The following is a 72,089-nucleotide window of genomic DNA, read 5'->3' on the forward strand; positions in this document are numbered from 1 at the left end:
CTAATTATAGAAGAAAATAGTATAAACAGCTAGTTAACCGCTTCTGATTTGGTCCGTCCCGAGATTCACGCCATGATTCTCGACCAATCACGGATATCCGTTCCGAGATTCACGCTGTGATCTTCGACCGGTTACTGATATCTCGCCATTCCGTTATTATGCTCCCCTCGAAGTCGGTCATACTTGGTCTCGGTTGTTGCTGGCCTCGGTCCCAACGTACACTTCGATCCCTAGGCTTGATGTCGCATCTTCGAGCTCGGGTCTAATTTATTACGAGGCTACCCCCGATGCAACTCCCTTGTCTCAATCAAATAGCAAAATCGGGTAGGCCCGATTTTGACCGTATACAGATAGTCCCCTCGTTTCTTGGAGTGTAACTAGAAGAAACGAACGGAGCCTTCGATTTAGTACCTCGGCCAATTATGATGTCAACATCGTGATGTAAGCGACATAAGTGATTGAAGTGTCACGTTTGCACATGTCATGACCCAATTACCCCTCCGTGTGATGTCGTGACGGCACCTAGTCTCTACAACTAGGTAAGCCTAATATTTTTGTGGAATAATGAAATAAAAATATAAATCTAACCAACTATTCAAAAATACACAACAAATCCCAAAACCCGGCACATCGTGAATCAAAAACTATAGAAGAAAACTCTAGTGTCTCTATACATCACAATCTAACAAGGAAAATACAGAAAATAATGGATATGAGAAAGAGTAGAAGGGGACTCCGAGGTCTGCGGACGCGGCAGATATACCTTGAAGTCGCCAAAGCTGTCCCGGCTTACTGATAGTGCGGCTGATAAGGTGCACCTGGATCTGCACATGAATAAGATGTGCAGAGAGTAGCATGAGTACACCACAATCGGTACCCAGTAAGTGTCAAGCCTAATCTCGGTCGAGTAGTGACGAGGTCAGGTTAGGGCCCTACTGGCAAATATATAATAAAAATAATATAGAGTGTAATACCGCAATAAAATAAAGGCAAAAATTTAACAACAATGAAATCATAGAAGGTAACAACTCAGTACATAGAAATCATAATAGGGGATCTCCTGAGATACCGTCTCGTAGTCCCAAACGTAAATATACAGGGGGATCTCCCGGAATACCGTTCCGTAGTCCCAAAGTAAATATGCAGTACAGGGAGATCTCCCGGAATACCGTTCCATAGTCCCAAAGTAAATATACAGTACAGGGGGATCTCCCAGAATTGTCACGACCAAAAAATCTCACCCGTCGTGATGGCGCCTATGTCGATACTAGGCAAGCCGTTAATGTCACTAAACCACAATTTCTTTTAAGTTTGAAAATATAATATTTAAATACAATACAAAATCTCCCAAATACAAATACGAACACTCCCCAAAACCTGGTGTCACTAAGTACATGAGCATCTAATATGAATACAAATCTAAAAAAGTACGGTCTATAATAGTTTAAGACCAAAATACAGTAATACAGAGATAGGGAAGGAAAGACAAGGTCTGCGAAACACGGAAGCTACCTCTGAATCTCCGGAAAATTAGCTGTACGGAAGAATCAACACCCGCTATGTTCGGGACCACCTGGATCTACACACGAAGTGCAGGGTGTAGTATGAGTACAACCAACTCAGCATGTAACAATAATAACTTAAGGAACTGAAGATAATGAAGAGCTACATAGTTATAGTTCATTTCTAGTAATTCCAGCAAAGAATAGACATGCTATCAAATCTGGCAGTTTAATGTCAAATCAATTTTTATATAGTTCTTGTTCATGTAATCCGTATATCAACAATCTTTCAGAGATTTCACAACAATGACAGATAGCAACTAAGTGCAACAACAAATGGAAATCAAGTACAACCTCTTAGGACAACAACCACTCAATGGGCTCCCAGCCCTCATCAATCCCCGGGCTCCCAGCCCTCATCACTCACTCTCAATGGGTACCCGCGCTCACTGGTAGTGTACAGACTCCAGAGGGGCTCCTACAGCCCAAGAGCTATAATCTGCATGGACAACTCACGTGCTGCACGGATAACTCACGTGCCATAATATAAATATTTAGATCTGCACGGCTAACTCACGTGCTATAGTTCAATATAAGGATATACACGGCCAACTCACGTGCTGTACGGCCAACTCACGTGCTATAGTATAATATAAGGATCCGCACGGCCAACTAAGGTGCTATAGTATAATATAAGGATCTGCACGGCAAACTCACGTGCTGCACGGACAACTCACGTGCTATAGTATAATATCTCACAATCAGGCCCTCGGCCTCACTCAGTCATAAAGCTCTCCAGTCTATAGGGCTCTCAACAATCATGAAATCAGCCCAAACAACAATGATATGACACATCAATAATGAACAATAGAGACTGAGACAAAATAATCAAGTAACTATGACTGAGTACAAAACAAGAATTTAAGCAAATAATTCAACATGTACATGACCTCTGTGGGTCCCAACAATACCAACATATAGCCTAAACATGGTTTCTAACATGACTTATAGTCAAATTTTCACAACACATAGAGAACACATAATTATCAACAAGTTATTCAACTTTATAGTTTCCACGGGACGGACCAAGTCACAATCCCCTCGGTGCGCGCACAAACGCCTGTCACCTAGCATGTTCGTCACCTCTAAAATAATCACATGATACAAAAATTCGGGGTTTCATACCCTCAGAACCTGATTTAAAACTGTTACTTACCTCAAACTGTGTAATTCTTTATTTCGCTATGCCCTTTCCACGAGAATTGGTCCCTGAAAGCCTCGTATCTAGACACAATTAATTCGATTAAGTCAATACCCATTATTGTAATTAATTCCATAAGGAGATACTAATTTTTCTAATAAAATTCAAAATTAACTCAAAAATTGCCTGTGGGGCCCACATATCGCAACCCGACAAAAGTTACAGAATATGAACGCTCATCCAACCACGAGTCCAAAACCACATGAATAATTAAAAATCGTTCTGAATTCCTGTTTTATGGCCCTAAACCGCTATAAAATAAGGAACGGTTATGGAAAAGCAATGACTATTGTTCATTGGGACGTTTCTTTTGGGCCCACATTTTTTTTGGCGATACGGAGCATGTTGCCCGAATTCATGATGATGACGTGGAGATTAGCACACGAAAAATTGGAAATCGTTATGAGTTTCTATTTTACGGCCCTAAAACACCATAAAACGAAGAACGGTCATGGTGAAGCTATTCCTATTATTCATTAGGTCATTTTTGATAGGACCACAAAATTTTAGGTGATTCAGAGCCTTCGCCCGAATTCATTAAGATGGTGTGGACATTATCACTCGAAAAATTAAAAATCATCTTAAATTTATGTTTTATGACCCTAAAACGCTTTTAAAAAAAAGAGAAAAGGTCATGGTGAAGTTATGGGTATTGTTCATTAGATCGTTTTTTATGGCCCCAAAAATGTTTAGGCGATTCAGAACCTGTCAGACAAATTCATGAATATGGCGTGGACATTAGCACATGAAAAATCAGAAATCATAATGAATTTCAATTTTATGGCCCTAAAACGCCAAAAACGAGGATCATTCATGGTAAAATAATGGTTATTGTTCATTAGGTCCTTTCTGATAGCCCATAAAATTTTAGGTGATTCGGATCCCGTCGCCCTAATTCATGAAGATGGCGTGGACATTATTAGTACACGAAAAATCGAAAATCTTCCTAAATTCTTGTTTTATGACCCTAAAATACCAAAATACGAAAAACGATCATGGCGAAACATGACTATTGTTCTTTAGGTATTTTATGATGGACCCACAAAATTTTAGATGATTCGGAGCTCGTCGCCTGAATTCATGGAGATGTCATAGACATAACAATTATCATTGTTTCGCCATGTCTGTTCCTCATTTTTTGTGTTTTAGAGACATAAAACTGAAATTCTACGTGATTCTCAGATTTTCGTATGATATAGCCCGCGCCATCTTCATTCATCAGGGTGACCGGACCCGAATCGCCTAAAATTTTGTCGCCCAATAAAAAATAACCTAATGAACAATAGTCATTGCTTCGTCGTGACCGTTCCTCGTTTTGGGCGTTTTAGGGTCATAAAACTGGAAATCCGCATGATTCTCAGATTTTCGTGTGCTATAGCCCATGCCATCTACATTCATCAAGGCAACCCGAATCGCCTAAAATTTTGTCGGCCCATAAAAAACGAACTAAGGAACAAAAGACATCGCTTCGCCATGATCGTTCCTCATTTTTTGGCATTTTAGGTCCATAAAATTTCACCAAAATTCGACACCAACTCGCCCCTCAAATCTTCAATTAAAGCCTATGAAGATTTCTACCATTTTCAACCCAATCCTTACCCATTTGAACTTAACAATCTTTTCACAACCTTATTGGTACGTATACATAATACTCTTACACCCAAGAATCGTACTATAAATCACCCATTTTTACTCCAAACCTGAAATTGAAGAATTGAGGAAAGAAATTCTTACCTCTTTGAAGCCCTAGCAAGATCCTTGTAAAATATTCAAACCTTGAACAAGAATTGATGGATGAATGACTAAGTCTTCACTTTCTCTCTCTAAAATGCTCCCACCTCTCTCTAAAATATCAGTTTTTGGCTAAAAATGAGCTTCAAGGGCTATAAATCAAAATTGGGTCGGGTCAAAAATTAGAAAGAATGGAAGCTCTGACGCAGTTATGCGGTCGCATATGCGATCGCATAAAAGGTATGCGGTCCGCATACCGGCCGCATAATTTGGCCTCCAAAGCTGGGCGTTACTGACCCGGTCTGCGGTCATTATGCGGTCCGCATACTTGTTTTGCGGTCGCATAATGCACCGCAAAACAGGTCTGTGGTCACATAGTGCACCATAAATTTTCCTCAAATCTTGCCCCTATACTGATCCACTTTGCGACCATTATGCGGTCTGCAGAGTGATTCTGCGACCGCATAGTGGTCGCAGAAATGATCCTTTTCCGACAAAATTTTCCATTACTAATTGATCAACGTCGGCACTACCAAACCTTAATTTCCTTAGCAGAATTCTCCGGGGTCGTTACACATAAATCAACATCCGGTCGACCTTTTCAACTTAAATTTTAAACCTTGGAACTAAGTGCTCCAAATCATTTCAAAACCTCACCGGACCAAAACCAATTACCCCGGCAAGCCAATAACAATTGTACTTCACAATTTGAGCAGTAAATGGGGAAACGGCATTATAATACTCAAAACGACCAGCCGGGTCGTTACATTCTACCCCTCTTAAACAAACGTTCGTCCTCGAACGGGTTTAGAATAATACATGGAGTCTCAAATAAGTGTGGGTATTTGCTCCGCATCTCCTGCTCAATCTCCCAAGTAGCTTCTCCGACTGGCTGGACTCTCCACTGCACATTCACTGATGCTATATTCTTTGACCTCAATTTTCGAACCTGCCGGTCTAAAATAGCCACCGGCTCCACATCATAAGTCACTTTACCGTACAGCTGTACTGTACTGAAATCCAGAATGTGAGACGGATCCCCGACATACTTTCAGAGCATAGATACATGAAACACTGGATGAACACCTGATAGACTAGGTGGCAAAGCAAGTTCATAAGCCACCTCCCCAATTTTCTTAAGTATCTCAAAAGGCCCAATATACCGAGGGCTCAACTTACCCTTTTTCCCGAACCTCAACACACCCTTCATGGGTGAAATCTTGAGCAGAACCTTCTCCCCAACCATGTGAACAACATCACGAACCTTTCTGTTGGCATAACTCTTCTGTCTAGACTGTGCCGTGCGAAGCAATTCCTGAATTACTTTGACCGTCTCTAAAGCATCCTGAACTAAGTTAGTACCCAATAGTCTAACCTCACCAGGCTCAAACCAACCCACCGGAGACCGACATCGTCTCCCATATAAATCTTCGTACGGAGCCATCTGAATGCTTGACTGGTAGCTATTATTGTAAGCAAACTCTGCGAGTGGCAGAAATTGATCCCAAGAACCCCCAAAATCAATGATACAAGCGCGTAGCATATCCTCCAATATCTGAATAGTGCACTTGGACTGCTCGTCCGTCTGAGGGTGAAATGTTGTACTCAACTGAACCTGTGTGCCAAATTCTCACTGCACTGCCCTCCAAAACTGTGAGGTAAACTGCGTACCCCAATCTGAAATAATGGACACCGGCACACCGTGTAGGCGAATAATCTCGCGAATATAAATCCCAGCCAACCGCTACGAAGAATAATTAGTACCGACTGGAATAAAATGCGCAGATTTGGTAAACCGATCTACTATCACCCAAATAACATCAAACTTTCTCAAAGTCTGTGGGAGTCCAACTATGAAGTCCATGGTAATACGCTCCCACTTCCACTCCGGAATTTCAAATCTCTATAGCAATATGCCTGGTCTATGGTGCTCGTACTATACCTGTTGACAATTTAAACACCGAGATACAAACCCAACTATATCTTTCTTCATCCGTCTCCACCAATAGTGATGTCTCAAATCCTTATACATCTTCGGGCGCCTGGATGAATAGAGTACAGCGAACTGTGAGCTTCCTGGAGAATTAGCTCACGAAAACCATCTACATTAGGTACACATAGCCTACCCTGCATCCGTAATACACCATCATCTCCAATAGTGACTTCCTTAGCATCACCGTGCTAAACCGTGTCTGTAAGGACAAGCATATGTGGATCATCATACTGGCGCTCTCTGATACGATCATATAAAAAAGACCGAGTAACCACACAGGCCAAAACTCGATTCGTCTCGGAAACATCCAATCTAACAAACTGATTAGCCAAGGCCAGAACCTCCAAGACTAAAGGCCTCTCTTCTACCGGTAAGTATGCTAAGCTGCCCAAACTCCCTGCCTTACGACTCAAGGCATCGGCCACCACACTGGTCTTTCCGGGATGATAGAGAATGGTGATATCATAATCCTTAAGCAACTCCAACCACCTTCGTTGCCGCAAGTTAAGATCCTTCTATTTAAATAAATGTTGTAGACTCCAATGATCGATATATACCTCACAATGGACACCGTACAAGTAATGCTGTCAAATTTTCAAGGCATAAATAATAGCTGCTAACTCAAGATCGTGGACCGGATAATTCTTCACATGTACCTTTAACTGTCTGGACGCATAGGCAATCACCCTACCGTCTTGCATAAGTACTGCGCCGAGACCAATCCGCGACGCGTCACAATACACAGTGTAAAACTCTGAACCTATAGGCAACACCAATACTGGATCTATAGTCAAAGCTGTATTGAGCTTTTGAAAGCTCTCTTCACACTCATCCGACCACCTGAACGGAGCACCTTTCTGGGTCAATTTAGTCATAGGCGATGCAATAGACGAGAAACCCTCCACGAAACGATGATAATAATCGGCCAAGCATAGAAAACTCTGAATCTCAGTAACTGAGGATGGTCTGGGCCAATTCTGAACTGCCTCTATTTTGTTCGGATCTACCTTAATACCTTCACCGGAGACTATATGTCCTAAGAATGCCACTAAACTAAGCCAGAACTCACACTTAGAAAATTTGGCATAAAGTTTCTCCTTTCTCAGCCTCTGTAACACAATACCCAAGTGTTTTGCATGCTCCTCCAGGCTACGTGAGTACATCAGAATATCATCAATGAATATCGCGACAAATAAATCAAGATATGGTTGAAATACACTATTCATCAAATGCATAAATACTGTTGGGGCATTGGTTAGCCCAAAAGACATCACAAGAAATTCATAGTGTCCATAACGAGTCCTGAATGTCGTCTTTAGAATATCTGAATCCCGAATTTTTAATTGGTGATACCTAGACGTCAAATCAATTTTGGAGAACACCCTCGCTCCCTGAAGCTGGTCAAATAAATCATCAATACGCGGCAATGGATATTTATTCTTGATTGTAACTTTGTTCAACTGCCTATAATCAATGCACATCTGCGTAGTACCATCTTTCTTTTTCACAAACAGAACCGGTGCACCCCAAAGTGACACACTAGGCCTAATAAACCCTTTTTTAAGGAGTTCCTGAAGTTGCTCTTTCAATTCTTTTAACTCAACTGGTGCCATACGATACAGAGAAATAGAAATGGGCTGAGTTCCTTGCAACAAGTCAATACCGAAATCAATATCCCTGTCGGGTGGCATACCCGGCAGGTCTGCAGGAAATATATCCGGAAAGTCTCGTACGACTGGTACTGAATCAATAATAGGAGCATCTGCATCAACATCTCTCACAAAGGCTAAATATGACAAGCATCCCTTTCCAACCATACGTTGGGCCTTCAAATAAGAAATTACCCTACTAGGAACAAGATTTAGAGAACCCCTCCATTCAACCTTTGGCAACCCCGGCATCATCAACGTCACGATTTTTGTGTGACAGTCTAGAATAGCATGACATGGAGACAACCAATCCATACCCAGGATTACATCGAAATCAACCACAACGAGTAATAAGAGATCAACTTTAGTCTCCAGTTCCCCAATAGTTACCACACACGACCGATACACACGATCCAGAGTAATCATATCACCCGTCGGTGTAGATACACAAACAGGTGAAACTAAGGACTCACAGGGCATATCCAGATAACGAGCAAAATACAATGATACATATGAATAAGTGGAACCAGGATCAGATAATATAGAAGCCTCCCTATGAAACACTGAAACCATACCTGTGATAACTGCATCTGAGGTAATAGCATTTGGTCTGGTAGGAAAAGCATAGAATCGAGCATGTCCGCCTCCTGATCGACCTCCCCCTCTTGGGCGACCCCTAGCTGCCTGACCCACACCCCGAGCTGGCTGAGCGGGTGGTGTAACTACTGGTGCTGGTGCCGTTGGTCGAGAACTCTGCTGTGGAGCCCCACTCAATAGCCTAGGACACTCTCTCTTGAAATGACCAAATTCTACGCACTCTAAACAACCCCTTCTCTTATGGAGCTACTGATCCTGATAACCCGAGGAATTACCTGCAGAAGCCTGAGCGGATGAGGCATGATGATAAATCTGCGCTGGTAGTGCACTGAATGAAGACTGACCTGAGTGAGAACTGTAAGAACTGTGGCTAGCTGATGCACCATAATGAGCTGGACGACCCGTCTGAGCGTGTCTATAAGAATGACCCCTACCACGGGGAAACTGACCCCCTGAAGGAACACCATTGTAATCACCCGGACCACGAGGCCTCTTAGCCTCCCTCTCTCTACGTTCCTGGCTACGAACCATCTCTATCTACCAAGCAATGTCCACTACCTCATCAAAAGTAGCACTAGATACTCTTTCCCTAGTCATAAGTAACCGCAGCTGATATGTGAGGCCATCAATGAACCTCCTAATCCTCTCCTTAGCAGTGGGAACCAACCAGACTGCGTCACAATCCAACTCATAAAATCTCATCTCGTACTGCATCACTCACATCTCACCCTGGCGAAGCTGCTCAAACTGTCTGTGCAGCTCTTCTCTGCGTGACTGAGGCACGAACTTCTCCAAAAAGACCACGAAGAACTGCTGCCAAGTAAGGGGTGTTGGGCCAACAGGCCTACGCCTCTCGTAAGTCTCCCACCATCTGAGTGCAGCCCCAGAAAACTGAAAAGTAGTGAATGAGACACCACTGGTCTCCAGAATACCTGTTGTCCAAAGCATCTGTTGGCACCTATCCAGGAAACCCTGAGCATCCTCTGACTCAGTACCGCTAAATGGTGGAGGTCGATGCCTCTCAAATCTCTCAAGTCTCTTCTACTTATCATCTGCCATAACAGGAACTACCGGGGCCTAAGCAGCAGCAACCGGCTGCGTTAGTAGTTCCCCTAGTATCTGAAGTCCATGTACTACCTATTCTGGAGTACGGGCAACGGGGGTATGAGTACCTCCCCCGGCCTGAGAAGCGGCAGGTGCGGCCTGAGCCGAAACCACCTGAGCAAGACCAGTGAAAGCTGCCAATATCTGGGCCAAAGTCTCATGAAGGCCTGGAATCCCAATGGGCATAGCTAGTGCGTGAGATAATCCTGTCGGCTCAGCTATATCCGGAATCTACTTCTAAGCTGGAGGAATTGGTGCTTATAGGTGCTATTCCAACTGTGGTACGAGCTACACCTCAAGCTCTACCTCGGCCCTGGCCTCTACCATGGCCCCGACCTCTTGCGACCCTAACTGGTGGCACTGGTGGCTGACCGTCCGATTCGGTAGTACGTATCCTCACCATCTGGGAAAGAATAGAATAGTAGAAATTTAGTTTCCAGAATCAACAAATTCGCACGACAAAATATAAGAAAGTGAAATTTTCCTAAGGGTTCCGCAGCCTCTTCAAGATAAGTACAGATGTCTCCGTACCGATCCGCAAGACTCTACTAGACCTGCTCATGACTCATGAGACCTATGTAACCTACGCTCTGATACCAACTTGTCACGACCCAAAATCTCACCCGTCGTGATGGCGCCTATCTCGATACTAGGCAAGTCGTTAATGTCACTAAACCACAATTTATTTTAAGTTTGAAAATATAATATTTAAATACAATACAAAATCTCCCAAATACAAATACGAACACTCCCAAAAACCTGGTGTCACTGAGTACATGAGCATCTAATATGAATACAAATTTGGAAAAGTACGATCTACAATAGTCTAAGACCCAAATACAGTAATACAGAGATAGGGAAGGATAGACAAGGTCACCAAAACACGGCAGCTACCTCTGAATCTCCGAAAAATCAGCTCTACGAAAGAATCAACACCCGCTATATCCGGGAATACCTGGATCTGCGCATGAATTGCATGGTGTAGTATGAGTACAACCAACTCAGCAAGTAAAAATAATAACTTAAGGAACTGAAGATAATGACGAGCTACACAGTTATAGTTCATTTCCAGTAATTCCAGCAAAGAATAGACATGCTATCAAATCTGGCAGTTTAATGTCAAATCAATTTTTATACAGTTCTTGTTCATGTAATCCGTATATCAAAAATCTTTCAGAGATTTCACAACAATGACAGATAGCAACTAAGTGCAACAAAAAATGGAAATCAAGTACAACCTCTTAGGACAATAACCACTCATTGGGCTCCCAGCCCTCATCACTCCCTGGGCTCTCAGCCCTCATCACTCACTCTCAATGAGTACCCGTGCTCACTGGGGGTGTACAGACTCTAGAGGGGCTCTTACAGCCCAAGCGCTATAGTCTGCACGGACAACTCACGTGTTGCACGGACAACTCATGTGCCATAATATAAATATCTAGATCCGCACGGCCAACTCACGTGTTGCACGGCCAACTCGCATGCTATAGTATAATATAAGGATCCGCACGGCCAACTCATATGTTGCACGGCCAACTCACGTGCTACACGGACAACTCACGTGCTATAGTATAATATAAAGATCTGCACGGCCAACTCAGGTGCTATAGTATAATATAAGTATCTGCACGGCCAACTCACATGTTGCACGGACAACTCACGTGCTATAGTATAATATCTCACAATCAGGCCCTCAGCCTCACTCAGTCATAAAGCTCTCCAGTCTCTAGGGCTCTCAACAATCATGAAATCAGCCCAAAAAACAATGATATGACACATCAATAATGAACAATAGAGACTGAGACAAAATAATCAAGTAACTATGATTGAGTACAAAACAACAATTTAAGAAAATAATTCAACATGTAAACGACCTCTGTGGGTCCCAACAATACCAACATATAGCCTAAACATGGTTTCTAACATGACTTATAATCAAATTTCCACAACACATAGAGAACACATAATTATCAACAAGTTATTCAACTTTACAGTTTCCACTGGACGGACCAAGTCACAATCCCCTCGGTGCACGCCCACACACCCATCACCTAGCATGTGCGTCACCTCCAAAATAATCACATGATACAAAAATCCGGGGTTTCATACCCTCAGAACCATATTTAAAACTGTTACTTACCTCAAACCGTGTAATTCTTTATTCTGCTATGCCCTTTCCACGAGAATTGGTCTCCGAAAGCCTCGTATCTAGCCATAATTAATTCGATTAAGTCAATACCCATTATGTAATTAATTCCATAAAGAGATACTAATTTTTCCAATAAAATAAGAAATTAACTCAAAAATTGTCTGTGGGGCCCACATATCAGAACCCGACAAAAGTTTTAGAATATGAACGCTCATCCAACCACAAGTCTAACGATACAAATTTCACCAAAATTCGACACCAACTCGACCTTCAAATCTTCAATTAAAGCCTATAAAGATTTCTACCATTTATAACCCAATCCTTACCCATTTGAACTTAACAATCTTTCCACAACCTTATTGGCACGTATACATAATACTCTTACACCCAAGAATCGTACTATAAATCACCCATTTTTACTCCAAACCCGAAATTGAAGAATTGAGGAAAGCAATTCTTAACTCTTTGAAGCCCTAGCAAGATCCTTGTGAAATCTTCATACCTTGAACAAGAATTGATGGATGAATGACTAAGTCTTTACTTTCTCTCTCTAAAATGTTTTCACCTCTCTCTAAAATATCATATTTTTGGCTCAAAAATGAGCTTCAAGGGCTATAAATCAAAATTGGGTCGGGTAAAAAATTAGAAAGAATGGAAGCTCCGACACAGTTATGCGGTCGCATAACAGGTTGGCGGTCTGCATACTGGCTGCATAATTTGGCCTCCAAAGTTGGGCGTTACTAACCCGGTCTGCGATCATTATGCATTCCGCATACTTGTTCTGTGGTCGCATAATGCACTGTAAAACAGGTCTGCGGTTGCATAGTACACCGCAGATTTTCCTCAAATCTTGCCCCTCTACTGATCCACTTTGCGACCATTATGCGGTCTGCAGAGTGATTTTGCGACCGCATAGTGGCCGCAGAAATGACCTTTTTCCTGACTAAATTTTCCTTTACTAATTGATCCACCTCGGCACTACCAAACCTTAATTTCCTTAGCAAAATTCTCTGGGGTCATTACACATAAGTTAACATCCGGTCAACCTTTTCAACTTAAATTCTAAACCTTGGAACTAAGTGCTCCAAATCATATCAAAACCTCACCGGACCCAAACCAATTATCCCGGCAAGCCAAATAACAATTGTAATTCACAATTTGAGCAGTAAAAGAGGAAACGGGATTATAATACTCAAAACGACCGGCCGGATCGTTGCAGGAATACCGTTTCGTAGTCCCAAAGTAAATATGCAGTACAAGGGGATCTCCCGAAATACCGTTCCGTAGTCCCAAAGTAAATATGTAGTACAAGGGGATCTCCCAAAATACCGTTCCATAGTTCTAAAGTAAATATACAGTGCGAATGATAGAAATACAACTACGTCACGAAATTCTTACAATTTAGACTAAGTACCAGTGAGGGAAGAAGCAGAAAATTCTCTAAGCATGATGCACAGAATTCACATAAGCAATTAAGACACGTAGATATGTTGTATTAGACTAAACATGATAGCTACACATATTGGAATAACTCAATTAAGAATGAAAATAGATTAGTACTGATTAAAATGGTATAATTCAAAATAACAAGAAAACATGTTGCTGCTCAGTAGGAAAATCGGGTTTTACCACAACTAGCATGTGTACGTACACGGTACTCACATATCACAATAGTTCCAAATCTTAAGGGGATTTCCCTCACACAAAGTTAGACAAGCCACTTACCTCGAACCAAGTTCAATCAATCGGTCACAATGCCTTTCCCACGAATATCCGACTCCGAATGGCCCAAATCTAGCCAAAAGCAATTACATGTCATAAATACAACCATAATACACTCATCTAATTAATGAAATCAACACTTTAACAAAAATTCCGAAATTAACTCACAAATTTCCCGTGGGGCCCACGTCTCGAAATCGAGTAAAAGTTACAAAATACGAACACCCATTCACTCACGAGTCTAACCATATAAAAATTACTCAAATCCGACCACAAATCCCCTTTCAAAACTTGAAATCTTTGTTGAAGAAGTTCTTCCAAATTTTTCCCAATTTCAACCCCAAAATCTGAAATTAAATGATGAAATCAACCATAGATTAGTGGAATATAACCATAAAGGAGGTAGGAATCATTACCCATAAACTTCCTCCAAAAATCTCTCCAAATTTCTCCTTCTACCGAGCTCTCAATCAAATTTTTGTGTTATGAACTCAACCCTCGTTTTTGAACCTTAAATTCTGCCCAGGTGCGTTCTTCTTCGCGAACGCGACATCACGATCGTGAACGCGATGAACAATCTTCCACTGGCCCAAAATTCTTCCTTCGCGAACATGAGGGGACTCTCGCAAACGCATACCTTCCACTGACGGACCTTTTGCAAACGCGGGAACCTCTTCGCGAACGCGTAGGCTTAATGCCCGAAGCTCCCTCTGCCTCGTTCCTCTACGCGAATGCGAGGACCATATCGCGAACGTGTAGGCTTAAGGTCCCACACATTCACGAACGTGAAGAACAACTTAGATTCCTTTCCCAGATGCTTTACGCGATCGCGAGGCACCTCTCGCGAACGAGATGAAGGATTTTTCTGCAATAAAACACTAGAAATCTGCCATTTCTCTAAGTCCAAAAATGACCCATTGAGCATCCGAAACACACCCGAGGCCCCCGGGACCTCAACCAAACAAACTAGCAAGTCCTAAAACACCATACAAGCTTAGTCGAATCCTCAAACCACATCAAACAAATGCTAAAATCATAAATCATCCTCCGATTCAAACTTAAAGAACTTGAAACTTCCAAATTCGACAACCGATGTCGAAACCAACCAAACCACGTCTGATTGACCCCACATTTTGCATAAAAGTCATATTCAACACTACGAACCTACTACAACTTCCGGAATTGAATTCCGACCCCGATATCAAAATTTTCACTACCGGTCCAAAACTCCAAAATTTTAACTTTCGCCATTTCAAGCCTAAATGAGCTACGGGCCCCCAAAACACATTCCGGACATGCCCCTTAGCCCAAAATCACCCAACGGAGCTTACGGAATCGACGGAATTCCATTCCGAAACCGTATTCACATAGTTCCAACTACGATCCAAATTCTAAGACGTAAGCTCTCATTTAGGGACTAAGTGTCCCAAAATACTTCGAAACTCAAAACCAATCATCCCGGCAAGTTACAATAGCAGAAATAGATACGGGGAAAGTAATTAATAGGGGTTCGGGGCTCTAACTCTTAAAATGACCGGTCGGGTCGTTACATCATCCCCTTCTTAAACAAATCATTTGTCCTCGAACGAGCATAGAGACATACCTGAAGTGGTGAAAAGATGAGGATAACGGCTGCGCATATCCTTCTCGGTCTCTCAATTCGCCTCCTCGACCGGCTGTCCCCTCCAATGAACCTTCACGGAAGCTATGTTCTTTGATCTTAGCTTTCTAACCTGCCTGTCTAAAATAGCCACCGGCTCCTCAACATAGGATAGATCCTTGTCCAATTGAACTGAGCTGAAATACAACACATGGGATGGATTGCCGTGATACTTTCGGAGCATAGAAACATGGAATACCGGATGAACTCCTACTGGACTGGGAGGCAAGGAAAGCTCATAAGCAACCTCCCCAACTCGACGCAACACCTCAAATGGACCAATGAACCTTGGGCTCAGCTTGCCCTTCTTTCCAAACCTCATAACACCCTTCATAGGCGAAACTTCCGATCCATATAACTCTTCTGTCTGGACTGGGTTGTGCGAAGTCTATTCTGAATCACCTTCACTTTTTCCAAGGCATCCTGAACCAAGTCCGTACCCAATAATCTGGCCTCGCCGGGTTCGAACCAACCCACTAGGGACTGACACCGCCTGCCATACATAGCCTCATACGGTGCCATCTGAATGCTGGACCGATAACAATTGTTGTAAGCAAACTCCGCAAGTGGCAAGAACGGGTCCCAAGCACCCCCAAAATCTATCACACACACACAAAGCATATCCTCTAATATCCGAATAGTGTACTCGGACTGCCCGTCCGTCTAAGGGTGAAATATTGTGCTCAACTCAATCCGAGTACCCAACTCATGTTGTACAGCTCTCCAGAACCGTGATGTAAACTGCGTACCCCAGTCAGAGATAATAGATACCGGTACGCCATGAAGCCTGACGATCTCACGGATGTAGATTCGAGCTAGCTGCTCGGAATAATTGGTAGTCATCACAGGAATGAAATGAGCTGACTTGGTCAGCCTATCCACAATCACCCAAACTGCATCAAACCTCCGCTGAGTCTGTGGGAGTCCAACAACAAAATCCATAGTGATCCACTCCCATTTCCACTCCGGAATCTCTAACTTTTGAAGCAATCCACCTGGTCGATGATGCTTATATTTTACATGCTGGAAATTCAGACATCGAGCCACACACTCTACTATGTTCTTCTTCATTTTCCTCCACCAGTAATGTTGTTTCAAGTCCTGATACATCTTTGCGGCACCCGGATGAATAGAGTATCGCAAACTGTGAGCCTCCTAGAGAATCAACTCATGCAAACCATCTACATTGGGCACACATAGCCTGACCTACAACCTCAATATACCATCATCTCCAATAATGACCACCTTAGCATCACCGTGCTGGACTGTGTCCTTAAAGACAAGCAGATGGAGGTTATCATACTGACGCTCCCTGATACGATCATAAAGATAAGACCGAGAGACCACACAAGCCAATACTCGACTCGGCTGAGAAATATCCAATCTCACAAACTAGCTGGCTAAGGCCTGAACATCCAATGCCAATGGCCTCTCTGCTACAGGTAGATATGCTAAACTCCCTAAATTCTCGGCTCGACGACTCAAAGCATCGACCACCGCATTGTCCTTCCCAGGGTGGTACAAAATAGTGATATCATAATCCTTAAACAGCTCCAACCACCTCCCTGACGTAAGTTAAGATCTTTCTGCTTTAACAGATGCTGCAAACTTCGATGATCGGTGTAAATCTCACAAGGAACACTGTACAAATAATGTCGCCATATCTTTAAGGCATGAACAATAGCTTCTAACTCAAGATCATGGAAAAGATAGTTCTTTTTGTGCACCTTCAGCAGTCTGGACGCGTAGGCAATCACCCTACCGTCCTGCATCAACACCGAACCGAGACCAATCCGCGATGCATAACAATACACAGTATAAGACCCCGAACCTATAGGTAATACCAATACTGGGACTGTAGTCAAAGCCGTCTTGAGCTTCTGAAAGTTCTCCTCACATTCCTATGTCTACCTAAACAGAGCACCCTTCTGGGTCAACCCGGTCATAGGTGATGTAATAGATGAGAAACCCTCTACAAATCGACGGTAATACCCCGCCAAACCAAGAAAACTCCGGATCTCTGTAACTGAGGACGGTCTGGGTCAACTCTACACTGCTTCCATCTTCTTCGGATCCACCTAGATCCCCTCACTCGGTACTGAGTCTAGCCAAAACTCACACTTTGAAAATTTTGCATATAACTTCTTTTCTCTCAAGGTATGAAGTGCAGTCCTCAGGTACTGCTCATGATCCTCCCGACTCCGGGTGTATACCAGAATGTCGTCTATAAATACAATAATGAATGAGTCAAAATAGGGCCGGAACACACTATGCATCAAGTGCATAAAAGTTGTTGGGGCATTGGTCAGCCCAAAAGACATCACAAGAAACTCATAGTGACCATATCTAATCCTGAAAGCAGTCTTCGGGATATCTGGCTCCCGAATCTTCAACTGATGATAACCTGAACGTAAGTCAATCTTGGAAAACACTCTGGCACCCTGTAATTGATCAAATAAGTCATAAATACGAGGCAATGGATACATGTTCTTCACTGTGACTTTATTCAACTGGCGGTAATCAATACACATCCGCATAGAACCATCTTTCTTCTTTAAAAATAAGATAAGATCACCCCCAAGGTAACAAACCGGGCCGAATGAAGCCCTTATCAAACAATTCCTGTAATTGCCCCTTCAACTCTTTTAACTCAGGAGGAGCCATACGATATGGAGGAATAGAGATGGGATGAGTGACCGGCAATAAGTCAATGCCAAAATTAATATCTCTGTCGGGCGGCATGCCCGGAAGATCAGCTAAAAATACATCTGGAAAGTCCCTCACTACTGAAACTGACTCAATTGTAGGGGTATCAATACTGACATCTCTCACATAAGCTAGATTCGCGTCACACCCCTTCTCAACCATTCGTTGAGCTTTAAGAAAAGAAACAACTCTACTGGGAGTATACTCTAAGGTACCCCTCCACTCTAATCGCGGTAAACCTGGCATAGCCAGTGGCATCACGGTCTTAGCGTGACAATCAAGAATAGCATAATGGGGCGACAACTAGTCCATGCCCAAAATAATATCAAACTCTACCATGCTGAGCAATACAAATTGGCTCTGGTCTTAAAACCACTAAGAGCAATCAAACACGACCGATACACGCGGTCCGCAACAAGAGAATCTCCCACAGGAGTAGACACATAAATAGGGAACTCAAAGAATCCCAAGATACGCCCAAATACGGGGAAAAATAAGAGGACACATAAGAATATGTAGAGCCCGGGTCAAATAATACTGACGCATCTATATGACAGACTGGAACAATACCTGTAATGATAGAATCAGAAGCAACTGCCTCTGTACGAGCAGAAAGTGCATAATATCTTTCCTGGCCTCCCCTTCTAGGGCGACCTCTACCTCCCCGACCTCCACCTCGAGCTAGCTGAGCAGGTGGGGTGGCAACTGGTGCTGTAATCATAGCCTGAGGACCCGGTGGAGCATGTTGTGGCTGAGAAGTCTATGGAGGTGCACCACTCCTAATCCTAGGGCAATCCCTCACTACATGGCGAGTGTCGCCACACTCAAAACAAGCTCTAGGAGGGCGTGGCTGTTGTGACTGGCTCGGGCCAAGTCTGCTGGACTGGCTGCTAGGAACACCTCGTGCAGGAGGCACACTAGATACTGGCGGTGCATAATAAGGCTCCTGGGGTCTAGAAGGAGATGGAACACCGCCGGTGGTTAGAAGAGCTGAATGAATGAGGCGACTCATATAACTCCTACCATTGCGAGCTGCTGGGGCACGAGCTCCAGAATAATAACCAGCCTCTCGAGACCTCTTGGCCTCCCTCTCCTCTCTATCCCGGGCAAACATGCCCTTAAATCTCCTGGCAATACTCATAACCTGCTAATAAGAAGTATCCATCTCCAATTCCCTGGCCATACTACTCCGGATGCTGGGATGGAGTCCCTTAATAAATCGTCGAACCCTCTCTCGAACTGTGGAAACTAAGGCCGGTGCATGTCGGTCCAAATCACTGAAGCGAACTGCATACTCTGACACAGTCATAGCACCCTGGCGCAACTGCTCAAACTCCGCGCGCCATAAGTTCTTGAGGCTCTGAGGGACATATTCTCTCAAAAACATGTCCGAGAACTGAGTCCATGTAAGTGAAGCTGCCTCAACCGAACTACTCAACTCATAAGCACGCCACCACTGATAGGTTGCTCCTCTAATCTAGAATGTAGTAAAAGAAACCCCGCTCGTCTCTGCTACGCCCATAGTACAGAGAATACGATGACACTCCTCCAGAAAACCCTGAGCATCATCTGTAGCCAATCCGTTGAAGGTAGGTAGGTGGTACTTCTTGTACCTCTCAAGTCTGAGCGTCTCCACCTCGGAAGCTGCTTCCCTAAACTCGGACCGAGCTGGAGCTATCGGCTGCATTAGTACAACCTCTGGAACCCGGTCGACCTGAACCCGCTGCTCTGGAGTACCGGCGATGGGAGTCTGTGCTCCTCCCCCGGCCTGAGATGTGGTAGGAGCAAGTGACATCAATCCAACGTGAGCTAAGGTGTTGAACATGCTCAGAAATTGGGCTAGAGTCTCCTGGAGGGCTGGTGGAGAAACAGGTACCTCAGGTGTTTGCCCTCCAGTTGGAGCTACTGAGGGCTCCTCTGTAGTAGCTCGTGCGGGGTGCTCTGGCTGCATCACGTGGACGTCCTCGACCTCTACCCCGGCCCCGGCCTCTCGCGGCTCTAGCAGGGGGCACGGGTACCTGGTCATCAGATCCGCTTGTACGTGTCCTCACTATCTGTGAGAGAATAGAATATAGAAGTTTAGAATCTTTGAAGTCAACAATTTTCGCACGATAAGGAATCAAAGTGGTGAAATTTTCCTAACAGTTCCATAGCCTCTCGAAGATAAGTACATACGTCTCCGTACCGATCTGCGAGACTCTACTAAACTGGTTTGTGACTCACGACACCTATGAACCTAGAGCTCTGATACCAACTTATCACAACCCAATTTCCCCTCTGTGTGACGTCATGATGGCACCTAGTCTCTACAACTAGGTAAGCCTAACATTTTTGCGGAATAGTGAAATAAAAATATAAATTTAACCAACTATTCAAAAATACACAACAAATCCCAAAACCCGGAACATCGTGAATCACAAACTACAGAAGGAAAAATCTAGTGTCTCTATACATCAGAATCTAACAAGGAAAATATATAAAATAATGGACATGAGAAAGAGTAGAAGGGGACTCCGAGGTCTGCGGACGCGGCAGATATACCTTGAAGTCTCAAAAGATGTCCCGACTCACTAATAGTGCGGCTGACTGGATCTGCACACGAAAAACATGTGCAAAGAGTAGCATAAGTATACCACAATCGGTACCCAATAAGTGTCAAGCCTAACCTCGGTCGAGTAATGACGAGGTTAGGTCAGGGCCCTACTGGCAAATATATAATAAAAATAATATAGAGTGTAATACCGCAATAAAATAAAGGCTGGAATTTAACAACAATCAAATCATATAAGGTAACAACTCAGTACATAGAAATCACAACAGGGGATCTCCCGAGATACCGTCTTGTAGTCCCAAACGTAAATGTGCAGGGGGATCTCCCGGAATACCGTTCCGTAGTCCCAAAGTAAATATGCAGTACAAGGGGATCTCCCGAAATACCGTTCCATAGTCCCAAAGTAAATATGCAGTACATGGGGATCTCCCGAAATACCGTTCCATAGTCCCAAAGTAAATATACAGTACATGGGGATCTCCGGGAATACCGTTCCGTAGTCCCAAAGTAAATATGCAGCGCGAATGATAGAAATATAACTACATCACGAAATTCTTACAATTTAGACTAAGTACCAGTCAGGGAAGAAGCAGGAAATTCACTAAGCATGCTGCACAGAATTCATATAAGAAATTAAGACACGTAGTCATGTTGTATTAGACTAAACATGATAGCTACACATATTGGAATAACTCAATTAAGAATGAAAATAAATTAGTACTCATTAAAATGGTATAACTCAAAATAACAGGAAAACATGTTGTTGCTCAGTAAGAAAATCGGGTTTTACCACAACTAGCCCGTGTACGTACTTCTCACCTCATGTACACGGCGCTCACATATCACAATAGTTCCAAATCTTAAGGAGATTTTCCCCACACAAAGTTAGGCAAGCCACTTACCTCGAGTCAAACTCAATTAATCGGTCACAATGCCTTTCCCACGAATATCCGGCTATGAATGGCCCAAATCTAGCCAAAAGAAATTACATATCATAAATACAACAATAATAGACTCATCTAATTAACGAAATCTACACTTTAACGAAAATTCCGAAATTAACTCAAAAATTGCCTGTGGGACCCACATCTCAGAATCAGGTAAAAGTCATAAAATACGAACACCCATTCACTCACGAGTCTAACCATATAAAAATTACTCAAATCCGACCAATTTTCCCTTTCAAAACTCGAAATCTTTGTTGAAGAAGTTCTTCCAAATATTTCCCAATTTCAACCCCAAAATCCGAAAATGATAAAATCAACCATAGATTAGTGGAATATAACCATAAAGGAGTTAGGAATTATTACCCAAAAAATTCCTCCAAATATTTCCTTCTACCGAGCTCGCAATCAAATTTTTGTGTTATGAACTCAACCCTCTTTTTTAAACCTTAAATTATGCCAGGTGCGTTCTTCTTCGCGAACGCGACATCACGATCGCGAACGCGATGAACAATCTTCCACTGGCCCAAAATACTTCCTTCGCGAACACGAGGGGACTCTTGCAAACGCGTACCTTCCACTGACAGACCCTTCGCGAACGCGGGAACCTCTTCGCGAACGCGTAGGCTTAATGCATGAAGCTCCCTCTGCCTCGTTCCTCTATGCGAACGCGATTACCATTTTGCGAATACATAGGCTTAAGGTCCCACACCTTCGCGAACGTGGGAACATCATTGCGAACGCGAAGAATAACTTAGATTCCTTTCCCAGATGCTCTACGCGATCGCGAGGCACCTCTCGCGAATGCGATGAAGGATTTTTCTGCAATAAAACACCAGAAATCTGCCACTTCTCTAAGTCCAAAAATGACCCGTTGAGCATCCGAAACACATTCGAGGCCCCCGGGACCTCAACCAAACACACCAACAAGTCCTAAAATACCATACGAACTTAGTCGAATCCTCAAACCACATCAAACAAATGCTAAAATCACAAATCATCCTCCTATCCAAACTTAAAGAACTTGAAACTTCCAAATTCGACAACCGATGGCGAAACCAACAAAACCACGTCCGATTGACCCTAAATTTTGCACATAAGTCATATTCAACACTACGGACCTACTCCAACTTCCAGAATCATATTCCGACCCCAATATCAAAATTTCCACTACTGGTCCAAAACTCCAAAATTTCGACTTTCGCCATTTCAAGCCTAAATGAGCTAAGAGCCCCCAAAATATATTTCGGGCACGCCCCTAAGCCCAAAATCACCCAATGGAGCTAACGATCAACAGAATTCCATCACAGAACCGTCTTCATACAGTTCCGACTACGGTCCAAATTCTAAGACTTAAGCTCTCATTTAGGGACTAAGTGTCCCAAAACACTCTGAAACTCAAAACCAATCATCCCGCCATGTCACAATAGCAGAAATAGATATGGGAAGAGTAGTTAATAGGGGTTCGGGGCTCTAACTCTCAAAACGACCGGCCGGGTCATTACAGCACAGTTCCCAAGGTCATTAATTAACGTTAGTTGATGGTCGGCCACCAGTGCTTTCAAAACATCAAAGTGGCTATTATAAATAGACCACCTTCATAATCTTCTCAAACTTTACTTTCAAACTTCTTCTAATCTTCAAAATCTCATCTATTCTCTTCAAGTTCATCAACTTTGCCGGTTTTCATTTTCCAATCTCTTATTTTAAAAAACAAATCCGCCTTCTTCTTCCTTAAACCTCATATAGCAATGGAAAAAACATTAAAGACCATTTTTCAAGAAGAAAAGGCCTCCTCATCATGGCCAGCCGGTGACAAAACACCAGTGGAGCCACGTATCGAAGAGTGCATCCCCGGGCCATGTGAACTTACTTCCGACTTTAAAGTCAAAAAACCCTCTTCGGTTCCTGGCCGATGCGAGCCCATGTCTAGATATATATGTTCGATATCCGAAGGCGATCTCGAGCAGGTGAAAAAAGACTGCCACTGGGAGAATAAAGAGGTGGTTATTCCTACCCCCTAGGAGGACATCACCACCCATGTGAAAAGGTTCTTAAGTGTGTACACTTACCCTTTCACACTGGGTTCCGTTGATCCTATCATAATCGACTTCTACCGCCAATACCGGGTAACCTAGGCTAGATCTACCCCTCTTTTTGGTGCATTGTCATTTTTCTCAGATTCTTCTCAAGCAAGGTCGAGGGAATGTCTTTCACCCTCGATCATCTCATTAGTCTATACAGCCCCCGTCTTTATCGGGGCAGACTGATAAGGCTTCATCATCGGGCCACGAAGGAGTTGTTCTCGAGCATAGACGAGGACAAGGACCGAGGATGGATGGACCTCTGATTTAATCCCTGCCGAGAAGATGCCACTCCACGAAGAATGGAACATGAAGCGTAAGTAGAAACTCACTGATAACGCTAGATTACTTGTTATGTTTCCTTTACCTCTTCTCATCTATATTCTTCTATATGGTGCATCTTCCCCCTGGTTTCCTGCTACAGTCCTGGATGCATCGAAGCTACGAGAACTACTGAGCCGGTGGCGGTCGAGGAGGTTCAACCGCACACCGAGGTGATCTTAGTAGAAGGTCAAAGCAAAGTCCCTGAGTGATCGGGTGTTGGTGATGCCTCCTGCCGTGATGAGAAATCGGCGGGTGTGCCCGAAGGGTCTAGTTCTGAGGCCCTTCAAAAAGAAGAGAATGCCCCAAGTGACTTGCTCGGGGCAATTAAAATTGATGATTTGCCTCCCGGCCCCACGTTTTCTGAGGGGAAGTATCGGGATGTCCGGCCCATGGGGACGGCCCCTAAAGAGGATGATATATTTCGTGGCTGTTTCACGGGGGTCGATGATGTTCCCGACCTGGACACATCACTCAATTTTTATGAGGCTCAGCGGCTTCTGAACCAAGTGAGTTTTAGCTCATGTTACCATACTTGCGTTTGTTCTTATTTCTCTAAGTCTGATTTCCTTCCTTTCTGTACAGGCTACGGTGCTCCATCGAGAAGCATCTTCCAAATACCGAGCTGAGATGGCCCTATGTGAGGCTGATCTCAAAAAGCTTACGGAGGAGAGAGACTCCCTCAAACTCATTTATGTGCAAACAAAAGAGGAGATCATGAGTATTCGAGCCGAGCTGACAAGAGCTCATCAAGATCAGACCGAGCTCATTGAACGGGTAATGTAAATTTTGGGAGCTTGTTATGTATTAACTTGATATTGGCGACTAACAGTTTGATCCTACAGGTTCAATAGAAGTCCAAATTAGTTGAGCAGCTTTGTGAGGAGGCCAAGATGCAAGAGGCATAGACTTTAGGGTGGAAGCAGAACATGGACCGTCTCGCCTTGGAGAAAGATGCGGTTCGGTCCCAACTGTCTTCGGTTGAGCGTCAACTCCAAAGTGTGAAGGAGGAGAACTGGGCCCGAGCCTAGAAGGTTAAAGAGCTCGAGAATCGATTGGCCGCTGAGCTTGCAAGGGCCACATCCGAAGCAGAGGCGCTCGTGGCATCCTACCAAGCCGACGTTGAAGCCTCTAACACTTAGGCAAGGAAAATTTCTGACGCTGCTGAGGTTAGATTGTCTCGTGTTGGTGAGCATGCTAGGAGCCAGTCTCGAAGAGAGACTTTTGAGGAGGTACATGCTCGTGGCTTCGACCTCACGGCTAATATCGAGAGTGCGAAGGTTTTGGAGGATGAGGATGGAGCTTTACTTTCCGATGATGAAGACTCTGTCAGTGGCTCCGAGAGTGGAGGAGACGAAGATGAAGCTCCCGAAGATGCGGCTCCCGTGGCTGACTAGGCATTTAGTATTTTTTTCTCCTTTTATGTTTGTGTAAGACCCTGTGTGGTCTTTGTAAATACTTTGCATATATGAAAGATTCCTTTTCTTTCCATTTCGTCTCCTATTTCTGATTTATGATAAATTCTGTTTTGCCTTTTTCTTATGAAAACTTTGTTGCATTCAGTTTGCTGCAGCCTCTATAATCGAGTGAGCAATAGCTCAAACTTAGAGTAGAACAAACCCTTAGGTTTTTTTAGTTAAGCGAGGGCGGGTCCCTGAGCTCAACAATATGTTCGGGATTTTGATTTCGGATGGCTTGATCGAAGCTGTAATTGTACTGTTTTTATAGCCGAGTTCGAGTAAGTTTCGAACTCACAGTAACAGATCCCTTAAGGTTTTATATCAAATAATGATGAATCCTCGAGCTATATTCAAGTCAGTTTTATTTGAGCTCGGAATAGTGGAACCCTTAGGTTCGAACTGAGTGAGAACAAAATCTCAAACTCTAAGTGTACTGGCTTTTTAGGCTCTTTAGATTGGGTCGATATGGCCTCTAAAAGATGGCTATTTTTTTCCTTTTTCGGCTTAGAAGACTTAGTAAAATATTTTCTTTATGCCTTAACACGTATTCTTTAGCCATTAGGTTTTTTTAGGGTTCGGTGTCGATTGAAACCCCTTTGCTTTTTGTGCCTTAGCATGTTTGTGTTAAAGATAATTTGATACCTCTTAAGATTTTTCGAGGGCTATTTCATCGAAGCCCTTTTGATTACTTGCCGAGGGTAGCCTTTTTTAACCGATTTTTCAAAGAATTCAGAGGCCTATTTTTATTACTGGATTCGGACGTCTCCGAACCGCCTTAATTTGGCCGTAGCCTTTGGTTTTGTCTCATGGGGTTATTTCTCAATAACACTTTGAACTTGTTCAAAGTGTTAGTCTCCGAGGGTGATGTCCTTGGCCTATAGATCGAGGGGTGCCTCTTTGAGGTCTTATGAATTTGTGTTTATATTATTCGAATATGTCGATCGTCGACGGCAGTCCCCGAGTGTACGAGGTATATTTGCACTTGGCCCTTGAGCCATTTCTCACAAATCATAAGTATGGAGCTTGTATAGTAGAAATTTTATATAGAAAGAATGCTTCTTTGTATAATTTATACATGCGTACATGTTTTGCCATCGGGGCTCGACTAACCTATACGGTCATGGTTCATTCGACCGTTTAGCCCGTTACAAAGTTTCTCTATCGAGACACTTTGACACAAAGTATTTTCCTAGAAAGTGTAACATCCGAGGGTGATGCCCTCCAGTATTCGAGGTTGATTGTAAAGAAGCCTTGGATACTGTTGAATTGTACTCAGGTAGCACATAATTGTTGCCTCGTTAAAAACCTCGCCGGAAAAAACCCACTTGGGACAAAAACTGATCTAAGGGAAAAAGAGTGCAACACGTGCTTTAAAACCTGAGGTCTCGATGTCTTCGATCGAACACCGTTTGTCGAATATATAAATGAAAAAGAAGGGATAAAGTCATACCTTAGCAATAATACTGTTTGAGAAGCGATATGTTCCAATTATTTGGCAGTTGTTCACCGTCCATCGTGCCGAGCTTATAAGATCACTTTTCGACGATGTCGAGGACTTGGTAGGGTCCCTCCCAATTTGGGTCGAGCTTCCCTTCATTAGGATCTCGGGTGTTGATGGTGACTTTCCTTAGGTAGGTCCCCGACTCTGAAGTGGCAAAGGTTGGTTCTCCTATTGTCGAATCTTTTGATTCGTTGCTTTTGTGCAGCCATCCGAATGAGTGCGGCTTCTCGTTTTTCATCCAATAATTCGAGGCTAGTATTCATAGCCTCATGATTTGACTCTTCTGTTGTATGTCGAAACCTGGCACTGGGTTCCCCGACTTCGACTGAAATCAAGGCTTCAGAGCCATATACTAAGGAGAACGGGGTTGCCCCCATACTGGTCTTTGATGTTGTTCGATATGCCCAAAGGACTTCGGGTAAAATTTCTCTCCATTTCCCCTTAGCGGCGTTCAACCTTTTCTTTAGGTTTTGAATGATAGTCTTGTTCATCGATTCGGCCTGTCCGTTTCCACTAGGGTAATACGACGTTGATAATATCCTTTTTATTTTGTGGTCTTCGAGGAATTTTGTCACTTTGCTGCCGATAAATTGTTTTCCATTGTCACACACTATTTCGGCAGGTATCCCGAATTAACATATAATGTGATCCCAGATAAAGTCTATAACCTCTTTCTCTCTCACTTTCTCGAACGCCTATGCTTCAACCCATTTAGAGAAATAGTCAGTCATAAATAAAATGAACTTAGCTGTACCTGGGGCCGATGGCATAGGGCCGACGATATCCATCCCCCATTTCATGAATGGCCATGGGGATAGGACTGAATAAAGTTGTTCTCCGGGCTGATGGATCATCGGTGCAAAACTAATCCATCCCATCAACTGCTCTCTCTCTTCTTCGACAAAGCATGGAGAATGGAAGCAACTCCCCAGATCTCGACTTAGGAACACTCCCTGGATTATTAAACCCAGCCCATCCTTATTAAAGGAATCAAAGATATGGGTCATGAATCAAGAATCAAAAAAACATTGTGTGCACCGATCAAAACATTGGATAACTGCTCTCAAATCTGATCTATATAAAGACTGGCGCGTATTCAAGGATTGCTACGCAACTATAAAAACTGATCCTAAACCAATCTTGTTCTTAGTACAAACATTGTATTCTTGAGTCTACAAGTGTCGTGAAAGATAGGAAGAGATAGAACACAAAAAAAGAGTTGTGTCAACTTTACAAAAGCTATTATCACCGAATGTTGTTGATGGTGAGCAAACCAAAATCATCATCATTGTAACCTATTATCAAAGATCTAAGAAGTCCCTTGTGACCCAAGGGAAACTGAATGTAAGTACCTCATCGGTACTGAACCAGTATAAAAATTGTTGTGTCCCGTTATCTTTCAGTTTGTTTGGTTTACTTCTCTTTATCTGTTCACTGTGCAGAATCTAGTCGACTAAGCTCAAATTTAATCAACTAAGTTTTAATCGACCACAATTCACCCCCTCTTGTTCTTTCAGGCACGGCTTGGCATATTGCCGATACCCTACTTTATGCTGGATCGGCAACATTAAGTAATAACTACCGAGTTGGGACACAGTGGCTACGTCGGTTTTCTGTTGCATTAGGAGGTAAGTCTATTGCTCATACTGCTAAAGAGCTGCTCTGTACTTACTTGGCTTCCCCCGTGTGGGAGAAGCGCCATGCAGCTCTCTATGCACTTGGTCTTATTGCTAAAGGTTGCTCAAAGGTATAGTGATTATCTTAGTTGTGTATTAATTATGGCCATGGTTTGATTTTAGCACATATTATTTTAACTCATAGCATATAGGAGATGCTTTTTGCTGGCAAACTGCTTAAATTTATAAGATAGTTTACCCCTATTAATCTCCCAGAATGCATAAATTATTTTTTTTTAAAAGTTTTTCTTAGGAAATTACTTCAGAACCATGGTTTAATCCTACTATAAGTGATGATTAAGAATCTGGAGTAACTGCTCAATATGATTCTAAATTGTTTCCAAGACTCTCATCCTCGAGTCAGATGGGCTGCTTGCATGGCAATTTGCCAGTTGTTGACTGACTTCTCTCCACATTTGCAAGAAGAATACCATAACCAAGTACTCCTTGCATTAGCTGCAGCTATGGATGATTTTCATCCACAAGTGCAGGTTTGTCCTATGTGATATACGACTGTTTACGGATGCTGTAAGTCTCCCCAAAAACAATTGCAAGCTAAAAGAGACTAGATTATCATTGATACATGAAACAACCAACAAAAGTTGTTATTCTTAATGCACCTCTACAAGGGGGTCTCACCATATACTATTACTATACAGCTGAAGTTCTTTAACCTTTCTTAGGTTTAATACCCCATGATTTTAAAATTCTGTTTTATCTATAACGAGATTAATTGAGTAATATACTTTTTATGTTCTGGTATATCTGATTCCTAAGAATTTGGGCTTAAAACTAAATATTCCACAGCTGTCGGAGTTGGATCTTTATCAGACGGTCACTCATCTTATTGCAGTTTGCTTGATTTCTTGATGTAATCTTTGAGATACTCTTCGAAGTCTCTTTTACTTTTCTGGCATTTTTATAGGCCTTTGCAGCGGCAGTTCTCTCCGACTTCTTTCAATCCGGCAAGCCAGAACTATTCATACCTTACCTAGATGGAATAGATAACAAACTGCTTGTACTTCTACAGGTGTACAAATATAGAGGCCACCAAGTTACAAAGGTATGTCACCACTGAAAAATGCAAGAGACTAATGATTTCTTTTTCGTTTTTTTCGTTTTTTTTGCTTGAAAGGCAGAATGGCAAACAGATGGTCCAAAAAGAAGCATTAAATGCATTGTCTCATATAGCTCTATGTGTTGAGGTATTAACTGGTGCATTTATTATTGACTCAGTTCTATTTCTGCTTATATTATCAGTCATGAAGGCTGATATATTATAAGTCAACAGGAGCACTTTCGGACCTACTATGACACTGTTATTCCACACTTAAAAGCTGTCTTGAGAGACGCAGATCTTAAATCTAATCTCCATCTCCATTTCCGTGCCAGAGCAATGTACTGCATAAGCCATGTTGGATTTGCTGTTGGCAAGGAGAAATTTAGAGAAGACATAGAGCAGGTCTTTTACCAACTATGCCAGTACTGAAACACGTATATTGATGCCACTAAAATTAGACACGTATATTGATGCATGTTGAAGTGTGTGACCATCTCATCTAAAAACTTAAGCTATTATAGAGAGTACACTTTTATTTACTTAATTATTTCTTCAACACGCCTCTTCACGTGCGGGCTTGATCCTTTTTGATGAGCCAAGCACGTAAAAATTCTTTTTGGTATTGGGTGGCGGTAAGACTCAAACCCAGAACTCTACCTACTCTGATACCATGTTGAAGCGTGTGACTATCACATATAATAGCCTAAGCTATTAAATAGAGCACACCTTTATTTACTTAATTATGTCTTCAACAGTGTCATTGATTGGGATTGCTTTGTTCTTGCTTCATTTGTTATGCTTTGTCAAACCATAGTACAGACTACTCTTGTTTGAGTTACTACTTCTTTCAATAATTGTGTGCAACAAAATAATGACAGTGATGCCTTTCTGCATCTTTTGGCAATCTTTTTCTTGTCTAGGCGTGTGCTGCTGTGAGCTTATTTTTCGTGGGTCATTTCTCGACGTAGAGCTTACTTTTTATTTCTTTGCTTTTTTTTTTTGGTTGTCATCAAAGGTTATGGAAGTCCTTATAATATCAGTTCAAGGATTACAAGTGAAGGAGGGTGATCCTTCTACTGAATACTTGCTAAAAGTATGTGAATCACTTGATATTAAGATCCGATTTCTTTCTACATTGGCTTTCTTTTTATTTTCTTAACTTCATTGCAGGCATGTAGTAGAATTTGCAGTTGCCTGGACAGGATTTTCTTCCTTATATGTGTGCAGTCATTCCCTTTATTATTCAATTTGCTCAACCTGAGCCTGCTATGACCATCTTTGCGGAGTCGGACTATGAAAATAATGGATTAGATGATAAAATGTAAGCTTTTATCATTGAGGTTTGACTTTTTCCCTTATTCGTGAAGATCCTGTAGATTTGTTTTCTTTTGGTTTGAGTTATATAGTTGACCTATATATGTCGGGTATAAAAGGGCATCCAAAGGGTCTTTTAAAGATCTTGTCCCTCTTCCACCTATTGATTAAGGTTTTAAGTTGGATGCTCGGATCCTTTCAAATAATATCATAGACAAATTCTCAAAGTCATGTGCTATATCTACATTAGTGATAAACAAAATGCTAATCTATAGGTATGATACATTAAGATGGATGTATGGTAATCACATGAGATAGAAGGTGCAAGTGCCAAATAGTATAAGGTCAAATGATTTTTTAGCCCATTACAAACTTGTTTTTAGTTTTATGACCTATTTTTTTTTTTTTACACATGAGAGATTTGTTTTTACACATGAGATATCTAAGAAAGATACAACAACAACAACCCAGTAAAATCCCACTAATGGGGTCTCGGGAGGGTAGTGTGTACGCAGACCTTACCCCTATCCCGAAGGAGTAGAGAGGTTGTTTCCGAAAGACCCTCGGCTCAAGAAAACAAAAAGACAAAAGGACAAAAGGAGATTATATTAGTATCACCACAACAATCATAGGAAAATTAAGAACACCATGAAATTCAGAAGAAAGAAGCAAAGCAAAAGCGATAGCTAGTAAATAGGTCCTGCACTGAAAAGCAAAATACTAAGACACAACATTGCCACTAGCTATCTTAGACAAAAACCCTATATGGCTAGTCCCACAATGGTGCGAAGTAAGACAAGACTCAAGTACCTCATAACCTACAACCCTAATACTCGACCTCCACATCTTCCTATCAATTGCCATGTCCTCGGAAATCTGGAGTCTCGCCATATCCTGCCTGATCACCTCTCCCCAATATTTCTTAAGACGCCCTCTATCTCTTCTCGTGCCCTGCACAACCAGCCGCTCATACCTCCGTACCGAAGCATCTGGGCTTCTCCTCTGAACATGTCCGAACTATCTAAGCCTCACTTCCCGCATCTTGTAATCAATGGGAGCCACGTGCACCTTCTTCCCAATATCATCATTCCTAATCTTATCTATCCCAGTGTGCCCGCACATCCACTTCAATATCCTCATTTCTGCTACTTGCATCTTCTGGATATGTGAGTTCTTAACGGGCCAACACTCAGCCCCATATATCATGGCCGGTCTAACCACCGCTTTATAGAACTTACCTTTGAGTATCGGTGGCACTCTCTTGTCACACAGGACTCTAGATGCTAACCTCCACTTCATCCATCCTACCCTAATACGGTGTGTGACATCCTCGTCGATCTCCCCTCCCCCTGGATAACTGAACCAAGGTACTTGAAGCTACATCTACTAGGAATGACCTGTGATTCAAGCCTCACATTCACGCCCACTTCCACCGGCTCAACGCTGAACTTACACTCCAAGTATTCTGTCTTCATCCTACTCAGCTTGAAATCCTTAGACTCAAGAGCCTGTCTCCAAACCTCTAGCCTCTCTTTAACACCGGCTCGTGACTCATCAATTAGAACTATGTCATCGGCGAATAGCATGCACCATGGAACCTCCCCTTGAATATGGTGTCTCAACGCATCTATCACGAGGGAGAATAAGAACGGACTGAGCGTAGAACCTTGGTGTGTAACCCCATTACAACCGAAAAATGTTCAGAGTCGCCTCTTACTGTTCTAACTCGAGTTTTAGTCCTATCATACATGTCCTTAATCGCCATAATGTAGGGAACCGACACACCTTTTACCTCCAGGCATCTTCAGAGTACTTCTCTAGGTACCTTGTCATACTCTTTCTCTAGGTCAATGAACACTATGTGCAGATCCTTCTTCTTCTCTCTGTACAGTTCCACGAACCTCCTAACAAGGTGTATAGCTTCTGTAGTCTAACGATCCGGCATGAACCCGAACTGGTTATCGGATACAAACACTGTCATCCTCATCCTCGCTTCAACCATTCGCTCCCAGACTTTCATGGTATGACTCAGTAATTTGATACCCCTATAATTGTTACAACTCTGGATATCACCTTTGTTCTTATACAATGGAACCACCGTACTCCACTTCCACTCATCCGGCATCCTCTTCGCCTAAAAAATAACATTAAACAACCTAGTCAACCACTCCAAACTTGCTCTCCCCACACACTTCCAAAATTCCACCAGAATCTCGTCTGGCCCGGTCGTTCTGGCCCTGCTCATCTTACGCATGGCTCCCACTACCTCCTCAACCTTGATACGCCTATAGTACCCAAAGTCACGGTGACTCTCGGAATGCTCCAATTCGCCTAGCACAATATCCCGATCCCTTTCTTTATTCAGAAGGTTATGAAAGTAAGTCTGCCATCTCCTCTTAATATGGGCATCTTCCATCAATACTCTGCCATCTTCGTACTTGATGCATCTCACTTGTTCCAAATCTCGAGCCTTTCTCTCTCTCAACTTGGCCAGCCGGAATAACTTCTTCTCCCCGCCTTTTTCCCCAGTTCCTCGTACATACGACCATAAGCCATAGTCTTAGACTACATGACCGCTAGCTTAGCCTCCTTCCTAGCTACCTTATACCTCTCCATGCACGCTCGCCTCTCCTCCTATGCTCCCCACTAACTTCAGCTACGCTGCCTTCTTCACTTCCACTTTACCTTGGACCACTTCATTCCACCACTAGTCTTCTTTGTGCCTACCAGAGACGCCCGTCGAGACCCCTAACACCTCTCTCGCAGCCTCCCTAATACAGTCTGTTGTCGCTAACCACATAGTGCTCGTGTCACCACTACTCCTCCATGCTCCCAAAGCCGATAACCGCCCCTCCAACTCTTGGGATTTATCCTTAGTTAAGGATCCCCGCCTGATTCTCGGTCTTCCTCGAGTATACCTTTTCCTCCTCTTTAACATAATACTAACTTCCATCACCAAGAGCCTATGCTGCATCTCGAGTATCTCACCCAGAATCACCTTGCAATCCTTGCACAATCCTCTGTCATACCTCTTGAGGAGGAGATAGTCAATTTGAGTCTTCACCACCGTATTTTGAAAAGTAACCAAATGTCCCTCCCTCTTTGGAAAGCTAAAGTTCACAATCACCAACCCAAAAGCCTTAGCGAAGTCCAACAGCGATGTACCTCCTCCGTTCCTCTCCCCAAAAATGAAGCCTCCATGGACCTCGCCATAACCACTTGCGGTCGACCTAATATGCCCATTGAAATCCCTTCCTATGAATAGCTTCTCAACAGGCAGAACCTGGCGCACAATCTCATCAAACCCCTCCCAGAAAAGCCGTTTAACCTCTTCATCTAGGCCCGCATGTGGCGCATAGGCGCTAACGACGTTTAGGGTGTACTCTCCAACCACCAACTTAATAATCATCAATCTATCATTCACTCGTCTAACCTCAACCACAGACTCTCTAGGTTCCCTATCCACCAAGATGCCTACTCCATTCTTACCTTTCTGGGATCCTGAGTACCAAAGTTTATACCCGTCTACGTCCTTCGCCCTCAACCCTACTCACCTTGTCTCCTGGACACACACTATATTGACTCTTCTCTTCTTAAGGATCTTCGCTAACTCTATAGACTTACCCGTCAATGTACCTACGTTCCATGACCCAATTCTCAACCTACAGACACCCTTGTTCCCTTTACCTCCCTTGCCTCCCGCCCCACCCCCTAACCCCTGCCCTACCTCACGGCCCACACCCCCATTTTCCCAGAGGACATGACCTCACTCGACCATCCCAGACCACAACCACTATACCTACGATAGAGTAAGGGGAATTACTATCACACACCAGGCAACAGACCAAACCAGAAGAAGACAAGTTGCAACTACAGGCACACTAATACGGTGAATAAACTAATACGAACTAAGATGGAAGCAATTTAACTAACACAACAAAGGGAAACTGGAAAACGGGAGGTACCAACTCCCGCGAGTAGAACCTTGGAATTGTCTTGGTATATACGATGATGTTGCGGCCACCTAGCATGACTCGCCCGGGTTGTTCTTCAATGTTTGCACACACACGTCCCTTTCGCCGCTAGTAGCCACAGGCCCTGACCTGAAATACACATAAGACACCACGAAGCCGGATAATGGGGGGAGAAGGGTTGTCACCTCTACCACTGGTGAGGCCCCACCCATAGCAAAGAAGCACAAAAAAAGGATAAAATAAAACCTTAAGTTGATTTAAAAACCTTAAGTCAAGCCCTCTGTCAGTGCACCAAAAGGTAATAATTTAGGAAATATGAAATAAATATGTAATGACCCAGCCAGTCATTTTGAGAATTTAATTCCTGTTCAGCGGCATAAGGCTCTGAGCAGCTTCGTATTATGTGTATTGACTTGCGTGCATGGTTGAATTCAATTACCGGATGATTCAGAGTGATTTGGGTTACTTAGTCCCTAAAACGGAAGCTTTAATCTTAGGATTTTGACCGTAGTCGGAACTGTATGAAGATGACTCCGGAATGGAGTTCTGTCGGTTCCGTTAGTTCCGTTGGGTAATTTTGGACTTAGGAGCGTGTCCGGATTGTGAATTTGAGGTCTGTAGCTGATTTAGGCTTGAAATGGCGAAAGTCAAATTTTTAGAGATTTTGATCGGAAGTGGACTTTTTGATATCGAGGTCGGATTCCAATTTCGGAAGTGGTAACAACTCTGTTATGTTATTTGGGACTTGCCTGCAAAATTTGACGTCATTCCGGGTTGGTTTGATAGGTTTCAGCATGCGTTTTAGAAGTTGGAAGTTTTGAAAGTTCATAAGTTCGATTCATGGTGCGATTCGTAGTTTCGTCATTGTTTGATGTGATTTGAGACCTCGAGCAAGTCCGTGTTAGGTTATGGAACTTTTTTGTATGTTTAGACGGGGTCTCGGGGGCCTCGGGTGAGTTTCGGATGGGCTACGGGCCATTTCCTTCTATTTTTGAACTCCTATTTTCTGTCATCTGATTTCCTTAATTGCGTTCGCGTCCTTTCCTTCGCCTTCGCGAAGAGTAATTTTGGAGGAGGAATTTTTTGTTCTTCGCGTTCGCATGATCACGTTCGCGATCGTGAAGGTCTGCCTTCTGTTTCTTCGCATTCGCATCTGTTCCCTCGCGATCGCGAAGATCTGCTTTTCCCTTCTTCGCGTCTGCACCCGTCTCTTTGCGTTCGTGTAGCTCAGTTCCTGGGCCATCAATTTTCTTATTCGTGATCACATATGTTTCTTCGCGATCGCGTAGCACTAATTCCGGGCAGTAGTCATTTCCACTTCGAGATCGCAGCTCCTCTTTCGTGATCGCGATTCTTTCAGGCCTGGGCAGAATATAAGTTTTCCAAATCGAGGGTTAGGCCATATTCTATATCACATTTTGACTTGTAGAGCTCGGTTTTGAGAGATTCTTTGTGGGTTTTTCAGAAAAATCGATTGGGTAAGTGTTCTTCACCTAGAATTCAATATATGCCATGATTTTATCTTTATTTTTATCATTTAATTTGTATTTTGAGTTGAGGAAGATGGTGGTTTTTGAAGAAAATTTTCAAAATGAAAAATCACGATTTGAGGGACGAAATGGTATCGGAATTTGATAATTTTTGTATAGTTGGACTCATATCGGAATGGGTGTTCGGGTTTTGTGACATTTGTCGGGTTTCGAGGTGCGGGTCCGGGGGTCGACTTTTGGACCGATTTTGATAACGATTGAGACTTTATGATCCAGAATAGTCTCTTATGAGTTTTATTTGTGCTTTGAAGTTATTTTGATTAGATTTGAGCCGCCCAGAGGTCATTTCACATGAGAAGTTCATTTTTGAGTATCGGTCTGTCTTCTTTAAGGTAAGTACCTTGCATAACTTTGTGTGGGGGAACTACCCCTTAGGATTTGAGTCTTCCATGTTGATTGTAGTCCGTGTACGTGAGGTGACGAGTACGTGCTCGGACGTATTTGTAGAACTTGGTCTTTTTAGGGTTCCTAGGTCCTTGTATTCATTGAATATGCAGTTGTTCTTGTTATGATTACATTTCTCAATTACTAGTTTCACATCTACCTGCTTAACTGGAATTAATTGCTTCATGATCCACCCTTGATGCTTATTTGGGTCATCTGTGCCTTAACTGAAATTGTTATCTCTTTTATTGCCATGTTATTTTTTCCCTAACTGCTTATCTTTATTTGAAGTTATAATTACCTCTTTTATAATTGTTCATCCTTAATTGAGGCTATGATTATCGTTCTGCTGCTTATCCCTAATTGAAAGTGTTGTATCTCTTACTTAATTTCCAACCTTAAAAGAAGTAGATATCCTATATTTTAGTTGACTTATCCTTATTTGGAATTATTCATTTTGTGTTAGCTCCCTCGTTGTCAAACTGTACATTGTGGACCGTTGTTACATATTATTTCCTTCCGTGTTTAGTTGTTCTTATTATGACTAGCATTCTCTATTGTGACTACTCCTTGTGAATTAGTTCCTCCATTTCTTTGAGTTATGGAATTTCTGAGTTGACTTATTTGACGTACCCTTGTGCTACTGTCATTGTTGTTGTTGTACTTGTTGTTGTGATGCATGAGGTTTCTGCCGTATGGTTGTTGTTATTATTATGCACGAGGTTTCTGCCGTGCGAGTGTTATGGGGTTGCACGAGGTTTCTGTCGTACTATTGTTACTATTGATATTTGCACATACGGTGTGATAAGGCGGGTATATATATGTGGGTTGCGCATGTGACGAGACAAGGTGGGAACATTATTATGCACGTATGGCGAGACAAGGCGGGCATTTACTTCACTATTGCACACGTGGCGAGACAAGGTGGACTGTGTCAGGGATTGATTTGTGATGATTTGTGATGGCGTGGGGGCATTCTTGTTGTTGATATTGTGTAGTGGTACACTTACCTGTGTGAGCTTTATCTTGCGAAAGGTGTGAGAAAATATTTTACGTGGTGTCCGTTCTTTTTCCTTATGCTTATTTGTTGTATGGACTATGTTAGGACACTTGCACAAGCATACACGTAGTTAAGCACTCTTATCGGATAAGAGGTGTTCTTGAGATTGTTGAGCATAGATGCTCACCCTTGTTTACTTTCCTTCTATGTGAGAATGGCTCTATTGGCATGTGAGTCGTCAGTGCGGTTATGAAGTGTTATGAGGGCATAGGATACCAAGTGTTAGGGTTCAGGTATTGAGTCCTGTGAGTTATAATTCGTCCGACGTTCGGTACCTCGTGGAGTTTGATGACTAAAATCTGATGTAAAATCGGTTGTGGTTACTGAGTTATTACTTGTCCTTGTTATATTTGTGATTCGGGATTTAGGTTGTGTTCCATTCACTTTTCTGTGTCATTTTTATAGTATTCTGCTGATACTTGTTGTTCCTTTCTTATTGTCATTACTGTATTGTGAGCCATATTGCATAGTTTTTATGTAGATATCATATTTCTGTTGTTCATATACTTATACTTGTTCAGTTTATTAGACCAGTGGGTGTCTTGATTGTTGCTCGTCACTACTCCATCGAGGTTAGTCTTGATACTTATTGGGCACCGCTGTGGTATGCTCATTCTACTCTTCTGCATATTTTTGTGCAGATTCAGGTATTTGTTTGTTAGTAGTTGTGCGGGTCGTTGCTGTGGAGACTCAAGGTAAACCTGCTACTGCGTTCGCAGGCTTCGGAGTCACCTTCAAGTTTTTGTTTTGCACTGTTTATTCTTATTTCTAGACAATTGTATTTAGAAGTTTTCTAGCAAACACTCTGTAGAACTTATGACTTGTATTACCGATTTTGGGAATTGTAAGAGATTTCTATTTAAATAATGTTGTTGTTTCAATTAATGTTAGGCTTACCTAGTCCCTAAGACTAGGTGCCATCACGATATCCAAACGGAGAGAAAATTGGGTCGTGACAAAATATAAGTCAATGGATCTCTTTATTATACTCCAAACTCAATACGCTTACTATGATCTAAATTTGTTTTTTTTTCTTTTCAAACAACGTCAACAAGAATGGCGAATCCTAAGATGCTTTTCAAAATGAAACAAGTAGATTCTTAGAGCTTCTATGTATTTGAGGAGAAAAGAAGGAGCAAGCTTACCGGACAGGGATTGTAGAGAGAATTGATCGACGGCGATAGGACAACAGGGCCTGCGAGATCCGAAAAACCCGGAGGATGGAGCTGCAGAAACTTTGAGCCTTTGACTGAAGAAATAGAGAGCCAGCTACCAATGAAAAAAGTGAAAGAAACTTCGAAAGAAGCAGCGAGAGATATAAGAAAGATAGTTTCTTAATTTCAACATTATAAAAAGTAAAAGCAACCACTGGAATATTACAGAATGATCTAAAGAGGGTTAGCTTATTCAATTCTTAATTTCAACATTGTAAAAAGTAAAAAGCCATGCAGGCTTATTTCCTCAGTAGTATATGTAGAGGATAAAATTAGAGAGTGTAGTCCGAGATAGTTTATTCTTGTCCTACGTAAACCTTCTGTGAACCGATTCAAAGGTGTGGCAATACTGTGATTCAAGGTGTTAAACTAGACGAGGAGTTATCCCAAAAGACCTACAATCTCCTGGTACACTTACATTAGGTGCATCAAAACTAGTTGCATTGCACCTACACTTACAAAGCAAAGAACATAATACAATGAAAGTAAAGTATCCATGTAGGGGATAGAAACTTAGGATTACAGTTTTAGTCATTGTTGGTACACTTATTCTTCTGTAGATGTGCAGTCACCACATCTTTAGGAGCACCTTTTTCTGCCTAACTCAATAACTATACAGCAACAACATACCTATTATTATCCCATACTGTGGGGTCTGGGGAGGATAGTGTGTACGCAAACCTTACTCCTACCTTGTGAGGATAGAGAGGTTGTTTCCAATAGACCCTCGGCTCAGGAAAGTATAAGCACCACATTAATAAAAATATAGTCAAGAAGAGACAGTACCAAAAAGCCATATAAAAACCTAAGTTGCTCTGACACGGGTGCAGATCTAGAGGCCGGATCCTTTGAGATAAAAATTTTTAGATTCGGGGATACGGATCCTAGAACTGACACGGGTGCAGGGATCCGGCTAAAAATAATTCAAAAATAAAAATATCTCTATATTATGAGAAATTGTATGGAATACTTACCTATAACTTGTAAAGTGTGAATTTTTATTCTCAAGTTGTAGGCGCGATTTCTTGATTTTCTTCCATTCTCATATTCTCCTACAAGTTACACAAAGTATATTAAAACATAATAAATATCATATAATTACATAAGTAAAAGAGTTGAATATATAAAGATAAAGAAAACTGAAAACATACCTTTTAGGCTTTTATTGTTTTTGTCGAAGAACATGATCTTGACAAGAACATAGAGAATAAAAAAATGTAAGTATCATTTAGCAATTAGCATTTCTCTCATAAGTCACAAATTATGAAGAGTTAGTCATTCTCATTAAGTCAATCAAAATAAGTATGAACACCAAAAAGGAAAAAATAAACTACAAGTCTACAATTGCAATCACCATTCGAGCATTCCCATATAAAGTTACATTAACATTGAACTATATAAACTAACAAAAAGTAGGAGAGGATAACTACTAAGTTTTAACAATTGAACAATAACATTTAGCATTCTTCCTCAATATTTTCAAGATCAATTTCTTGCACATCTTCAATCTCCTCTTCAAAAATGACTCCTTCTAGTTGAGGTTCATCGATTAATAAGTCAAGTAGATCATTGGTGGCTTCATCAACATCAAAACGGTCTCCACCTAAAGCAAAATTAAAATAAAAATGATTTTTTTAAAAAAAATACTAAAGGAAATATAAATTCAAGTCAGATGATCCTTAATATAAAGTCATTTGTGGGATTTGGAAAGCCTAAGTGATCTGATCCGTTAAACCACTTGGCATATGCTGATGATACGATAATCTTTGCATCTGCTCATCCTCCCTCTTTGAGCAAGATTATGGCACTGTTGGGGAACTATGAGAAGATATCAGGTCAGGTGATCAACAAAGATAAGAGTTCATACTACATACATTCAAAGGTTGCTAATGGATTGTTTCAGGCAGTTGGAGCTATTACAGGATTTACAAGAGATAAATTCCCCTTCACATATCTAGGGTGTCCTATTTTTTATACTTGAAGGAGGAAGGACTATTATGAGGATCTTATCAAGAAGGTGAAGACTAAATTACATTCATGGAAAAGAAAGTTGATGTCATTTGGAGGAAAGGCAACACTCATCTCTAGTGCGTTGTAAAGTATACCAATTCACATGTTATCAGTCCTTGATCCACCAAACAGCATCCTGGGGCATCTACATAAGACTTTTTCTAGGTTCTTTTGGAGCAAAAAGAAATAAGGGAGAAGCAGACACTTGGCTTCATGGAAAAATCTTTGCCTTCCTAAAGAGGAATGGGGGCTAGTTTTTAGGTCCTTAAATGATGTCTCAAGGGCACTGTTTGCTAAACTATGGTGGAGGTTTAGGACCACAAAATCTTTGTGGTCTAATTTCATGTGGAATAAATATTTCAAGAAGGACCTACCAACAATGGTACATTTTAGGGGAGGGTCTCATGTTTGGAAACAAATGCTGAATGCTAGGGAAGAAGTAGAACATGAGATCGTATGAGAATTGAAGAGTGGAACAACTAATATTTGGCATAAAAATTGGACTGGATTGGGTGCACTTTATCACGTATTACCTGGAGACTTTCCAATCAATAAAGGTCTTCAGGAGGTGGCAGAACAACGGCAAAGGGAAGCATGGGATGATCAGCTGCTAAATCAAACTTTCAATGAGAAAATTACAGAACATATAAGGCTAAATGTACACTATGAAGGGAGTGAGGGATATTGGGATAGGCCATACTGGATGCCAACTCCTTCAGGCAAGTTCAGTGTTAGTAGTGCTTGGCAAATATTAAGGCATAGGGCTGATCCTAATCAGGAATTCAAGTTAATATGGATTAAAGGTTTGCCATTCAAGATATCCTTCTTCTTGTGGAGATTGTGGAGATTGTGGAGGCAGAAAATAGACACCGATCACATGTGGAGGAGGCAAGGGCAAATGGTGATGTCTAGGTGTTGGTGTTGTCAGCAGCCCCAAGAGGAATCCATTGAGCATATATTTGTCACAAGTCCTACTGCCTCGAAGGTATGGAACTTGTTCATGGGGGCTGTTGGAATTTTTGTGCAATTGATTCAATTGAAATAGATTATAAGGCATTGGTGGTATGCTCAGTGTTGTCCAAAATTAAAGCCACTATTTCAAGCAGTACCAGCTATCATCACTTGGGAGCTTTGGAGGAGAAGAAATACAGGAAAACATGGTGGTTCAGTGTCCACAAATAGGGTGATCCATGAGATAAATAGGACATTGCATCAACTGGCAAGGGTGAGGTATGCTTGGATCCCTAATATTCCATTGTTATGGCCAGACATGATTCAATACTTTGAAGGATATAAACCTATATTGATCACTACAAGAGTAATATGGCAACTTCCTTTTCATGGTTGGTACAAATGTAATACTGATGGAGCTTCAAAGGGCAATCCTGGACCTAGCTCCCTAGGCTTTTGTGTGAGGGATGATAAAGGTGATGTGGTGTATGCTAGGGCAGTAGACCTGAGAATGACAACTAATGTGGTGGCTGAATCTAAGGCTATTCTTCAAGGGTTAGAATATTGTGTGGAGCATGATCTTCACCCTCTCATACTGGAGACTCATTCATTGGTGATGAAGAAGGCGATAGAAGGGGAATGGGATCCTCCTTGGGTAATTGCACAGGATGTAAAGAAAATTATAGAGATGAAGGACAACTTCAATGTGATCTTTCAACATATGTTCAATGAAGGCAACTCAGTGGCAGATTTTATAGCTAACATTGTGTTCTCTTTTGCAGGTACATCTGAGTTACATTCATTCTCTGAACTGCCTAGTGCAGGAAGGAGGTTGATCAATCTAGACAAATTTCAATCACCTAACATTAGGGTTAGGATATCAAAGAGAAGAACCCCAGACTGATGGCTTCACGGGATTGGACTCTTTCCTGGCTTTTGCCTTGCAAAGCCAGCCTAAAGCCAGATCATGCCTGGCTTTTGCCTTGTAAAGCCTGCCTAAAGCCAGCTCTAGCCTGGCTTTTGCCCTGAAAAGCCTGCCTAAAGCCAGCTCAAGCCTGGCTTTTGCCTTGCAAAGCATGCCTAAAGCCAGCTCATGCCTGGTCTTTGTCTTGCAAAGCCTGCCTAAAGTCAGCTCATGCCTGGTTTTTGCCTGCCTAAAGCCAGACTCCTCTTCTACACATTAATTTTGATGAGCGAGCACGTGATTAATACTTGAACAAAATCAGTCCACTGCATATGGAGATCATATAGTAGCTACTCTTGGAAGACTATGCTGGCTTCAACTCTGTGGTGGAGATGTTTGGAATTCATTTTAGCCTATGGACAATATACCCCGGCGCCTGGTGAGAGCTTGATAACTGCTGCTTGGTATTTGCCAATGACAAATGGATTCACATACACTAATAGGAGAAGGAAGCATTCAACTTATCATGTTGTAATAGCTAGTTCATTAGATTCTATCTTTTAACAGTTAGTAGCTTCATGCAACTTCTATTTTGGTTTGGACATCTTGTAAGCTTTGGACCCATTTTGGGATTTTATTTATATATTAGCCACTAGGCAAGTGCTGCCGAGTGGTATAGTTGCTTAAAAAAATTCAAGAAAACATAAATTATAGACATACCCACATCCCAATACTTGCTTGGGCCACTTGTATATGTTTCTTTTTGACGAGAAAACAAGCAAAGATTGTAGTACACAAAAATTAGATCTTCGGCTCTAGAAGTTTCTAACTTGTTTCTTTTGATACTATGGATCAACGAATAGGTGCTCCAATTCCTTTCGCAACAAGAAGAAGAAGCCGGTTGTGAAAGCAATTTGTATGCCAAGCTTTGCAAAAGTAGAGCGTTTACACCATGGTTAGCCCACCAAGATAGAGGCTCCTCATACATCATAGCCTCAACCACATGAGGCTCGCTAAAGAAACCACTACCACTTGCGAATACTCCATACTCCAAAGACGCTTGTTTTAGATCATTTGAATCTTTAAAGTATCTTTGAAAGTATTTAACTCTATTTAAAGAAATCTCTCTATTCTCATTTGGAGCAAGCCTTCGAACCCCATTGCCTTCCCCTTTAAGCCATGATTCATGGTAGTATTTTGGTACCAAAAAATATGCCATACAATGTAAAAGGGTGTTACTCTTATACCACCTAACAACAAGAATTTCTTGAATTGTATAAAAAAAGTATGATTGCCCGACAATAAGATCATTTCCCTCTTGTTCAAAGATAATTGCTTTCACTTTTTCGATCATTGTATCCCACATATCATAAACAAGATGCAACTTTGGAGCATCAAGATCGGCACTTCTAAGCATAGACACAATTGGTTCGGTAAACTTTAAAAAGTACTCAATCTTATCCCACCATTCGTCATTCATTACAAGGGATTTAATTTCACGCGTTTTAGCTTCAATCACTTTATCTCCCTTATAGTTTCTCCAATCATCATCCATTACCATTCTTTCCAAAGATGCTTTCACTTGATGAACATGACTAGCCATGACAACATGAGATGCAAATCTCATTTCAGCAACTTTCAACAAAGACAACGCTGAATGCTTTTAAAAAAGAGCATGAGCCATATCATGATTCAACACAAAATTTTTCAAGCTACTAACTTCACCAATCAAATCTAAAATCCATTTGCAATTTATAAATTGAGATAATTTTTCGGAAGGTTGGCACATGTTTTTTAGTGCAAGGTTCAAACTATGAACAACACATGGTATCCAGAATATATGTGGATAAGTTTGCTCAACCGTAGAACCGACAAGATTCATATTACTTGCATTATCGGTGATAACTTGAACAACATTACTTGCACCAACTTCCTCAAATGATTTAATGAACAAATTAGCTATATATTCTCTACCCTTCACAACGCCACTTAAATTGATTGATTTTAAAAATATTGGACCACCACTAGAAGCCGCCATTATGTTTATCAATGGTCGCCTCTTAATATCCGACCATCCATCGGAACAAATAGACAACCCTTTTCTCTTCCATGCATCCTTATAGGTTACAATTTTCTATCAATATGAGCTTTTTCTTGAGCTAAAAGGGTAGTTCTTATCCTATTGTACGTTGGCGGAATATAACTGGGTAAAAAAGTCTTTGCCAAAAACTCTGAATACTTTCTAAAATAAGGAGACTTGGCAAAATTAAAAGATAAACCTGAAGCGTAGAACATGCGGGCTACCATTTTGTCGGCGATGTTTCTATTATCAATGCCGAACGACTTCTCTAGAGCTCCAACGTTTGAACCTTTTCTTTTTTTAAAATGCGATAAATCCGACCCTTCAGGAAGTGATACGTAATCTGACTTTTTCCTCACATCAAGTTGTACAGATGCTTTTTTATTTTCAGCTTCTTCATGTTCTTGCTTCAAAGCTTCACAAACTTCTTTGCTTATCTCTTTATATATTTGAACACCTTGACCGGAGATTTTTAACAAATGAGATTTGACTTTAGAATATGATCTCGTAACTCTTTTGTTACAATAGTTACATGACCATATTCTATTTTCACCACCATTTGGAGTAAGTGAAAGAACTTTGACATGGTTCCAAAGAGGTTTATCATCAAAGTCGGAGCCTACACTTTTTATTGGCCTTAACAAACCTTTCCCCTTTTGATTTGTTGTTGAAGAGGTAGAAGAAGACATTTTAAGAGCTAAAGAAAATGGTAAAGAAGAAGATGAAGATGCAACAAAATGGAATGGACTTTGGAGGCAGTAGGCGTTTGGAATGGTAAACAAGATGAAGGCAGCAGGCGTTTGGACTTTTGAGGGACTTTATTTGGTGAGAAAATACTTTTGAAAGGAATTAGTAGCCTTGTGGGTCACTTTTGTACTTTTGGGGGGAAAACCAAAGGTGGGGGAAAAACCAACGGTGAGGGAACAACTAAAGAAACATTTATTAAATAGACTAATGCTAATGTGATTTATAGACTAACACATATAGACTAACGCATATACTAACATTGATTAGACATTTATTAATGTGATAAATATGATTTATTTAAGAATAATATCATCGTAGTGTCGTATGCCTTATTAATAGATAACTAAATAAATCTATATTTTAGCCCTAATCAAATATATAATTAAACTTTGTGCAATTCGTTATATCAAAACTTATACTAATGAAATGAAATAAAAGTCATTAATGGTTAACTGGATATATTGTAATGTCATTAATGCCCTAAATATATCGTAATATTTTATTAATAGTTAACTGGATAAAGTTAAGTTGTAGTCCCGAAGAAATATATGATTAAACTTGTGCAATTCGTTATATCAAAACTTATACTATTAAATAAGATTTTTACCCACTTGATTTTATCATTTTAATTTGAAAATGTTTTTAGTTTAATAGAAATATAATTATTAATCAAACTCCAAACCTCAAACCCCAAAATCATATAACCTTATGCATTGTTTACTTACATATGATAATGTTTTATATCTTGTTATTGGTCAAATTAGTCAGATAAAGTCAATTGAACCTTTTTCCAACCAAAAATATATAATTAGATTTCAAATATTTCGATAGTTCATAACTTGTACTAATAGGAAGAACAAACAATCTATCAAAAAGAGTTTCCTACTCTAGTCAATTAATGTGATTTGTCGGAAAGTTATATAACCTAAACCATTAATAATTAATTATATTTCAAGTATTTCAATAGCTCAATATTAATTGGCGGTCCTAATAAAATATACTATAAGAATACAAATAATTCATATTCACTTTAACTAATATAAATGAAGTGTTCTTAAATGCTCTAATTCTTGATTTGGTTTCTAAAATTCGCGATTATTCTTCTTTGACATTTTTCTAAATTATTTTAGTTCATTCTCAAATCATGTGATTTATAATTACCCTTACAATATATGTCACAACATAGCATATAATGGAGAACAAAGGGGTCAATTTTATTATGTACAATTTATAAATTTTTCTAGGCTTCGCGCGATCATATTCTGTCAAAACAATAATATACTAATTAATAGAGAAAAAATATTTATAAATAGTATTATTAGGTTAATTAATAGAATTTGCTTATTTAGAGTAAATACTTATTTGTAATATATATGAAGTTTACTCACATAAAAAAATGTGTGCTTTTAAAGCATAAAAAAAGAAAATTTAGTTTACAATTAAATAATTATTTATTATTTTGATTAAAACTCTAATTATTTTGGTACAACTAAAACTCTAATTTTTATAAACTTAAAACTTTTGAATATAATATTTGTAATATTTATCTCATAAACTAACGTGGAAAAATATTATAATATATATATCAATTAACAAACTAGTTCTCCTAATTAGTCCCTAGGTCTTCAGTCGTTCTTTTCTGCGCCGTTCTTCAGTCCTTCTAAATCATCTTCCCCAACAAAATTGTCTCCATGTCTCTGGTTTTTTCCAGTACAACACACCCATTCGAGCCCTTCCCAATATGCCTCAGTCCAGTAGTACACCCATCAATAACTTCTCTGCCCTAAAAAAAACAGAGAGCTCTTGATTTTAGAAACCTGCAGCATGGAAACTCAAAGATTGACCAAGACAAAAAGCTTCAAAGGAGACAAAAGAACTAGTATAAATTATTACATAGTAGCGAATTTGAAGCTATTTTGTTTCCCATCTCTTCAAATCTTTACTTAGGGAAATCAATTTTCCCAAATTTTTGGTCAACGCACCCGATCTAGTCTGACCGGATCCGACACAGATCCCACACCCTTACCCGTGTCAGTGTCGTGTCGACACCGGTACGGCACAGAAATTGCCGTGTCCGAGCAACTTAGATAAAAACAGAATAAAAATAACAAGACAGTAATATGATCAACAATTGAAAGAAAATAACGGTTAGTAATAAAAACCTACTACCAACAGAAAGCAAGAATGCATGCCAATTCTATTGTTATGAACACTCTAGACTACCTACTATGCTACCCTAATCCTTGACCTTTATACCTTCCTATCAAGAGTCATGTCATCGGTCAGCTGATACTGCGTCATGTCTTGCCTAATCATCTCTGCCCACCTCTTCTTTGGCCTACCTCTACCTCTCCGTAGGCCTTCCACTGCCAATCTCTCACACCTCCTCACCGGGGCGTCTGTGCTCCTCGCATGATCAAGCCACCTAAGCCATGCTTCCCGCATCTTTTCCTCAATAAGGGCCGCCCCCACCTTGTCGCGAATAACCTCATTTCTGATCCTATCTGCCCTAGTGTGACCGCACATCCATCTCAATGTCCTCATCTCTGCTACCTTCATCTTCTGGACATGGGCGATCTTGACTGGCCAACACTCAGCCCCATATAACATCGTTGGTCTGACCACCACTCTGTAGAACTTACCCTTAAGTTTCGGTGGCACCTTCTTGTCACACAAAACACCGGAAGCGAGTCTCCATTTCATCCATCCCTCCCCAATATGATGTGTGACATCTTCATCAATCTCCCCATCCCTTGAATAATAGACCCAAGGTACTTAAAACTCCCTCTCCTAGGGAGGACCTGCGATTCCAACCTCACTTCCCCTTCCCCTACTTGAGTTTCGCCACTGAACTTACAGTTTGTTTTAAATTGCTTCTTTTAAATAGAATTTAATAATTACTTCTTTTGAATATGATTGATTTGTTCTTTCTTCGGATTTATTAAGTACTAAGACTGCTGGGAGAGGTGGTTATCAGGGGGGCATACCTAGGATCTTACTTAAGCTTCACATCTTGCAGTATGAAGAAAGTCCTAGAGGACAAAGCTACAGTCTGTATCACGCTATCCAACTGTGCTGCTGAATTAAAGGAAGACTTCTACCCATGGATTCCCCAGGTTGGCATGAATGATCACTGACATATTTTCATTTTCTCATGTGCTGTTGAGTGAAGTCAAATTAAACGAGTGACACCAATGGCTTAAAGCATCAAACAGGTTGTTTCAGTCTTGCTTCCGCTTTTGAAATTCTATTCCCACAATAATGTCAGGAAATATGCTGTTGGAGGTGAGAATTCTCGTGATTTCATACGTTTTCTAATTTTCTAATTTTCAGTTGCTGATGCAATTTTCTACTTTTTGTTGTTTAAGCCATGTATCCCCTGTTGCATTCTACTAAACTGGCTGTTGAGAATGGGATTGCGCAAGGTGAAAGCGAGTCATATTTCAAGGAGTTATCAGACTATATAATACTGTCTGTGCTAGAAGCTTTGCATGAGGTTATTCTTTACATCAGAACTTATGTTGTTTCTTCTTCTTTCTCTTATTTTTTTGTGTGGGGTAAAATGTTTAAGTTCGATCTATTTGGATAAAAGAGAAAGTGATACTTAATTTGTTATCTCACGCAGGAGCCTATGACAGAAGTATGTGCATTCATGTTGGCTGAATTGAATAATTGCATGCAGGTTTGGTCATGTCTAAGACAGTTCTTTAATATTCAACTTCTAGTATCAAGGCAAGAAATAGCAAATAGTGGAAGAAATTGAGTTAGAATGGAAAAATAGGATTTTCAGTTATGGTTCTGTTTCTTCTTTCAGATTAGTCCACCACTTCTCATTGAAGGTCAGCTCCGTAGAATAGTGGATGAGGTAAAGCATGTCATAACAGAGAGTTCAAGTAGAAGAAGAAAACTCAAAGAGAGAACGCAAAATCAGAAGACTTTGATGCTGAGGAAGGTGAATTACTGGGGGAGGAAAAAGAGCTTGAAACTGAAATTTTTGTCCAGCTATGTTCCCTTTTAAGAATGAAGTTCCGATATAAGTGACACTGTTATACTCTTTATGCAAGTCTTTCACTTTTGTTCTATTCTCAAATAACTTAAAGCTTTTTTGTCAGGTAGGCACCGTAGTGGGTACATTGATCAAAATATTCAAGGCTGGTTTCTTGCCTTTCTTATTTGACGAGTTGTCACCATATCTAATACCTATGTGGGTAAGTTCACGACGACCGAGGGCTCGCGTGGAGGCGGCATTGCGACCACGGGCTTGGACACTATTCGATTCGAGCTATAGAGAAAGGCGCAATTAGACCAAGGATTAGGCAATTGAGTTTCAGTAAAGGGAGGAAAGAGCTAGGTCTCGTATAGAAGAAGAGATTTTTTCGCAACTATTATATGACCACTTACGCATTGTTACGTGAATATGCCTTTACTTGATGAAAGGCGCCCTGTAAAATGCGCTATATCGACAAGGCGAGGAGAAAGCAGCCAATTTTTTTCTAGTTGCACCCACGACAAAATATCCGGAATATATATACGTCTTTTTGGGGGTGTAGAGGGATCTCTGGCACAGACTTCCTTCTTTATGCTCATAGGCTTAACCAACCTAGAGGTCCCGTCCCACAGGTTAGTGAAGGTGGAAGTCCAAAGCTTAATAAGGTGGAAGGCGAAGCCGTTGTTATCCGAACACTAGTTTGTTATCCATTTATATATCTTATTGGTTGTCTTTTTAATATTTCTATGAAGGACGAAGATAAAACAATTCAAGAGAGATGTACATCAATTTATATCTTTGATTATCTGGTCGTGAAGTGCCCTGAAGAGGCTCTAAAGTGGGTTTGTGTGTGAGTTTTTCTTAAATGGCCGGCATCACCATTTTGATAAATTACTTCCACTACAACAAATGTGATTTTTAACAACGAAATTATTAGCTACGATAGAAAATTCGTCACTAATTATTCACTTTTTGTGACAAAAATTACATTTCGTACTTAAATCCATGAGTCATATACTTTTTGTGGCGAAACACAAACTTCGTAGCAAAAATTTTGTCTACTAAGGTTTTCCACCAAAAGCATGGGTTGGCCCCAATTATTGAGAAATATTAGCGACAAAAATAAATTATCAGTGACAAATTAGTTTCGTCATTGATGCTGCAAAAGTTTTGTGACAAACCATCATTTGTCTAAAAAATAGTTAAAGTTTGGATACAAAAAAGTTTCGTCACTAACAATACGTTGTTAAAATAGCAACGAAATAAAATTTGTAGTTAAATCGTACAACTTTTGACATAAATTTTATATTCCTTTGTGACTTTAGCTTTTGTCACTAATAATATACACAGCCAGTGATAATATATGTAGGCAATTTGTGACAAAATTATTTGTCTCAACTTTAATTAAAGTTTGGATGCGAGAAAAGTTCCGTCACTAAAATATTTATTGTTAAAATAGTGACAAAATAGAATCTGTAGTTAATAGGTACATTTTTTAGCCATAAAATTTTGTATTTATTGTGACTTCAGTTTTTATCACTAATAATATAAACAATTAGTGATAAAATATATGAGACAATAAGCGACAATCATTATTTGTCTCAAAGTTAGTTAATCCTTGGATACGAAAAAGTTTCGTCACTAAAAATATATTAGTGAGATAACGAAAAAACAAATTTTTTGATTAAATAATACACACTTTAGCCACAAAACTTTATATTTATTTGTGACTTTAGTTTTCGACACTAATAGGACAAAAGTTAGAACTAAAAGCTTTTCATAAAAATGTACAATTTGTAAAAAGAAAAAAATGTACTTTTTGTCAACCATGGATATTTAACTTTTTAACTGATAAAAATATATTTAAAAAATCTATGAAATATACACTAAAATTTTGAATTAAATAGAATAATGTGTTGAAAATTATATCATAAATCCTAAAAGTTATATATGAAATATGACAAATTTTTATAAAATACCATGATGTATGAATCAACTATAAAGTCATAACAACCCAACTATAAAAATAAAAATGTGATCTTGAAAATGAAATGTACTACTATACAACTTGAGAAGTAAATGAATCAAGAAACATTTTATAAAAATAAAAATTTATCTCTAAAGATTACTCATTTTATTATTAAACTATTATTGTTTGAGATGCAACAAAATTTCATATAAGTTGAAAAATGAATTTTGTTGTTATATATAAAAATAAATCACAATTATATAATACAACTCCAACATTGTGTGCTTTCAAAAAATTAACAAAATTAAGAAATAATTCACAGTACTATTATTTTTCTTGAACTGAGGGACTATTAGAAATATTCTCTCTATCTTCTCAAGGTAGGAGTATGGCTTTGGTAAACACTATCATCCCAAGACCCCACTTGTAGAATTACAATAGGTTTATTATTGTTCACAATACTATTATTCATCACCAAAAGAGATGATAAATATTGTTTGAACCATCTATATCTATATCTATATATTATTAAAAGGAGTGAAAAAAGCCTCCACATTAAGCCAAGTGGCAACCTCACAATAGGCCACTTGGCAATTTAGGACAAAGTTAGTTAGGTTAGATAATAATTAGTTTTCTTTTTTAGTTTAAATTTTAAAAAATTTAAATTATGCATTATGTGTTGTTAATAATTAGTTAATCTCTTTGAATTGACAAATTTGGAGTTTTAAAACTATTCTAAAATAAAAAACAAAAATAAGAAAAAGAAAGCTGCCAATTCAAATTGGGGAGAAGTTTCTTCCTAATATGGTAGTCTATATATATAAAATACTACGAATATTTTCTTATATAAAAAATAATTTAATTTCGAATTTAAAGATAAAAATATTATTTCGAATTTATAGATAGAAATATTTGAGTTGAGATAAAATAAAAGTTCATTTGCTTATGACAAATAATGCAAAAATAGCAATAGCAATTATTAAGAATATCAGTAAATTTATGAGAAAATAGTAAAATTACTTATCTGTTTATATTTTTTTAAAATTCAAAATTATAATTTGATTTAAATATGATAGTATTTTGATTATATGTAAAATTAAAAATGAAAAAAAAAACTAATCTATAATATTAATAAAATGAGATGTTGTTAATAAAATGAGATTTAAAAGATAAGAATATTTCCAGATTAAGAATAAATATATATGTGTGTGTGTGTGTGTGTGTGTGTGTGTGTGTGTGTTATATTAAAAGAGAATTATCATCAAAATATTAAGCCAAATGATAAGTTAATAAAAGTCATATTAGTAAATGTATAGTACTAAGTACTTGCTAATTTAATAAAGAATAAATAAGGAACAAACTTAATTTATTTAATTAATATATGATGTGTATCCTTTAATTTTTGTTATATTTCTGTACACTACAATAAATAATAACATAACAATTAATATTTATTAAAATAATATAATATATTATGTAATAACTTTTAAAGATTTATATTCTTTCAAATTATCCGCACATATCATGGATACTAAAATCTATATTTATATATTATTAAAAGAATAGAAAAAAGCCTCCACATTAAGTCAAGCGGCAACCTCACAATAGGTCACTTGGCAATTTAACATAAAATTAGTTAGGTTAGGTAATAATTAGTTTTCTTTTTGAATTTAAATTTTTTAAAATTTTAATTATGCATTATGTGTTGTTAATAATTAGTTACTCTCTTTGAGTTAACAAATTTGGAGCTTTAAAGAAAAATATAGAACAAAAATATTATTCAATAACTATATAAGTCCCTTTAATTTAACTAATATCTATAAACGTGCGTTGCACGTTAATAATGGCACATGATGATTTAAATATTTATTTATATGAAGGAACAATAAATTTAATTAATGAGAGAAATGTTATATATAATACTACAACATTTATCTAAATGCTGAAAAATATTGTTAGATTAACATAATACGTGAATTCAAAATGAAAGGATATCATCATAACTTACATAAATGATCAATTTTAGTCATGTTAAGTAGATAATTATGTATTGTAGTTTAAAAGTATCTAATATGATGGTATCTTATATAGTACTTCTTTATATACGGTATTTTTTTGTATATGTTTTCTTCTAATGCTTTGGTTACTCTGCGATAACCAGAACTCTTGTCGTCGATATTGATATCTCTCTTGAAAGTGCAACATATAGTTATTCATATAAGAAAACATATTGTGGTAAATATAGTTCAATATTTAGGATGTTTGTCCTTGTGCTTTATTTATTATAACTATAAAAACATAAACATACTGAAATTTATTTTCACACAAATTTGAAAGGATATTCTTTAGTTTCGGAAGACAAAAGTTGAATTCGGGGATAAACACATACTTGGAAGCACATTAATCAGTATCATAAGTTCTGCATGTATGACGTTATTGTCAAAACTTCGATATACCATATGTGTACTATTACATAAGTTATTCAGCGGATCTAAGTTTTCAGTAGCATGACAAGCATATTTTTCTTCAAAATCAACCTATATGCAATGGAAGATCAATTTTAACTTAGTCTATTATATATATGGTGACACTAACATACATAAGAAATAATGAACTTGACAACAAATATGTATAGTAGAAGGCCATTTGGTATTAAAGTATTTAAGTATTCTTCTTGGTAGTTGTTGTTGGTATCATCTTCTGTTGAGTCAAAATTGAAAAATATTTTATTTTTACCATAAAACTTAACAATCAACCTTTTAGTTGATTAACATATTCATTTCTGCTAGCTAAGATAGCTCTTTAATTTCTATCATGTTATTTGTACAAATTGCGTTTTAATCTAATAATGAAAATATTTTCCTTATTAAATGCACTACTATTACCATTGGGGTTGATAACCAAGTGTTCTAGAAGAACCAAATCATCTTTTATTGGATGCTCTTCTTCGTTTCTGACACAAAGCAAGAAGTCATTGAATGTTGGATCTGTTCTTACTTTTATATTTCTTATCATTTAAATATTTTTCATTTGAGGTCATAAGTATAATTTTGATAAGCTGGCTTTTACAGTTTCTGCTTTGGTCAATTTTGGAACTGCTGATCGTACTTGACAGAAATTACCTCCCAAACTCTTACTTTTCCACCAAACGGTTCATCGATATCCAATATATCTCTAAAACTCTGTGCGATTGTTTTGATCGTTTGACGCTTAGCCAAAAGCGCTTCATCCCATATTATCACTTTTGCTTTCCTTATAAATTTAGCACTACTACTCTGATTTGATATATTTGTGATGGTTATTTCAGTTATTTGAAGAGGTATATCAAATCTAAAGTGAGTTGGACGACCTCATAATAAAATCATTATTGGTACACCACTTGTTCTTATTGTTAACAATATCATGCCTCTTGATATGACATTTACAAGTAATGCATGACATATGAATATTATTTCGATTCTGTCGAAGGCATTTACAAAGGATAATCCCGCTATACCGCAGTCGATTTTTTATAATATAGTCATAAAAACTTATTCTTGTTCAGTATTTAGCTTTGATTGTGCTTCCTCAAACACTTGTATGACCTTCTTAATATTATACTAATCTTTTTTTACTTTGTGATCTATTTTTTAAAATCTCTAACATTCTTTTTATGGAATAAATTTATGCACCCGATGATTTGTTTTTTAACTTGAAAAATATTTTTACTCATATGATGAATTTTAAAGATAATTTAATTGGATTCTCTTGGTAAATAATTAATTAAAAGATTTGATTATTTGGTTTTAACATAAAATATAATTTATTTTCTGGTGATTTAGATTCTTAATATTAGTTCATCTCATGTTTGAATATTTAACCGTGATTATAATTTTATCCACCATAAATTTTATTTTTAAAGAGTAAAGAGATCGATGACATTCCACTTTTAGATCTTTATGTTTGCAAAATCATTAGTGGTATTGGCTCTTACCAATCTTTTTATTTCTTTTCTCACATATTTATATTCCTTAAAAATTTTCTTAGTTGTTCTTTAATAATTGGGTATATTTTTATATATTACACGAAAAATTAATAATAATAAAATATTATTTGAGTAGGAAAATAATTCAAATATAATATAATAATATATTATCTTGGGGATTTTTTTCAATTTCAAAGCTTTATGCAGTCCGTTTAGCATTACTTATATTTTTTGGTATTGAATATTATAGAGTGGTAATGTATTACCAATATGGAGGATTCTTATGAAATTGATTTCATTAAACATTCCTACATATTTTTAATAAGAATTCAATAGACAAGATTGTATTAATTTTAAAATTTTTAATATTAAAAAATTAACATATAAGTTATTATAGTCCAAAAAAATAAGTTATTACAGCTATGTCCTTTCCCTATGAGTTCTTCTGTTTAATATTTTAGGGCTATTTTGGTCTATCAATATTATATTTGTGCTTTTATAATAATATATAGGCTCTCATGTTTCTAAATGGATTTGGACAATAATATAATACCTTTTCAAATTAAATTAGTAATAGGAATGTTTTCAGAAGTATATCCTAAAAGTAATAGGATTACAAGGCTAATATCTATGCCCGAAAATAATTATACTAATAGGACTCCTAACGTGTAGTATTATGTCCTAAAACTAATAGGATTACAAGGCTAATGTCTAGAATTCCGATTATGTCCTTTTATTGTGAGTTATTATGCTTAATATTAAAAGGTTATTTTTATAATCCAACATTATATTCATGCTTTTATAATAATATACATAATAATTTTATTATTAGGTATATCGTATTGACAAATATGATGACAATTGAAAATTTTAAAGCAATACGATCTAATATGTTCAAATAAGCCTGATCACAATTTAATTTAATTATTATTTTTTAATAATGACCGCGCATCGTGCGGGTATGACTATTACTGTATCCTTTAAAATATTGTGTTATACATAAACACATAATCTATTTGTTTTTTTAAATTATAATATTTTATTATATAGAAATTTCTTATTTTTTTTATTTTGCTTATTTATTGTTCCACTCTAAACTATCATAAATTCACTTAGTTGGAAGATCATTTATCTTGATGCATGATTCTTATTATATAAGAGGTTTAAATCTCTTACAAAAATATAGGGAATAAGGGGAGTATATCGTAATTAAGCGATCATAAAGTTTTAGGATTTTCATAGTACATGAAGTATAAGTGTTTGATACCGAAATACAAGGGGGGAGTGATGTATATATATTTGTTACTGATTCGTTATATTTGTATAAGATTTTCATAGTATAAGGAGTGTAAGTGTTTGATTTAAAATACAAGAGATATAGTTGCAACTGAGTCATATTACAAAGGTGTATCTAATTTCTCCTAAGGTTTAATAATTAAAAAAATTCTAAGATTATTTTCTAAATATATTTTTAAATTGAAAAAGAAAAGAGGAAAAGTCTTTGAAAATAAATGATACTTTCTTCTATTTTTCATAATGTTAGGTTCAACTAAACAATCTAAGGAATTTTTAAATAAAAAAAAAATCTAAGGAACTTTTGATTTTTTTTTTTTGCTGTATCTTTTTTTAGAAAACATAATGTTTGATTTTCTTAAAATTAAAAGAATTTTAAAAGGGAATTACATAAAAGTATTGTTCTAAGGCTTCATGCAAAATATAGAGATTTCTGCCTTAGCGTATAATTTTGAATAGAATTTGAAAAATGATTTTTTTACTTTATTCTTTTTTGATTCTTTGACCAATTTAAATTTATTTTCGTCAAATAAATAGAAATGCTAGATAAGTAAGAATAACAAAGTGGACGAGATAATCGGCTCATTTTCTTGTTAAGATCCCTAAACTTACGGAAATGAAACTGAAATTAATCCACACTAACATCCATAAAGATACTCATCATTGATCAAATGCTCATTCCCACAAATTAAAATTGTAGACTGATTTACAGTTTCACATCTCCCGACTTCTCTCTCATGAAAAAGTGGCTCTGTTTCTTCAAACCTCTGCCACCATTGACGGTTTCACGAAAGATCTATAGGTTGGTCTTTGGGGACGAAATAACAAGTTTGTCGCTAATGTAACGTCATTTAGCGACGAACCACTAAATCGTCTTTGTAAACTTTTAGTGACCCATTTATGGCTACGAAGAATTGACGAAAAACATTTGGTCAGAAAAAATATTTAGTGACGAAATAAAGCCTTTTAGTGAGAAAAATATTTGTCGATATAAATCAAATTTGTTGTAGTGTTCCTATGTCAACTAGGTACAGTGATGTGTTTCTTCCTTTAGTTTTGGATACAAGCAATGACGAAATCCCAAAAGTTAGACAGGTTAGCTTATCTTAGTGGTTGCTGATATGTTTTTTATTCAAGTTGCTCATAACATGTGTAATATGGCCATTAATTTGGCTTCTTTTCAAATGGGGCCAAATTTTCATGACATTGCCATGATATAATATCCACAATAACAAAATTTGTGGATCAAATTTTTATGACATTTGTCATGACATAATATCCACTATAACAAAATTTGTGGATCAAGTTTTCATGATATTTGCCATGACATAATATCCACTATTAGGCCAAGGATTTCTTGCTATAAATAGAGGAGCTTCTTCTCATTTGTAAACACACCAATTCAAGAGCTTTTCTCTCTTATCTTTCTTTCTCCTCCTTTATTTCATTATAGAGTATTTTGTAAGAGAGTGAGTATTGGGAAACACTTGTGTGAACCCTTTCTTTGGAGTGATCTTGTAAGGTTATTCTCTTGAGGTATTTGGGACTAATTAGAGTATTTACTCTAATTTTGTACTCTCTTTTGTACTCTTGTTGGTATAGTAAAATTGCTCCTCTCCGTTTGTAGACATAGGTCACCTTGACCGAACCACGTTAAATTTGTGTCTTATTTATCTTCTTTAATTGTCGTTATTATCAACTTGTATTGTCCTTGTTTTTGTCGTTATAACATTATTTGGCTAAATTCCGCACTACCCGATTTCCCGATGATTTGACCAAACACTGTTGATGTCGTGTTCAGAATGCTCTTTATGGACTTGCCCTTTATGCGGTATATGGTGGTTATGTATTCAAACCTTTTATTACAGGTAAAATACTGTTGAATATGATATTTAGATCATTTCTTGAGCTAGACAAAAAATAAATATAATTTGTAAGTAAACCAGAAAAATCCGTAGAAATCTCTACCTATAATTGTGCTATTTATATTACATGACTCATGAGTAAGTGTATATGTACATTGGTATGAGAACATGTCTATGTACTCATAAGAGGTATTTACATGTCAAGTAATTCTATCTCAGAAAAATTAAATCAGAAAAATCTCTACCTGTAAATTATAATTTTGCTATGTATTTTTACATGAGAATATGCCTATGTACACTCTGTAGCAATATTTTATTTATTTACTAAATCTCCGGACATGATTCAGAGGCTATTTCAAGGATCAATGTAGTGATAACTCATTTACGTGCTCATGAGCGTGAGAATGAATCTGTATATTGTACTGCTGTTTTGGCACTTAGCAAGATATGTCAGTTTCACTTGGAAAGTATTGACTCATCAGCTCAGGTGTTTCCTCCTACAAAACTCTGAAGTTATTCTTTTAATGCCTTCAGTTTATATATGTTTGAGTTGGAATTTCGAAATTATATGTCTTTGCTGCGTCCTTTATTTCATGCGCATCAAATAGTTTTAAACCTGCAATTTTTTTTTGCTTTGGGTCGGTCATCTTATTATTTTGCTATAGTTGCTGTTTCTTTTCTCCAGTATTTTCAAATGGCTTCTTCACTACTGTTTATGGCTTCTTCACTACTGTTTTTTCCAAACTTGCTTTGTTGTTTTTATCGCCGAGGGTCTATCGGAGGTAGGGGTAAGGTCTACGTATACATTACCTTCCCCAAACACACTTGTGGAATTACGTTGAGTATGTTATTATTGTAGTTGATTGATAGATCTGCCGATATGACCGTCTCATTTTTATCGGACAAAATTTATTTTCAGTAGTTGACTGTTGTTTCTTCTGTAGGTTATATGTTCTGAAGAGGAACTTGCTACAGAAGAAACAACAAATCGCATGATTAATATATTGAGGTATCCGCAGCCATAGATTCCTCTTCCCTCAGGTAAATCTACTGCTGGTTGTCGTTGGATTTATGCAGTCAAAGTTAGTCCCGATGGCAGATTGATCGACTTAAGGCCCGTCTTGTTGCCAAAGGATATACTCATATATTTGGGCTCGATTACAGTGATACCTTCTCTCCCGTGGCTAAAGTGGCTTCAGTCCGTCGTTTTCTATCCATGGATGCGGTTCGTCATTGGCCCCTCTATCAGCTGGACATTAAGAATGCCTTTCTTCACGGTGATCTTGAGGATGAGGTTTATATGGAGCAACCACCTGATTTTGTTGCTAAGGGGGAGTCTCGTGGCCTTGTATGTCGCTTGCGTCGGTCACATTATGGTCTAAAGCAGTCTCCTCGAGCCTGGTTTGATAAGTTCAGCACAGTTATCCAGGAGTTTGACATGACTCGTAGTGAAGCTGATCACTATGTATTTTATCGGCACTCTGCTTCAAGTATCTGTATTTATCTGGTAGTCTATGTTGATGATATTATTATTACTGGCAATGATCAGGATGGTATTACCAATCTGAAGCAGCATCTCTTCCAGCACTTCCAAACTAAGGATCTAGGCAGATTGAAGTACTTTCTAGGTATTGAGGTTGCCCAGTCTAGCTCAGGTATAGTTATTTCTCAAAGAAAATATATTTTAGACATTCTTGAGGAGATAGAGATGATAGGTTGAAGACCTGTTGACAATCCGATGGATCCGAATTCTAAACTTATGCCAGGACAGGGGGAGCCGCTTAGCGATCCTGCAAGCTATAGGCAGCTGGTTGGAAAATTAAATTATCTCAGAGTGACTAGACCCGGCATTTTTTATCCTATGAGTGTTGTGAGTCAGTTTATGAATTCTCCCTGTGATAGTCATTGGGATACAGTTGTCCGCGTTATTCGGTATATAAAATCGGCTCCAGGCAAAGGGTTACTGTTTGAGGATCGAGGTCATGAGCAGATCGTTAGATACTCAGATGCTGATTGGGCAGGATCACCTTCTGATAGACGTTCTACGTCTGGATATTTTGTTTTAGTAGGAAGTAATTTGGTGTCCTGGAAGAGCAAGAAACAGAATATAGTTGCTCGGTCTAGTGCAAAAGCAGAATATCGAGCAATGGCTATGGCAACATGTGAACTAGTCTGGACCAAACAATTGCTCAAGGAGTTGAAATTTAGTGAAATCAGTCAGATGAAACTTGTGTGTGATAATAAAGCTGCCCTTCATATTGCATCAAATCCGGTGTTCAATGAGAGAACTAAACACATTGAGATTGATTGTCACTTTGTTAGAGAAAAGATACTTTCAGGAGAGATTGCTACAAAGTTTGTGAGGTCGAATGATCAACTTGCAGATATTTTCACCAAGTCTCTCACTAGTCCTCGTATTGGTTATATATGTAACAAGCTCGGTACATATGATTTGTATGCACCGGCTTGAGGGAGAGTGTTTGTTTACAACTATGTATATAGTGTAGTTTTGTCCCACATTGGAATACGAGTAGTATGTCCTTGTATAGTATAGCTATAAATAATGACCTCTTGTATTGTATTGAAAATCCATATATCAATAGCATATTTTCTTCCGTGCTTTCTCACAGTCACCATATCTAATACCTATGTGGGTAAGTTCACGACATGATAACCGTTGTTATCCGAACACTAGTTTGTGAATTTTTCGCGCTTCGCGCGGTCATAAAAATAAATTAGTGAATTTTAAAAACGTATTTTATTATTTTATTTATATGAGTTTAATGCATTATACATATTAATATTATTTTTGGTTAGCTCCAACTCCCGTCATATTATCAGTTGCCCAAAAAATAATTTAAAGGCCAAAAGAAAAAAGTTATATTAAGACTACAACTATATATACTTAATAACTTTACATGTATACAATAGTAATAAATATTTTTTGGTAAAAAGTAACAAACATAAAGTAAAGCATATAGATAAAAACTTTGTTGTCCTTCTTCCTTGGTAAAATTGCGTTGTCATTATTGTCATTAGATTATGAAGCTTTTTTCCTTTGATAAATTAATTAATCTTTAAATCATCATAGAAAGTTATATATCCACCATGTATCATTATACTTCTTCAATGAAGGACGACCATAAGTAATTTATCCAATATAATTTCTCTTTCATTTCTCCATTGCTAAAAGGAACAAAAGGAAAGTTTACTCACTTTAATCACTCTTTATATGTGAGTGATGTGATTCATGCAAAATGGAGGATGTGAAGGCAATTCACAACAGAGGATATATTAAGACAATCCCAATGTTACGTCACACTTTTCTCAAAGTGTTCGGCCACAAATTTCCAATTACAGAATCAAGTTGCTATATATTCTATCACTATTTTTCTTATTTATTTTTTCTCTTTTTCCTCTTTCTTTATTTCTTTCCGCTACATGTTAGCATAAAAATTTCAGTTATATGTGTATAAATATATTGAATTATGTAAAATCTACACTGTACACCTTTTTTTTTGTTGTATTTTTTTCAAATTCTCATGTATTAATGATAAAGGAAAGAGAAATGGAAAATACGCTTTAAAAAAAGGAAGAATAAGAAAAGGGGTGGAAATTAAAAAAAATGAAAGAAGAAGAAGAAGAAGACGACACAAATCCAGATTCTTTTTTCCATTTTGTTTCTCTTTTCTTCTTTTCTTCGGCCTCTCCTAAATTGTTGCTTTCTCACTCACTAAGACTGACTCTACTTTGCCTCTTCCTGATGTGAACTTCTTCTTTATAATATATCTTGCATGATTCAAATGATCTGTTGAAGAAAGTTCTTAAAATATAGAGGAGTTATAGGTCTAAATAAAAGTTAGATTATCATTATGCCTCACCAACAATAGCTCCTTTACTATATGTTAGAAAAAGTCGTGTAATCTTTGGCGTAAAACTTATAATCCAAGAAGCAAAGAAAAGGAAAAAGAGAATTTGATACGCTTCATCGACGGCACGTGAATTTAATCCAAAAATTGACACAAAATTTCAATAAAAACCCATGTTTTTTTTTTCGTGAACCATTGGGATTATTCTTCAATAAGAGGAGTGGTGCCTTTTCAGTGAGACCGTTTGGGTTTTGTTAAGGGGAAAAAATAGAACCCCTAAAAAAAAGGAGATTAAAGATAAATGAAATTTCTAGCTTCTTAAAGGTGCCACATCACACTTCTAGGTCCCTGCTTTATATTAATATATAAAGTTTTCCTGAACCGTTGGGATTCTTCAATAAGAGGAGTGGTGCCTTTTCACTAAGACCGTTTGGCTTTTGTTAAGGGGAAAAAAATAGAACCCCTAAAAAAAAGGGAGATTAAAGATAAATGAAATTCCTAGCTTCTTATAGGTGCCACATAATGTTTCTATGAAGGGCGAAGATAAAACAGTTCAAGAGAGATGTACATTTCGGTAACTTTCCTCTTTTATACCACGTATTTATTGGTTACTATTATGTTTCCTCAACTAAATAATTTTCTTTGACTTATCACAAGTTGATGTAAAAGAATGAGGTTTTGAGTACTTAAATATGTAAGTCAATGTATATTTTACAAAATTAGATTGATGTTATAAATAAAACGGGAAGCTAACTAAAGCACAGAAAAATGGAGCGAGACTGATATATTATTTCACTTAAAATCGTATAAAATGCATTAACTTAACTTCTTTTTTTGTAAAAGAAAAAAAAAACTAATTGCAAGCCTCTTTAGTGAGCTCCTTGCGACCATTCGCGGAGTCAGAATTTCTATTAAGGAGTGTAAAATATATAAAAGTAAACTAACGAAAAAATCAAAGAGAATCAACATATATTATATATGCATATAAAAAATAATTTTACCTACCTACACAATTTATTTTTCCACGAAAGGATGTTAGTTGACATCCCTTGCTATAAGGTGGCTCCGCCACTACTTGCAAGCTATTTACATAATTACTCGCGAGTATGGGTGCTTATCGAGCGGATTGCGTGAATAATTACGCTTAACGGTTTGGCTTATCGGTTATCGGATTATAAATATAGTAATCTGCTAGCCATCTAATAAGACAACGGGCGAATTGGTATCTGATTAACGATTATCGGGTGGTTTATCGGCTAAATTCCGCACTACCCGGTTTACCGATCCTAACAATATGATTTGACCAAACACAGTTGATGTCGTGTTCAGAATGCTCTTTATGGACTTGCCCTTTATGCGGTATATGGTGGTTCTTGTCACGACCCAAACTAACCTCTGTCGTGATGGCGCCTATTGTGGAACTAGGCAAGCCGATTTGTTTCCAAAACAAACCGATATTTTCATTTCAAAGAAAATTTCAAAGTTATTTAACATAAAACCTCCATTTAAAGAGTTCAAATCAAAAAAAAATAGAAGTGCGGAAAAGAAAAGCCCGACATCGGGGTGTCACTAGTCATGAGCATCTACTACAATCTATCTAACAATATCAAGGCTAACTCAACCTGGAAAATAGCTAAATACAACTAGAGAAAGATAAGAGGGAGAAGAGCAGGGGTTGTGATCGCAAAATAGCTACCTTGCTATCTCCAAAAAAAACAATCTGCAACCAGAACACTCAATAACTGCTACCGTGTCCAGCTACACCTGAATCTGCACACAAGGTGCAGGGAGTAACGTGAGTACGCCAACTCAGTAAGTAACAACAATAAATAAAGACTGAGCAGTAGTGACGAGCAATAAAGCATATAACGTTCATATCATGAAATCTCAGTAAAGTACAACATGCTTTAAAAATCAGTGTTTGAATCGAATCATCTCGTTTAAACCCGGTTCCAGTAAAAATTATTTAAAGATATTTTTTGTTTCCAACAGTTTTTCAAACAAAAGGCTCAATGTAAAGCTGAGCAAAAATGATAAAATCATAAACAGCCCCTCGGACAAAACATCACTCATAAATAGCCCCTCGGGCAAACCTCACAGACACTTGTGCCACTCGGGCATACCTCACAATCACTCTTGCCACTCGGGCATACCTTACAATCACTCATGCCTCCCAGTCACTCAACCCTCGACACTCGGCACTCGCACTCAGTAGGTACCTGTGCTCACTGGGGGTGTGTACGGACTCCAGAGGGGCTCCTTCAGCCCAAGCGCTATAATCTACACGGACAACTCACGTGCGATAATAATAAAGTATGCTACAGGCGGGCAGCCCCGATCCACACTCATCCTCGCCAATCAGGCCTTCGGCCTCACTCAATCATAAGTATGCTGCAGGCGAGCAGCCCCGATCCACACTCATCCTCACCAATCAGGCCCTCGGCCTCACTCAGTCATAAATATATCAAGCCACTCGGGCATTTCAGTAAAACAGGGCATTCAGCCAAAAATATTTATATGCATCAAAATAGAGTTATAAAAACTGAGTTATGCGGTAAACAAGTATAAACATGACTGAGTATAGATTTTCAATCGAAAACAATGAGAGGATGGTAATAAACAACCCCTAAGGGTCCAAATAGCATTGGCGCAAGACCCAAACATGGCATTCAGCCCAATTTACAGAAATTCTTTCTAAAACATATAAGTATCAAATGGTTTCAACGAAGTATGCAACTTTACAGTTGCTACGGGACGGACCAAGTCACAAATCCCCAATAATGCACGCTCACACGCCCGTCACCTAGCATGTGCGTCGCTTTAAAATAGTAGAATGATACGAAATCCGTGGTTTCATACCCTCAGGACTAGATTTACAATAGTTACTTACCTCAAACCGATCAAATCTCTACCCCGCAATGCTCTTGCCTCTGGACTCGGCCTCCAAATGCTCCAAATCTATTCACAATTAGTATAATACCATCAATATATGCTAATGGAATGAATTCCACAAGAAAAGCTTCAAAATTAGACTAAAACCCGAAATTGGCTAAAATATTGCCTGTGGGGCCCACGTCTCGAAACCCGACAAAAGTTACAAAATTCGAAAGCCCATTCAACCACGAGTCTACCCATATCAATTTTACCAAAATCCGACCTCAACTCGACCCTCAAATTTACAAATCTTATTTTCAAATTTCTAAGTTCCAATCTCCGATTTACACCTCAAAATCATGTAATCTAGTCGGATTATTCGATGATAATTCAATATTATGGAGTAGAAATGATCACAAGGGACTTACCTCAAGTTTTGCTTGAAAATATATCAAAAAATCGCCTCTCCTAAAGCTCCAATTTGTCAAAAATGGCAAATGGGACGAAGTCCCTGTTTTTATAATTCTGCCCAGACAACCTCAGTTCTGCCTCGATCTTGGCCTTCGATCGAGGTCCTCGATCCTGGCCCTCGATCCAGGTTCTCGATCCTAGGCCTTCGATCATGTCTTCGACCCAGCCTTCGACCGTGACCCTTGACCCTGAGCTCGATCATGGCTTCGATCGTGGCCCTCGACTCTAGGCTCGATCAAGGCTTCGATCGTGGCCCTCGACCCTGGGCTCGATCGTGGCTTCGATCGTGGCTCTCGACTCTGGGCTCGATCATGGCTTCGATCGTGGCCCTCGACTCTGGGCTTGATCTGGGCTCGATTTCTGGGCTCGAATCTCGCAGAAGAAATTTCCAACAGAAGGAAATTGCAGCAGCTGTTGTAGTTCAATTATTTGATCCGTTAACCATCCGAAACTCACCCGAGGCCCTCGGGACCTCAACCAAATATACCAACAAGTCCTAAAAATATCATACGAACTTAGTCGAATCCTCAAATCACCTCAAACAACGCTAAAAGCATGAATTACACCCCAATTCAAGCCTAATGAAATTTGAAATTTCTAAATTCTACAAACAACTCCGGAACCTATCAAATCACGTCCGATTGACCTCAAATTTTGCACACAAGTCCTAAATGACATAACAGAGGTATTCCAATTTTCAGAATCGGATTCCGACCCCGATATCAAAAAGTCAACCCACCGATCAAACTTCTCAAAAATAAAACTTTCGGCATTTCAAGCCTAATTCCTCTACGGACTTCCAAATAATATTTCGGACACGCTCCTAAGCCCAAAATACCATACGAAGCTATTGGAATCATCAGAATTCGAATACGAGATCGTTTACACATAGGTCCATATCTGGTCCACTTTTTTAACTCAATTTGTTTTTTCAATTCTGAGACTAAGTGTCTCATTTCACTCCGAGTTCCTCCCGTACCCGAACCAACTAACCCGATATAACATAATATAGCTGAATAACACAAAAAGAAGTAGAAATGGGGAAAATGGGGCTATAACTCTCGAAACGACCGGTCGGGTCGTTACATCCTCCCCCTCTTAAACATTCGTTTGTCCTCGAATGGGTGTAGAAACATACCTGGAGTCTCGAATAGGCGTGGATATCTGCTCCGCATCTCCCGCTCGATCTCCCAAGTGGCCTTCTCCACAGACTGACCTCTCCATTGCACCTTCACTGAAGCTATATCCTTTGACCTCAACCTTCGAACCTGCCGATCTAAAATAGCCACCGGCTCCACATCATAAGTCATATCACCCTCCAACTGAACCGTGCTGAAATCCAAAACATGGGACGGATCTCCAATATACTTTCGGAGCATGGAAGCATGAAACACTGGATGCACACTCGACAAGCTGGGTGGCAAGGCAAGCTTATAAGCCACCTCCCCTATTCTCTGAAGCACCTCAAAAGGCCCAATGAACCGGGGGCTCAACTTTCCCCTCTTCCCAAACCTCATAACACACTTCACGGGTGATACCTTCAGCAAAACCTTCTCCCCAACCATAAAAGACACATCACGGAACTTCCTATCCGCGTAGCTCTTCTGCCTAGACTGCGCCATGCGAAGCCGCTCCTGAATCAATTTCACCTTATCTAATGCGTCCTGGACCAAGTCTGTACCTAAGAGCCTAGCCTTACCCAGCTCAAACCATCCAACTGGAGATCTATACCTCCTCCCATACAAAGCCTCGTACGGAGCCATCTGAATACTCGACTGATAACTGTTGTTATATGCAAACTCCGCGAGTGGCAGAAACTGGTCCCATGAACCCCCAAAGTCAATGACACAAGCACGCAACATGTCCTCCAATATCTGAATAGTGTGCTCGGACTGCCCGTCCGTTTAAGGGTGAAAGGTTGTGCTTAACCCAACCTGAGTGCCCAACTCTCGCTACACGGCTCTCCCAAACTGCGATGTGAACTGAGTACCCCTATTTGAAATGATGGAAACTGGGACACCATGCAGGCGAACGATCTCTCGGATGTAAATTCCAGCCAACTGCTCTGAAGAGTAAGTAGTACTAACTGGAATGAAGTGCGCGGACTTGGTCAGTCGATCCACAATAACCCAAATAGCATCGAACTTCCTCAAAGTCCGTGGGAGCCTAACTACAAAATCCATAGTGATCCGCTCCCACTTTCACTCTGGGATCTCTAACCTCTGAAGCAAGCCACCCGGTCTCTGATACTCATACTTAACCTGCTGACAGTTTAGACACCGAGCAACAAACCCAACTATATCCTTCTTCATCCGCCTCCACCAATAATGCTGCCTCAAATCTTGGTACATCTTCGCGGCCCCCGGATGGATGGAATACTGCGAGTTGTGGGCCTCCTCAAGAATCAGCTCTCGAAGCCCATCTACATTAGGCACACATATCCGGCCCTGCATTCTCAACACCCCGTCATCACCAATAGTCACATCCCTAGCATCACCTCTCCGAACCCTGTCCTGAAGAGCGAGCAAGTGAGGGTCATCATACTGACGCTCCCTGATACGGTCATAAAGAGAAGACCTGGAGACCACACAAGCCAATACCCGAATAGGCTCCGAAATATCCAATCTGACAAGCTGGCATGCTAAGGTCCGAACATCTAACGCCAAAGGTCTCTCTGCTGCTGGAAGATATGCTAAACTCCCCAAACTCTCTTTCCGGTGACTCAAAGCATCGGCCACCTCATTGGCCTTCCCGGGATGGTACAAAATATTGATATCATAGTCCTTAAGAAGCTCCAACCATCTTCGCTGATGCAAATTAAGATCCTTCTGCTTTAATAGATACTGCAGACTCCAGTGATCAGTATAGATCTCACAATGAACCCCATACAAATAATGACGCCAAATCTTCAAGGTGTGAACAATGGCTGCTAACTCAAGATCATGGACAGGATATTTTTTTCTCATGGGTCTTCAACTGGCGCGAAGCATAGGCAATCACCCTACCCTTATGCATCAAAACACAACCAATGCCTATCCTCGAGGCATCACAATACACGGTGTAAAAACCTGAAGCTGATGGCAGAACTAACACTAGAGTTGTGGTCAAAGCAGTCTTGAGCTTCTGAAAGCTCTCCTCACATTCATCCGACCACCTGAATGGAGAACCCTTTTGGGTCAATTTGGTCAAGGGCGATGCAATAGATGAAAATCCCTCCATAAAGCGACGGTAGTAACCCGCCAAACCAAGAAAACTCCTAATCTCTATGGCTGAGGACGGTCTGGGCCAACTCTGCACCGCCTCTATCTTCTTCGGGTCCACCTGAATACCCTCACTGGACACCACGTGCCCCAAGAATGCTACTGAACTGAGCCAAAACTCGTATTTAGAGAACTTTGCATAAAGATTCTCCTCCCTCAATCTCTGTAATACAATCCTCAGATGCCGAGCGTGCTCCTCCTGGCTACGGGAGTACATCAGGATGTCATCAATAAATACCACAATGAATGAGTCCAAATAGGGCTAAAATACATTGTTCATCAAATGCATGAACGTTGTTGGGCTATTGGTCAGCCCAAAAGACATCACCAACAAATCATAATGGCCACATCGGGTTCTGAAAGCTATTTTGAGAATATCTGAATCCCGAATCTTCAGCTGGTGATAACCGAACCTCAAATCAATCTTGGAGAATACCCTCGCTCCCTGAAGCTGGTCGAATAAATCATCAATGCGAGGCAAAGGATACTTATTCTTGACTGTGGCCTTGTTCAACTGCCTGTAATCAATACACATTCTCATGGAACCATCCTTCTTCTTCACAAATAGAACCGGTGCACCCCAAGGTGACACACTAGGCCGAATAAACCCCTTATCAAGGAGTTCCTGAAGTTGTTCTTTCAATTCCTTCAACTCTGCCGGTGCCATACGATACGGTGGAATAGAAATGGGTTGAGTGCCTGATACCAAATCAATACCAAAGTCAATATCCCTGTCAGGCGGCATGCCCGGTAGGTCTGCAGGAAACACATCCGGAAAATCACGTACCACCGGAACAGAATAAATGATAGGAGTCTCTGCACTAACATCCCTCACAAAAGCCAAATAATATAGGCAACCCTTCTCAACCATACGTTGAGACTTCAAATATGAAATTACCCTACTTGGTACATAATCTACAGAACCGCTCCACTCAACCCTCGGAATTCCCGGCATAGCCAACGTCACCGTCTTAGCGTGAAAATCTAGAACAGCATGACATGGAGATAACCAATTCATACCCAATATCACATCAAAGTCAACCATACTGAGCAATAATAGATCTACTCGGGTCTCCAGACCCCCAATAGTCACCGCACATGACCGATATACGCGGTCCACAATAATAGTATCGCCCACAGGAGTGGATACATGTACAGATGAAACTAAGGACTCATGTGGCATATCCAGAAAATGGGCAAAATATGAGGAAATATATGAATACGTGGAACCAGGGTCAAATAATACTGAGGCATCTCTGTGGCAAACTGAGACAATACCTGTAATCACTGCATCTGAAGCAATAGCATCTGGTCTGGCAGGGAGAGCATAGAAACAGGCCTGACCACCCCCTGATCTGACTCCCCCTCTAGGGCGACCCCTAGCTGACTGACCTCCACCCCGAGCTGACTGGGCGGGTGGTGAAGTAGCTGGTGCTATAGTCGGAGGCTGACTCCTCTGCTGAGATAGACCTGCATGACGACGAGGACACTGCCTCCATATATGCCCAAGCTCTCCACACTAAAAATAACTCCCTGGTGCTGGCGGCGGAAACTGAAGGAACCCCTAGCACCGGGATGACTGGTAGAAGAACCTGGCATGGAAGAGCCCTGAACAGGTGGAGCACGGGACGAACTCTGAACTGGAAGGGCACTAAGTAATGAGTGGCCCAGATGAGAACTGTGAGAACCATGGCCAGATGATGCACCCCGATAAAATGGCCAAGCTGACTGAGCCTGTCTGAAATGACGACCTCTACCATGCTGAACTGACCCCCAAAAGGAGCACCGCTGAATCCACCCCTGACCACGAGGCCTCTTGGCCTCCCGCTCAACCCTCTCCTGACCGCAAACCATCTTAATCTTCCGAGCAATGTCGACAACCTCATCAAAGGTAGCACCCGAAACCCGCTCCCTGGTCATGAGCAACTATAGCTGATAATTGAGGCCATCAATAAACCTCATGATCCTCTCTCTGTCCGTGGGAACCAACCAGATAGCATGATGGGCTAACCTAGAGAATCTCATCTCATACTGTGTTACAGACATATTGCCCCGGCAAAGCCGCTCAAACTGTCTGCGCAGCTCCTCTCTGTGGGATCGAGGCACGAACTTCTCCAAAAAGACCACGGAGAACTGCTGCCAAGTAAGGGGTGCTGCGCCAACAGGCCTGCGCCTCTCGTAAGTCTCCCACCATCTGAGTGCAGCCCCAGAAAACTAAAAGGTAGTGAATGAGACCCCACAAGTCTCCAAAATACCAGCAGTACGGAGTATCCTCTAACACCTGTCCAAAAAGTCCTGAGCATCCTCTCTCTCTATGCCACTAAAAGGTGGTGGCTGAAGTCTCCCAAACCTCTCCAACCTATACTGATCATCCTCAGGCATAGTAGTAACCACATAATCCTGAGCAACAACAACCAGCTGGGCTGGTGGTGCCTCTGGTGTCTGAAGTCCCTGAATAACCTGCTCGGGTGTGCGAGCGATGGGAGTCTGAGTGCCTCCCCTGACCTGAGAAGTGGTTGCGGCCATCGAAATAGAGACCGCCTGATCAAGGCCAGTACAAGCTGTCAGAATCTGAGCTAGGGCATCCTGAAGGCCTGGAATCACAATAGGCACAGGTGGTGCCTGAGCTGGTGCATCAACAACTGGAACTTGGTCCTGATCTGGGATAACCGGTGGA

The 72,089-nt window shown here is 39.6% G+C and overlaps 3 protein-coding genes across 3 annotated transcripts; all 3 read right to left on the reverse strand.

Moving 5' to 3' along the window:
- Positions 1 to 33,692: 33,692 nt before the first annotated feature.
- On the reverse strand, positions 33,693 to 34,394 carry LOC138902096 (uncharacterized). The gene has a single exon (XM_070189907.1). It carries the CDS (start codon positions 34,392 to 34,394, stop codon positions 33,693 to 33,695), a length of 702 nt encoding a protein of 233 aa, XP_070046008.1.
- Positions 34,395 to 40,624: 6,230 nt separating this feature from the next.
- Positions 40,625 to 45,070, reverse strand: LOC104093657 (uncharacterized). Its single transcript, XM_070189908.1, has 3 exons — positions 44,920 to 45,070; positions 43,753 to 44,685; positions 40,625 to 40,770 (listed from the first exon to the last, which is right to left on the reverse strand). Exons 1-3 carry the CDS (start codon positions 45,068 to 45,070, stop codon positions 40,625 to 40,627), a joined length of 1,230 nt encoding a protein of 409 aa, XP_070046009.1.
- Positions 45,071 to 47,519: 2,449 nt separating this feature from the next.
- On the reverse strand, positions 47,520 to 48,418 carry LOC138902097 (uncharacterized). The gene is made up of 2 exons (XM_070189909.1): positions 48,116 to 48,418; positions 47,520 to 47,642 (listed from the first exon to the last, which is right to left on the reverse strand). Exons 1-2 carry the CDS (start codon positions 48,416 to 48,418, stop codon positions 47,520 to 47,522), a joined length of 426 nt encoding a protein of 141 aa, XP_070046010.1.
- Between the last annotated feature and the right edge of the window lie 23,671 nt (positions 48,419 to 72,089).

Source organism: Nicotiana tomentosiformis, chromosome 11 (genome assembly GCF_000390325.3).
Source record: "Nicotiana tomentosiformis chromosome 11, ASM39032v3, whole genome shotgun sequence".
In the NCBI taxonomy this organism is placed as follows: domain Eukaryota; kingdom Viridiplantae; phylum Streptophyta; class Magnoliopsida; order Solanales; family Solanaceae; genus Nicotiana; species Nicotiana tomentosiformis.

Excerpts from the sequence above, each read along its gene's own strand:
- LOC104093657 (XM_070189908.1), bottom strand. The coding sequence starts at position 45,070 with ATGGCGGCTTCTAGTGGTGGTCCAATATTTTTAAAATCAATCAATTTA. Across the intron at positions 44,686-44,919 it reads AGTTATCACCGATAATGCAA|CGTTGTCTTTGTTGAAAGTT; the intron begins GTAATATGAATC and ends AAAAGCATTCAG. Across the intron at positions 40,771-43,752 it reads AAGCAAGTATTGGGATGTGG|GTGGAGACCGTTTTGATGTT; the intron begins GTATGTCTATAA and ends ATTTTGCTTTAG.
- LOC138902097 (XM_070189909.1), bottom strand. The coding sequence starts at position 48,418 with ATGAAGGTAGCAGAGATGAGGACATTGAGATGGATGTGCGGTCACACT. Across the intron at positions 47,643-48,115 it reads ACATGACTCTTGATAGGAAG|GGCAGAGAAGTTATTGATGG; the intron begins GTATAAAGGTCA and ends TGTTTTTTTTAG.
- LOC138902096 (XM_070189907.1), bottom strand. The coding sequence starts at position 34,394 with ATGATTATTAAGTTGGTGGTTGGAGAGTACACCCTAAACGTCGTTAGC.